Source organism: Gobio gobio (genome assembly GCF_949357685.1).
Source record: "Gobio gobio genome assembly, chromosome: 16".
In the NCBI taxonomy this organism is placed as follows: domain Eukaryota; kingdom Metazoa; phylum Chordata; class Actinopteri; order Cypriniformes; family Gobionidae; genus Gobio; species Gobio gobio.
This window is the reverse complement of record NC_137109.1, coordinates 23001962-23074050: the sequence shown is the minus strand read 5'-3', so window position 1 is coordinate 23074050 and position 72089 is coordinate 23001962. Positions and strand designations below refer to the sequence as shown.

General features: G+C 40.7%; 2 protein-coding genes across 3 annotated transcripts in view; both read right to left on the bottom strand.

The window, feature by feature from the left end:
- Positions 1 to 417, bottom strand: part of nkx2.5 (NK2 homeobox 5) — a 3146-nt gene extending 2729 nt beyond the window's left edge. Inside the window, exon 1 of the mRNA XM_079838292.1 lies at positions 1 to 417. This exon is cut by the window's left edge and continues 520 nt beyond it. The gene's annotated coding sequence lies outside the window, so the exon portion shown is untranslated.
- Positions 418 to 22704: 22287 nt separating this feature from the next.
- On the bottom strand, positions 22705 to 37510 carry stc2a (stanniocalcin 2a). Of its 2 annotated transcripts, none has more exons than XM_079838655.1 (4): positions 37399 to 37510; positions 32488 to 32630; positions 29314 to 29525; positions 22705 to 24457 (listed from the first exon to the last, which is right to left on the bottom strand). In XM_079838655.1, exons 1-4 carry the CDS (start codon positions 37406 to 37408, stop codon positions 24097 to 24099), a joined length of 726 nt encoding a protein of 241 aa, XP_079694781.1. In that variant the 5' UTR covers positions 37409 to 37510; the 3' UTR covers positions 22705 to 24096. The 2 variants fall into 2 exon arrangements, with proteins under 2 accessions (XP_079694781.1, XP_079694780.1); XM_079838654.1 differs by lacking the exon at positions 37399 to 37510 and adding an exon at positions 34758 to 35089.
- Between the last annotated feature and the right edge of the window lie 34579 nt (positions 37511 to 72089).

Genomic DNA, 72089 nt, shown 5'->3' with positions numbered 1-72089 from the left:
GTCAGCTGCGCGTTCAACATTTTACAGCTTTTTACTGGTCAATGACGGATAATATTAAAATGACTTTCCATACATGTAGCCTATGTGCATAAGAAACAATTTCCAACAATTTTAACAACACAAACAAATCGCATATCTTTTGGCTACAGCAATTCAGGTCGATGCTTTTTCATGGTGGCAAAGTGAAGTCTGTCAGTTCTAAAGAATCTAATCCGTTTTATTAGGCCTATGACGCGGTAAATATGCCTTTTGCATGGAACTGGCACGGAGCGCAAAGTTGCGCTCTCGGTTTGTTTGTTTTCTTCTTAATTGCTTAATCCAGAGGAAACTTCAGGCCAGAGAGGAGTTTTCTCCAAGGGATCAGACACCGCCATTGCTGGAACCTGAAACCTGCAATGACAAACCCAACTGTCTACCACTGAAAGATTCTGGTGCCACTGGGTTTGTTATCAAGACGTGATAACAGATGACAACAAACCAGAAACCCACCCACGCCGAACAGCCGCATGCAGCAGAAGAGCAACACATGCAATTCATAGAAAATATAGACCTGTGTGGCGGAAATGGGTGTGAAATTGGTCCAAAGCAGACTTTTGGACATCTGTGATTGATAGTTTCCTGTATAAGTTATACAAGATTCAACTAAAAAAAAAAAAAAATGTAAGTCAGTTTAATGTAATTTAAGTTGAAATGACTTAAACATCCAAGTTGATTGTACTTAAAAAATGTGCTAACACTTTACACTGTGCATGTCTACTGGTTTAGACATTTTATAGCCTATGTTAAGTGATTACAAATTATTTAATGTATTTTTAATTAGTCTGTAGCCTATTTAATTCAATTATTCAATTGATATTCATTATATATATATATATATATATATATATATATATATATATATATATATATATTCATGTTATTTTGTATTTTATTCAGGCCTGTTTTAGATATCAAAAATAGGTTACACTTTATTTTAGTGTCCATGTTACATTTGTACTTACCATATAATAACAGTAATTTATGCATTATCACATGCTAACCCTCAACCAATATTAATATATAATTAATATTTAAATATATTCATATTAAATATATAATTACACTGTAACAATGACATTCAAGTGTAACCCTTTATTTTAAGGAGTCTGCGTAACAGTGTAATTATGCATAATTTATAGTTATTAATACAATAACTTAATGTAACGTGTAACAAGGACACTGTAAAATAAAGTGTTACCCAAAAATATTTTGGTTGCATTGTACACAGATACTATTTTATAGGCTATTGGGGTTATACTTAATCTTAAGGTGTCTTTGTTACTTTGTTACTACATGCCCTTGGGTTGAGGTTTAAGGTTAGTTGCATGTAATTATGCATCATTTACTGTTGTTATTATATGGTAAGTATGTAACAAGGACACTGTAAAATAACCACTGTGTTACCACTATTAATTTTATGATCATGCTATATGAATAATTATATCTTTATTTTGTTACACTTTATTTTAAGGTGAAGTAGTTACATTGTACTTAAGTTTGGTTTAGTTACTTAGGGTTAGTTACTAATTATGCATACTTTACCGTTATTGCATTGTAAGTACATGTAGTAACGTGTAAATACGTCACCTTAAAATAAAGTGTTACTGTTTATTTTAATGTATATGCATTTCTTTAACTTTTATTTAATAAAGTAGTTTTGGACATTATAACACGTTTCTATCCAATCATATATAGGCTACTCTACACAATTGCATATTAAGTAGCTCATTACATTAGTAATATTCATTAAATAGGCCTATGTGATTGCGCTGCAACTCGAGCAACTATAAATGTAATCCAGGTTTTTGCAGAAGGGAAGGACTACCGTTCCTCTGGATAGTCATGAGTTTGTGTGCAGAGGAGACAGACAGTATTATCGTTGATTCGATCTTTAACGGTTAATGCTGTAGAGTAAATGGTGCAGCCCGTGTCTGCACTATAGAGCCTCATGTTTATAGTTTTGGAGAAAATCTGCGTCTGCGTCTCAGACAGGCGTTTCTGATAAATGGACGCAAGCACTTTTCTCTATGAGCGAATCAACACTCCCTTATCCATCTCTGCAATAATTGGTGAAATAAAGTAAACTGACTCCGCAGCTTATGGATACTGCTTTATATCACGATGATTTATTGAGCATCCCCTCTACTGCAGTTAGTGACAGTCCTCGTGACGGATGGAGCTGAAAACTTGCAAATGTTTCCGAGAGTTTACCACGATTTTCTGAGACAGGGGTTGCTCGAATAATTCGTCTTGTTTGATGCATTTCTGAAATAAATATTATGACAGACTACATGGTTAAGAGAAGAAGAGGCACAAACTCCCACAAAGCAACTTCGTCTGAAGGTTTGTCTTTCAACAGCGCATTTGGAGCAGATAAAGAGTTGGATAACGTCCTTGAAAACTTCCTGTAGGCCGACCTGTTTAGGAAATGATGGGGCAGAGGGGTGAGATGGGTGTTATCTAAATGAGTCTGCTGCAGTGATGAGAGCACAGACTCTTTCCGCCGCTCTTCATCCCTGTCAATCACTTCAAAATTTAACACCTCCTGAAGGAAGTTCATGCCAGAAGACCTGCCTGCTGCTGGGGATCTTTAATACTCTTTATTCGACACGTTTAGACGAAGAGGCAGTAAGTTCAGGGCTTTTTGACCTGCACTCTTAAAAGTAATGTTTTTTATTGGCATCTGGAGAACCTTTAAAAATGCACAAAAGTTTTTTATATATATATATATATATATATATAATGGAAAAAGCTCTTTAGATTATTAAGATGTTTTTCACACTAAGAAACAAAACATGGTTATTTTAAGTGCTATCAAGAGAGTTAACCTTTTTTTTATTAAATAGAATTTTAAACACATTTTTTACATTTAACATTTAATTCATTTAATACTTTTTATTAATTTGTTTATCATGTTTATGCAATAACATTTATAATTATTTTTTCAATAAAACCAAGGTCACTTTTCCCCAGTTGTTTGTTCGTGGGTTTATCCAATAGTGTTTTGGGACATCTGACATTTAAATTGTTAATAGTCCTGGACACAGTTTTAACATTGACATTATTATTATTACAATTTATAATAACTCTATTTAAATGTATTTTAAAATGTATTCTTGTGATGTTCCAGCATCATTACTCCAGTCTTCAGTGTGACGTTGTCATTCATAAATTATTCTAAGATAATTTCTTATTGTAATAAATGTTGAAAACCGTTTTTGCTGCTTTTTTGTGGAAACCATGATACACTTTTAATCCCAGTTTCCACAAAAATATTAAGCAGCACAATTTTAAACATTGATAAGTGTTTCTTGACCATCAACTATTAGTAAGAATTCTGGTGATCACGTGACACTGACTGGAGTAAATGATGCTGAAATTCAGCTTTGCATCACAGGAGTAAATTCCATTTTACAATATATTACAACAGAAACCAGTGAATTTAAATTGTAATAACATTTCATATGATTACCTACTGTTTTTACAAGCCAAATTTTTTTGTTTGTTTATCAAATAAATGCAGCCTTGGTGAGGCTACTTTCAAAAACATTATAAAACCTTAATGTTTCCAAACTTTTGACCGGTATAATCTGAAATATATTGAATGAAGAAGAGAAGAAGAAAATCATTACGCTTATTGTAAAGCTGCACGTGTTGTCATCAGATCATTTGTCTTCCATTTCTCGGGCAATAACAATTTTCTTTATAGCTCATGTTCAGAGCTTTGGCAGTGGATTAGTCGGGGCAGACAGTAACTTGATTGCTCCCTGAGGGAGTCAGATGACCTGCTCTGCTTTGGATGGCTCAGAATAGTTTTGACTACTCGCTCGCACTGAACCATGTTCATATGCTCACATTTCAAAAAGGCTTTGTAACTATATTAATCATAATGAAAAGGGGCTTTTGCAGCTGGTTCCTCCCGTATGATTTCACAGACCATCCGGCAGCCGAGTTCATGGAATGCAACTGGATGTGGAGTTTACACTCTTGGACAAGTGACTGTCTTCCAGGCAACATTCCTTGTTAAGGTGGAGACCATATAGCCTATTCTTTATATTATTTATTTATAGGCCTATATCACTTTATTTTACAATATATATTTGATATTTTATTAAACTGAAATTAAACTTGGCCTATAGCCATATATAATTTGTGCCTCGTTTGCTAATCTAGACATTTTTCTGTCCTGTAGTTGTGCTTAATCTGCCTCCTGGTGGCAGATTTTAACATAGCAGTGTCACTGTTTCATTCCCGCAGGCCTGGCACAAGCAGTCAACAGAGCTGACAAGGTAAAACGTTTCTCCATACAAAAACATATATTAACAAATGTCTGTTTGTCAGTTTAGGCTTTAAAGATCACACATTTGGCAATACAGCTCAGGAAAAAGCTGAAAAACTAAAGTTTAAAGTCGGCGTGAAACGGAAGTTATGCTGTCACTTTGTAATCAAACTGGCAGTTAGCATCACACTGATTCCCTCGACAAAAACCCAGTAGGATTTTTCCATAGGCGTTTGGATTATCTCAAAGAAACATGCTGATCTACAAAAGTTTTTGATATTTACGTTTTGTCCATCAAGATAATTTCCACAGATTTTGAAGCCTAAATGCAGTCGCCAGAAGTAAGCTAAAGGTAGACTATGCTGCGTTCCAGACAGGTTGGACCATAGACTGTATAAAAAAATGGACGTAGTGTCCGTGATGTCACCCGTAGGTTTCTGAAGAGCATTTTTGAAGCCCAAAGTGGACGGAGCTGGCCGGCCGTCCCATCTTGGCTGTGCATCACCAAGCGAAACTCCCGGATAACCGAAAATGGGCAAAGAGGCGGGATTTGGGTGGAGCTGAGGTGCCTGGTTGACAAATGGCTAGTAGTGACAACAGCGGCAATCCACTGTCACTCAAGTGGCCATGCCCTTAATTTACAGAACTTTAAGGCTTTAATTCATGTAATTCAAATGGATGAGTTAACCCCCCTCACAGTTGTCATGAAGGCAAAATTTAGCTATAGACCAAAACCACTTTTTGTACCCGGCTGTAAACATATTTTTTTAACATGGGGGGTCTATCTATGTGATTGCCTCTCTTTTGGAGCCTGTCTCTATAGTGGACAGTCGATGAATCTTTTTCAGTTTGTCACTTCCATGTTAGATTCAAGAGAGAGACCGGAAGGTTGCCGCTTGGGTTGGACGTGGGAATGTCCCAAGTTAAATGTCCACATCAGTTCCAGTCAATCAGAGGTCATGTTCACACGTTGACCATATCGTGTTTTTTGTGTCAACTATGGCAAAAACAGAATAAAAACAACATAAAAATCACGAAAAACTAAAATTAAGGCATGTTAAATAAACTTAATGTCTAATGTTAAAGGTTGGAAGTGACGTCAAATGACGTGTCTCGCTGAGGTCGGGGTTGATCGATGTAGCCTACCCTGAGTTCACAGGTTGAATGTCCTACTTTGATTGGCATTCCAGATGTTATTTCCCAGAAGGAGGTGGGAAAAATCTAAATTCCAATCTACACCATGGTCCAATGACTTCAACGTCACCAACTCTTCTGACAAAATGTTTTTTATCTAAAAACATTTTTTCCCAGACAGTTCTTCTTCTTTTGGTATTAATGGCAGTTGGCACTTTTTCCCAGAGCGTTTGAGTTTGTTTATAAGAGCACAATTATGAGCATAATGAGGCTGTAAAAGCAGACTGAGGTTACTTGTTTGTCATGATGAAGTTTAATCTCCTCATGCCTGTAGTCCCATTTAGCCACTTGTTAGCAACCGCATTTTTCAAGACACATAACAGCTTGAAAAAATCACGAGTGGGGTAGTACTAATAATAATAATTTGTTACATTTATATAGCGCTTTTCTGGGCACTCAAAGCACTTTACATAGAAGGGGGGAATCTCCTCAACCACCACCAATGTGCAGCATCCACCTGGATGATGCGACGGCAGCCATATTGCACCAGAACGGCCACCACACACCAGCTGACTGGTGGAGAGGAGACAGAGTGATGAAGCCAATCGTGTATGGAGATGATTAGGAGGCCATGATGGACAGGGGCCAATGGGCAAATTTGGCCAGGATGCCGGGGTTACACCCCTACTCTTTATCAAAGGACAATTCGGGAGTTTTTTAATCACAGAGAGTCAGGACCTCGGTTTAATGTCTCATACGAAGGATGGTGCTTGTTACAGTATAGTGTCCCAATCACTATACTGGGGTGTTAGGACCCACACAGACCACAGGGTGAGCACCCCCTGCTGGCCTCACTAACACCTCTACCAGATGCAACCTCCCAGTTGGTCTCCCATCCAGGTACTGACCAGGCTCAGCCCTGCTTAGCTTCAGTGGGAAACCAGTCTTGGCGATAATGCTGGCGATAATGCTGATTAATTTTATGTCAAAGAATAAAACGTGAAAGTGTCGAACTTGTGTTCACCACAGACCTTATTTCAGCCATTTAACCAAAACCCCATTCAAAAAACCCATTGACTTCGATATGATGGAACAGGAATGTGCTAAAATTCTAACCCGTTTCCGCGTTTTGGCCTATAAGGTGATGTCATACCTGCACGGATCTATTGTGTCGTACTGTATATCCTCCATTACATTGTTTGGATCATAAGAAACAAATGGAATAAAGACATTTTTGAAAAAAATATATTATTATTTAAAGAGCACCTATCATGGAATTTTGAAATTTACCTTTCATGTAGTGTGTAACATAGATCTAAGTGAACAAAAACATCCTGTGATAGCTTGAAATATGACAGTGCACCGTATATATAGTTATTTTCTTTCAAAAGTAAGAGTCGACTCAGAGTCATTTTTAAGAATCGTTAGAAGACCGAAGCTTTTTCTTTGACTAGTTGACGTCAACTTGTCAAGTTATTTGAATACGATACGCCCACTTATTGCGCTCCAAGACGCCAGTGAAAACTAGAAAACATCATGGCGACGAGACGCTGTGTTCTGAAGTGCGACTCAAAAGCAAACTTTTTTCATCTGCCCAAGGATGAGCATTTGAAGACTAGGTGGCTTGAAGACAAACCATACATCGTCGCGATTGAGTGTTTATTATTAGTCGTCAAATGTATGTTTCGCGATCTCAGGAAGCTTTTATTATGGACTTTTATTATGGCACATGGTATCTTCTTCGTCTGTCTGTACCATATATGGATTACATGTGCACAGAGCGCCCTCCGGCTGCCAGTATGAATTGAAAACAACACACAAGAGACTCAATCGCTCATGATTAGGCTATTTCTGCCCATTTTGAGGAAGTATTGAATAAAAAATACTCCTCTGTTTAGAAATTTGACACAGACATATGAGAATCTATCAATATGTCTCCTCATCTGCACACTTTTGAACTAAAAGCCCTGAGGGATGTTGATTTGTCGCGAGTCTTCGTGAGGAGTTTTTTTATGAATGAGATCAGCTGAGGCTCATATTACAATCAAACAGTACCGACGCGGTTTTCATATTCATAACTCCTGACACATATTAACAAATTACTGTCATTATAAGACTTTGATGGGCGTTCCGTTTCCGAAAATATCTGCACAGACTATACCAATCACAACTGACTGGGTCATCGGACCAATCACCGCAGATTAGCGTCACGTAAAGGCGGGGTTTTGAAAAGTGAATCACTAAAGGAATCATTTGAGAATCGCTGTCAAAACAGGTAAAAATAAATGCATATTATAAGAAAACTAAAGTCTTTTTTGTCATTGCATGCATGCAAAACTGTTGTTGGGGACTTCTAAAACAATATTTGGAACATTTTAAATGCCATGATAGGTGCTCTTTAATATATTAATTATCTTATTCCTCTATTATGCCATGTCCTCTGTAGAGGACACCAGACCCATTTATTAAGAAAATTAAAAGAATAGGCAAAAACAATGGGGGGTACCAATCAATTAAAAAACATTTTTTATCCAAGATGATTCCCAACTATGTTATGAAAGATATAACAATTTAAAAAGAAGTCAGATTTAAATGATTGCAAAATATTTAGCTATTTCCATAAGAGTGCTAAATCTGATCATTCTATTTAAAACATTCAGACCAAAGAGAGGCAGTTGTCAAGGTGAAACCTCCAAACATTTGGTATCTCTGAAAAGCCCTGAATGTGCTCTTTACGGGACATCCAGACCAAACTGTGATGTATTTTGTCAGAGAAATTCACTAAAATATAATGTCCTGTTACTCCACAAATCCAAAAACATTTATGTGACCACAAATAGACACAAAAACTTTGATATTCAACATAATACAATGTCGTAGATCACTATTTTCCAGAGACACAATTAGATAATTTAACCTCAAAACTGACAATCACACAAATGTTGATATTCAGATGAAATCAAAAGTGCTGAGATCCTCGTTCACACGGAGAAACTGTATTATTCACTGCAGGCCATGTAGTTGGCAATGTCACTTTCTCAAGAAACACTACGTGGTTATAGACTGAACACGTAATATGCATGCGCATGATGTGACCGTTTTCACAAATCCACGTTTTTGTAGTTGACATGGAAACTTGCACTTTGAATCCTGTATTCAAAAGTTTGTGTTTTCAGGCCCCAAAACGTTTATAGTTGAAAACGGTGTTGTGTAACTTTTCATTGCATTTCATTTCATTTCATTACATTTACATTTCAAGTTACTTTTTCATTAGTCTACCCATTAACAGCATCATTTTGTTAATTCCGATCGATACAAGAACGCGGAACATGCAAAAACCGGCGGGATTTATCGCACAAACCAATAATATCCAATCATAGCCTCCTATCACGTAGTCTCAGCCTCGGACGTCACGCCCACGGACCGTTAGCTGAACATCTGCTGCATATGGCACACTTATCTAGAAACACTTCAGGAGTTTTGAAGTCGTCATCTGATTGGTTAAATTCTACTAGATGTCCGCGAGATGCGTGTGTTGTGCTCTTTAACGGTCCGCCTGGAAACAAATGCCGTGACGCCAAACTCCCTCGTGGAAGAAGAACGCCGTCGTGTTTACAACTGTGACAGTGAGCGCTTACCAGGATCAACTAAACGCTGGATTTTCAAACGTATGTGAAGTTTGTGGCTCCATTTTTGCAGTAAACTTGAACAACGTTTATGAATTAATAATTTATAGATGCATGCTGATCTGTTGTTTCAGGGACATCGACATTTTCACGCCCCTAAACATGATGCGGAACTAAACGAAATGTGATTGGTTGCGTTACATGTCAGTCAAACGTCCTCTTGGGCAGTCCTTGCCTTCAGTCTGAAGGTCTGGCTACAGCAAGACTACCTCTCACATGACTTTCCCCCATTCATTATCAATTACCCCCCACCAAACCCACCGCACGCATTATGGGGTCTGTTAAAACTCAATGGGCTCAGAGGAGGCAAGAGAGACATGGTGTCCTGCTGTAACTGTATTTGTTGGTGTCACTGTTGGACAGGATTACATTAGAAAAAATGAGGGATTTATACACATTTTTTAATATTTGTAAACTGAAGCCTCTGCGCCTCGATCGCCCCCAGGTGGCTGGTCCCAGTGTAGGTCATAACCCCCACCCCTACGTGTTTTCTAATGGACGTGAGACAAACTAAACAATTCAATTACACTTCAAATAATTTTTTCCAAAACTTGGTTTCTGTCATTGTAGGCAGTTTTTATCACGATGATTTCATTTCAAGTGTTCTTTTTTAAATAAGTGTAGTTTTAGTGAGTTATTTGATACTATAAAAACGGGGGTGTGACATCATGATTGACAGCTGAGATCGACGGCTTCTCTGAGTGAAGTTGTCACTGAGGCACTAACTGACTTTTTTCTGAATTTTTGGAAGGAGATTGGAGCTTTAACTTTAATTTCCATAACTGTTTATTTCACACGACATAATGAATTGTTCTGCATCTGCGAGAGTGTGGACAGGCTTTGGACATCGCACCTCTACTTCCTGCTACTGTGCAGAATCTGGTCCCTAGATCACTATTGCGCAGACTCGGTCCCAAATCTGCGCAAGATGTCAGCGCCATATTCGGACCTCTGGAGGCTTCAATTACTTCAGCGGAAGCGAATGATGTCGCGTCGTCCATATTTTTTTACTGTCTATGGGAGACACTGCCTCCCTTGCCTCCTCGGAGGAAATGCGAAGTACATCTGTGATGTAATGTGATTGACAGGGTGTCCCGCCCTTGCGCCAGTAAACCGAGAGTGAGGGGAAGTTACTTTGATTAAAATTTGATTACAAATGACATCCCTAAAAAATAGTGATGTGCACCAATTTATCTATAAATGTTTAAACATTCTGCAAATTCTGCAACATTCCATTAAAAAAATGTCTTTAAGGTGACTTTAAGGTAACTACCACAGGCCTGTCATGTCCTGCCATATATTGCTACGAATGTGTTCAGTAGGGAAACTAAAGTCAGACAAATATGATTTTCTTAAATCTAGTGTTGTTCAGTGTTCAATAAATGCGAATAGCTATGTTGTCAATGCTAAAAAGCTATTTAACACTAAATATAATAGTATTTTAAGCTTAATTGCTGCCTGAAACTGTATATGTCTGCTACATGTGCGACGTTACTGCACAGTCGCGCTTCATACAGTCACTCAACACTGACATGCTTCTAGTAGGGTAGAGTGGGGTAAACCCCATCTGAAGTACTACAATGTCTGCGGCAAAAACCATTTCAAATATTCTGTTGTTGTATGTACCAACGAACATGCGAGTCTCCATAGACTCCCGGCATCCACACCGTAGTTGAATTTCATTTCTGAAGGAAATGTGCTGAAGAATGTCGGTAAAATGTTACATATTTGTGTGCACATCATTTTACACATGGCTGCTTCACCAACGAGGGTCACTACAATGCTGGATTTGCAAAAAAGTTGTTTCTAAAGGATGGGTTAATACCAATGCTTTGTGCTAACTTCCTATCCAGAACAAGAAATCTAGAATGCTGTACGGCTAATATGGGTAAAGTTACCATAGTCTGAGTGTATTCGCAGGAGAGCGGGGCACAACCACTTTTTGACTTTCTTAGTTTGTATAAATCCACTTGGGGTTCAGAGTATTTATTTTTTCCCACATTAATTGCACACATGTCTAGTACAATTATGTGGTTTTGTTTCATTAATACAGTGTATACTTTTTTCTTGATTTACCCCGAAAGAATGGAAGTGAAATGTGACAACATGCCCCGTAGGTGGGGTACATTGTAACATGTGAGGGGCACAATGTAAAATGACCAAATGACAGCTTAAAATGTTACCTGATATAATCAAAAAAATATCCAAGACAAACTAAAATATTATGTAAACAAAATAAATGTTTTAACTTTTTAAAATAAAATAAGGGCATTTTTTAATCATTAAAAATATACTCATTTTTGAGTTTGACAACAAACACATCGCTAAATACAGCTAAACAGCATAGTTAAACACATAATAATAATTAATAATTTCTAAACTTTGACTCCCAGTCATTACTCACCGTTTTCTCATGGTTTCTCAAAAGAATTCATAAAAGTATAGAATATAATGGCATATTTCTAATATGTAACGCAGTGTTACAATGACCCCACCTGCACAACTGGGATTTAAATCGCGGCTCGTGTCTTCTGCTGTTAGATAAACATTAAGGAACGATCTCAACTGTTAAATAACAGATATAAGATTACAATAATATCGGATTTGTCTTATTTTAAATAAGCACAAAAAACAGAGATGAAAACTACACTTAAGTAAGAAAATTATTTTTGCTATGGTTAAATTCATGTTCAGTAATATCTTCCAGAGATTTTTTAATTTTGGCGCAATTTTTTCTCTTAATAATGTTGATATGGTGTAGTATCCTGAGTACTCATACAAGGAAGATGGACAGCGAGGTAGCGTTTATCAGATAGATTTACTTCCAATCATGAGACAACACAGAGCATTGCTGCGTTCCAGTTCTTTTTTCAATTTTTATTATGCCCTTCACTCGTTAACTTCCCTCCATCTCGTTCACTCGGATGTGCGTCATTGCTTACGTTCCATGAGTGCCCACTACTGGAGGAACATTTGAACTGGAACGTCCTAAGCCCTTGATCACTTCGAATCCACTATGGAGTTGATTTATTATTTATTTTTTTCCTTTACTAAATTGTTTAATGCAACATTCTGTATGTATATAGGTGTATTTGGGTTGTTTTAAATGTTTTTAAAAATAATAAAAAATATCATAGAGTTGTTTGTGGTGGGGTAAATTAAACGCGAAATGCGGTGACGTCACAAACGTGTTGCATTGTGGTATATGAAGCTGCCTGAAGTGTACATATGAAGTAGACTCGCTCCCTCTGTCAAAATCGAGGGAGCAAGGGTCTGTCCATATAAACTTCCCTTGTCCACTTCACGAAGTGGAATGCACTTCAAAATGGCGGCGGGGATTCCCCCGAGGGGAAGTGCTTAGGGAAGTTCGCAAGTGGGTGTCTAAAACTGGAGTGGAACGCAGCACATAACAGGCTGACAGACTTTTCTTCAGCTAGCTCTACACATCCCGTTTTAACTGTTGAACCCCTTTTGCCACCTAGGGGACAATTCTAGTATGACAGAGATAACCTTCCCCATATACAACATTCTTCCCCCCTTAAGCTCTTGCCTTCATCCTGGAACAACTATCTCAACAACATACACTTCTTGTGAAAAACATTTTTTTTTTTTTTTACTTTTTTTCTTTTCTTTTTTTTAACACTCATAGTCCCTTAAATAACGGGGCTTTGACACAGGTCTCGACGACCTTCGTACCAATGTAGTCGAAGATTGAGTGCCTCGAAGTTGAATGTCCAGCACTGATGGATTGGCCTGTTCTGCAACAGGCCTTGCCACCCCCTCAATGTATGCTTCTGGAACAAAACAGCTTTCCTCCGGCATGGAACTCTCTGACGCTACAAAAGCTGCAGCTGGCAATTCAGACAACGGCTGGTTCCATGGTGCCATAGATTCCATGATCTCTGGTTCCCCTAAGTCCTTTTCCTCCGAACTTGACAATATCTGGTTGACGTGCCTGCGCACAATGTTACCATCTCCTAGCATGACCTTGTAGGAGACAGGACCTGTTATCTTGGTAATGAACCCAGGGATCCACTTAGGTCCATGACTGAAATTCTTTGTAATCACGGCGTCTCCCTCCTGGAAACGACAGCCCAGTGGTGGACTGGGGTGTAATGCCGTAACTAAACAGCACTCGTGACACTTTAGTGATCAGGCTTCCATCACTCGCCTTCTTCATCATTGACTTGAATGTCTGGACTGCGCGCTCAGCACAACCATTGGAGGAAGCATGATAAGGAGCAGAAGTAATGTGTTCGATTCCCTTTTTCTGCATGAACTCTCTAAATTCTGCACTCACAAAACATGAGCCATTATCGGACACAATTGTTTCGGGAATTCCTTGATTGCTAAAACTCTTCCTTAGACACTCAATCGTAATGGCTGAAGTTGAGGGTGACACAGTGAAAACATCCATCCATTTGGAATGAGCGTCCATCAGGATCAAAAACAGGTGTCCCATAAAAGGTCCCGCATAGTCAATGTGTAACCTTTGCCATGGTTTGCTCGGCCACTCCCAGGGATGAAGTGGTGTTGGAGCTGGCGAATTACGGTGCTCTTGGCATACGACACATCTTTTAACTACAGCTTCGATGTCGGCATCTAACTTTGGCCACCAGAAATAGCTTTGCGCTAATGCCTTCATTCTAGTGATGCCGATGTGACCGTGATGTAGTTGCTGTATCAAGGCATCCTGCCCTGGTGGCGGCACCACTATGCGTGAGCCCCACAGTACACACCCATCTTGCACACTTACTGTAACTCTGTTTTCCTAACAGCATATGGTTGGAAAGCTGGGTCCCGGTCTTGGGCCGGCCAACCATGTTGGACGAACTGCGCCACTCGGGACAACACAGGATCTCGGCTGGTCCTTCTATTCATTGCAGCTGCCGAGATGAGGGTCACATTCTCCATCATCAGCACTTGTTCCTCCTGTCCTCTCTGGACAGCCTCTTGAGGTAGAGGGAGTCGACTCAACGCATCAGCATTGCTTTGATGTTTCCCCGGCTTGTAAACCATCTCGTACTCATACGCTCTCAAGGTTACGGCCCAGCGCTGTATACGAGGGGAAGCCATTTGAGGCACAGCCTTCATCTCACTGAAGAGAGACAGTAACGGTTTATGATCAGTGCAAATGACAAACCTTCGTCCATATAAATATTTATGAAAACACTGAATGCCAAATATCACCGCCAGACCTTCTTTGTCCAGTTGTGAGTAATTCGATTCAGCTGACGTTAATGTTCTTGACATGAAGCTGATCGGTCTCTCCTGTCCATTTGGCATGTGATGCGACAACACCACACCCACTCCATAAGGAGAAGCATCACAGGACAGGATCAGATCTTTTTGGCTGTCATAATGCACTAACACATCCGATGACTGCATGAGTCGCTTAGACTCCTCAAAAACTCTCTCCTGCTCTCCCTCCCATTTCCAGGTGGTTTCCTCCCTTAACAATTCATGTAAAGGGGCTAACAACGTTGACAGGTGTGGCAGGAACCTATTGTAATAGTTCAGCAGACCTAGGTACGCTCTCAGTTCTGTGACATTGGTCGGTGCTGGTGCTTCTTGTATGGCCCGGACCTTGTGTGGCAAAGGATGAAGTCCAGAAGCATCCCCCTTATGGCCTAGGAACTCTGCTTCCTGCTCCAGGAACACACATTTGTTCCGCTTTAGGCGAAGACCAGCTTCCTGCAGCTGCATTAACACCTGGTTCAGCGTTGTAAGATGAGCTTGGTCACTCTGGCCGTCAGCAAAATGTCGTCCAAATAGACAGCCACGTTCGGGATGCCACCCACCAGACTCTCCATCAATCCTTGGAATATGGCTGGACTGGAGGAAACCCCAAATGGCAGACGATTCACCTGGAACAGACCCTGGTGCGTATTAATAGTGACGTATGGCTTGGATGTCTCATCAAGTATTACTTGCTGATACGCATGGCTCAGGTCCAGTTTACTGAACTTTTCACCCCTTGACAACTTCTCAAACAAGTCCTCCAATTTCGGTATTGGATACTGCTCAAGCTTCGACACCTGGTTGACAGTAAGCTTGTAGTCTCCACAAATGTGCACAGAATTATCAGCTTTTAACACTGGCACAATCGGTGCTGCCCACTCAGAGAATTTCACTGGCTCAGTGGTTCATGGTTCATGAGTCTTTCTAACTCCATCTCCACCTTCTTCCTCATCGCATAGGGCACTGGCCTGGGTTTATAAAACTTTGGAGCCACGCCTTCTTTAACGTAAATTTTGCCCAGTTCCTCCTTGAAAAACTCTTCATGCTGCCTTAGCACATACTGCAATGTAAATTCTTGCTGCTCCATCTTATTGATACGAACACAGTTCATTCCCAGCTCCTTTATCCATGCCCGGCTAACAGATTTGGTCCTAGCCCCGCTACAACCACTACTGGTAGCTGTTTGACTTGGCCTTTATACTTCACTGTAACATCTGCTGCTCCTAGTGTTGGTACTTTTTCGCCTGTATAGGTTTTCAACGTCATTGAGCAGTCCTGCAACTCTCGTGCACCCCCTGCGGTCCATAACTTAGCATATTCAGCCTTTGACAAAATTGTCACACTACAGCCAGTATCCACTTCGAATTCAACAATGTTCTTATTTATGGTAAGCTGTGCAGTAATGGGGTCTACTTTTGTTATCTTTGGCTCTGTTAAATTGTACATTTATAAATACATCTTCATCACTAGTGACATTCTCCGGAAATTCCCTTATGTGAGGCGCCCACTGTTTTATATCGTTTCTGAAACTTCCTACAGACTTCTTGTTTACATTTACATTTAGTCATTTAGCAGACGCTTTTATCCAAAGCGACTTACAAATGAGGGCAATAGAAGCAGCTAGAGCAGTCAAGGGCAACAATATCAACAATATGCAAGTGCTGTAACAAGTCTCAGTTAATCTAGCACAGAACAGAATTTTTTTATTTTTTTTTATTTTTATAAATAAATTAGACAGACAGACAATGAATAGAATGATAAGTGCTATTCTCGATCGGTCAGGTGTTGCTGGAAAAGATGTGTCTTTAGACGTTTTTTGAAAATGGCTACAGACTCTGCCGCACGAATTGAGATAGGCAGGTCATTCCACCAGGTGGGAACGGTCCAGGAAAAGGTCCGTGACAGCGATTTCATGCCTCTCTGGTATGGCACCACAAGGCGTCGTTCACTGGCAGAACGCAAGTTCCTGGAGGGTGTGTAAGTCTGAACAAGCGAGTTTAGGTATATTGGTGCAGAGCCAGTGGATGTTTTGAAGGCGAGCACCAGTGCCTTGAATTTAATGCGAGCGGCTATTGGTAGCCAGTGCAGACTGATGAAGAGAGGCGTGACGTGTGCTCTCTTCGGCTCACTAAAGACCAACCTCGCCGTTGCATTCTGGATCAGTTGCAAGGGTTTGATAGTGCATGCCGGAAGGCCTGCTGGAAGAGCATTACAGTAGTCCAGTCTGGAGAGAACAAGAGCTTGTACCAGTAGTTGTGTGGCATGATCTGATAGGAAGGGTCTAATCTTCCTATTGTTGAATAGTGCAAATCTGCAGGACCGAGTTGTTGCAGTAATGTGGTCAGTACATTTTAGCTGATCATCAATCACAACCCCAAGATTCCTGGCTGTCCTGGATGGAGTTATGGTTGATGATCCTAGCTGAAGGGAGAGATTGTGATGCAGTGCTGGTTTGGCTGTGACCACAAGCAGTTCTGTCTTTGCAAGGTTGAGTTGCAGGTGATGTTCCTTCATCCAGGCTGAAATGTCTGTTAGGCAGGCAGCGATACGAACACCAACCGATGGATCATCAGGTTGAAATGAGAAGTAGAGTTGAGTGTCGTCGGCATAGCAGTGATAGGAAAAGCCATGTTTCTGAATGACTGATCCCAATGATGACATGTAGATGGAGAAGAGAAGTGGTCCAAGCACTGAGCCCTGGGGAACGCCAGTGGCTAGATGATGTGACTTAGACACTTCACCACTCCATGACACCCTGAAGGACATACCTGAGAGGTAAGACTTGAACCACTGGAGAGCAGTTCCTGAGATGCCCATCTTCATGAGAGTTGACAGGAGGATCTGGTGATTAACTGTGTCAAAAGCAGCAGACAAATCCAGTAAGATAAGTACTGTGGATTTGGTACTGTACTGTAAGTACTGTTTTTTTCTCCCCCCTTAAGATGCTGGTCTAGGAAAGGTGAGGATCGGCACACTCTCTTCAAATGTCCCCTTTTACCATAGCCATGGCACTTTTCATTGACAAAACGACAGTCTCTTGCCATATGTTCACCCCCGCACCTGTAACAGGTTAATGTTGTTGCCTTCCCAGGCCCTCTCTGGTTTGACTCCACATTATGCACTAACATTTGGGGTGCAGTTGTACTCACGGTACCCTCCATTGTTTTCAGTTGCAGATCACGCACATCCCTATTTGCTATCTCCATGGCCAGCGCAACTTTCAAGGCTTTTTCAAATGTGAGCTCTGGCTCCGCCAACAATCTCCTCTGCATGCGATCATCCACTATGCCACACACGAGCTTGTCACGTAGCATCTCCTTCAATTTATCGCCGTAGTTGCAATGTTGAGCGAGCTCTCGTAGCACTGCCACATACTCAGTCACAGTTTCATTCGCTGCTCTAGTCCTTGAATTCAATTTAAATCTTTGGACTATTTCACTGGGCATCGGGTTATAATGTGACTGCAGCAGGTCAGTCAAATCCTTATATGATTTTTCACCAGGCGTGTTCGGGCTCAATAAGTTTCTCATTAAACTGTATGTCCGACTACCCACAGAACTTAACAATATTGCCCTCTTTTTTTCCTCATCCACGATCCCATTGGCAATGAAAAAATGTCCCAACACTTCGACGTATTCCTCCCATGTTTGGGACTGACTGTCAAAAGCACTAAGTGTTCCTACCATTGCCGTAGCCATCTCGACGTCTTGGTTAGCGTTAGCTTCCTTGTTATCCGACATCCGCCGAGTTTCTGCGTACTTGCACTCTCAAGCTTCTTACTGTTCTTTCTCTTTGTTCTCTTCCGAGCTCACCAAAATCCTCGTCGCCAAATGTAGTATCCTGAGTACTCATACAAGGAAGACGGACAGCGAGGTAGCGTTTATCAAACAGATTTACTTCCAATCATGAGACAACACAGAGCATAACTCTTCTTCAGCTAGCTCTACACATCCCGTTTTAACTGTTGAACCCCTATTGCCACCTAGGGGACAATTCTAGTATGACAGAGATAACCTTCCACATATTCAACAATGGCAACTAGTAAATACACTAAGTTTCGTCATTCTGGCATGTGTGGAAAGGGTTAAAACTAACCCCGCGTTAGGTTGTGCCCGATCGCTCCCCTATTCATAAACGCTCATTTAGATGCATTGTATAGTCAGGTGAGACTTTTTTACATTCCCACACGAGCACCTATACAACAATTTATAGATTAATATGACAGTACATGCTAGTCGATGAGTTGAATCAGCATAGATCCACAACAACTAACGTAACTTATGCACTAACCGTTCAGAAACGTGCAGGTGCAGTCTAAAAGTTGCAACCTCTTTCTCTCACATATTATACATTATTCATTCATGACCAAGTCTCTCCATCTGTGTCCGACTCCGGTTCAAACAAGGCTGCACTTCACAACTGGTTATTTCTGACATTTTGGCAGCTATAATAATTGATCTGGAGGTATTTTGAGCGGACACTTTCTGGCGACACATTCTGGGGACACCAGAAATTCATATTACATCTTGTGAAAAGAGGCATAATATGTCCTCTTTAAGTGATATAATTTTCAGCTGTAAGAATACAAAGTGTTTTAAAGCATGTTGTTTTACATATGATATGAGAATAGTAAGGCCTGTAGTTAGGGAGTAGCCTACATGTTATTTAAGGAAAACATAAAAATATTTTTAGAATGACAATTCTAAATTAGAATGACCCATCATAATCACTTGCCATGTTCTGAACATCACATTGTTTGTTTTTCCATCAAATGTAATCTAACTAGGTGTTTGAATAAAAAAATGTGGACTTTATATATAAAAAAACCTCAAGTTAGCATCAGCTATCTAGTTAGCTAGCCAGTTAGCATCAGCTAACAATATTTTTCAAATAGGCTGATTTTCAGCATGGTTCATTATAAATATTCATATTTATCTACTGTTATTTTGGCTTGTCGTTTTCATTTTAAGCTAAAACCGCTTGATTTTCCTGTAAATGTATAAAGCAAATAGCTTTTTTTCAGAGTGGGGGCAATAAACCCCACCTTGGTATTTTTTTTAAATGTGATGTTTGTTAAAAAATCTAATAACATGAAAAGTCTGGACATTTTAACACCACATGGTGTATAATTTATTTCATTGTCATTGAAAACTGGGATAATTCTAGACACATTTAACTTTTGTCTCACAGAAAAAAAAAACAGTTTCCCCCACTCTACCCTAAACAAACAATGTAAATATTTCCATTTGCAAAAAAAAAAAGGCTTACTCATTAGCAAATATGAATCATGTTTTTTTCAACACTAAAATCCTATTTTTCCTTACACTGCACTACTCAATTTCAACCGTCTTTCATTCATTACCATTTAAATGTTGAAAAGCACAACGAAAGACGTTTATTTCCAACGGCATTGTATAGAAATGACCGCTAGAGGGCAGAAACGCAGTGCTTTACATCGAAGATAGAGTTCATCCAAGAGAAGAGCCTGACTGATTTGTCACATTCATGCATACACACAGAATAGAAGATTGATTTTTTTTTTGTCCTTGCTCTTCAGTCCCTACAGTTGTTTAGATGTGAAAATATGGTGTCTGATGTGATGTCTGTCAACTAATCTGCCTCCTTACTGCAGTGCAAGTTTGAGGTATCATGAATGCTATGTAGTTTTGAAGTCATCACCGATAAAGCAATCCTTTATCAGATAATACACAACATATTAAATCTCTTGGAAAACATACACAAGTCTTGATTGGTGGCTATGCTTAACTAAGGCCTGCATCTTTGGGAGACTGACTATACATGTCTTTGACCACTTGACCAGATCACCCACACCTTCAGCTCAGTAAATTCATCAGCATTCAGAATGGCCACTTTGTTGTGGTGCTGGCATGTCATATATTAACTGCAGCGCCCCAGCCTGAGAACCAGTTCGCCTGCTGCTCAACCACAGCCACCAGAGCCTCATAAAGCCTGTTTATAGATCTTCAGCCCTATGACAGGAGAGCCCAAACCAGAGTGTAGGAGAGCCTGTTTACGGTGCGGTGGTCTCATTCCACTCTGGCGTTTTTTCCCCACTGCTGCGATGAGCTGAGTGCTTCTGCAGGAGGCTGGTGGAGGTGCCTGATGCAGCTGCAGTTCAGCCTGGCGCCAACCCTGTGCCACACGCCCTGACAGCTTTATGTGCCAGTCAAGAGGAACGCTCTTTAGATCATCAGCGCTGGCTTCAGACAACATGGACCTGACCAACATCTATGCGCCTTTTCCCCTTACAGAAACCAGATTCTTAGAAACTCAGGGCCATTTGGATTGAGTTTTGCTGTGATTAATGTCTGTGGACACATCACCCTCACTGTGGAAATCAAGAGACTGATTGTGCTTGTTTGTGACGAGACAATTTGTTGACAGTTTCTTGTTTATTACAGCTGAAATACACATACTATGGTAAATATAGCCTAATTAATTTAATGGTGCACAAAGCTGTTAAATAAATACCATCTATCCACCCATACATTTATCTAAAAAGTAATTAAATGATTTAATGCATGATGCAACCACAATATATATATATATATATATATATATATATATATATATATATATATATATATATATATATATATATATATATATATATATATATATATATATATATATTGTACACTGATCAGGCATAACATTATGAGGTGAATAACACAGATGATCTCTTCATCACAGCACCTGTTAGTGGGTGGAATATATTAGGCAGCAAGTGAACATTTTGTCCTCAATGTTGATGTGTTAGAAGCAGGAAAAATGGGCAAGCGTAAGAATTCAGAGCATCTCCAAAACTGCAGCTCTTGTGGGGTGTTCCCGGTCTGCAGTGGTCAGTATCTATCATAAGTGGTCCAAGGAAGGAACAGTGGTGAACCGGCGACAGGGTCATGGGCGGCAAAGGCACATTGATGCACGTGGGGAGCGAAGGCTGGCCTGTGTGGTCCAATCAAACAGACGAGCTACTGTAGCTCAAATTGCTCAATAAGTTAATGCTGGTTCTGATAGAAAGGTGTCAGAATACACAGTGCATCGCAGTTTGTTGCGTATGGGGCTGCATAGCTGCAGACCAGTCAGGGTGCCCATGCTGACCCCTGTCCATCGCCAAAAGCGCATCCAGTGGGTACGTGAGCATCACAATTGGACCACTGAGCAATGGAAGAAGGTGGCCTGGGTCTGATGATTCATGTTTTCTTTTACATCACGTGGATGGCCGGGTGCGTGTGCCTCGCTTACCTGGGGAACACATGGCACCAGGATGCACTATGGGAAGAAGGCAAGCCGGCGGAGGCAGTGTGATACTTTGAGCAATGTTCTGCTGGGAAACCTTGGGTCCTGCCATCCATGTGGATGTTACTTTGACACTTATCACCTACCTAAGCATTGTTGCAGAGCATGTACACCCTTTCATGGAAACTGTATTCCCTGGTGGCTGTGGCCTCTTTCAGCAGGATAATGCGCCCTGCCATAAAGCAAAATGGTTCAGGAATGGTTTGAGGAGCACAACAAAGAGTTTGAGGTGTTGACTTTGTCTCCAAATTCCCCAGATCTCAATCCAATCGAGCATCTGTGGGATGTGCTGACCATACAAGTCTGATCCATGGAGGCCCCACCTCGCAACTTACAGGACTTAAAGGATCTGCTGCTAACATCTTGGTGCCAGATACCACAGCACACCATCAGGGGTCTAGTGGAGTCCATGCCTCGAAGGGTCAGGGCTGTTTTGGCAGCAAAAGGGGGACCAACACAATATTAGGGAGGTGGTCATTATGTTATGCCTGATCAGTGTATATTTTAATGGCACTAAATATAATTGTATTTAAATATCATACAAATAAACTGTCAAATTAAATCTATATAAATATATATAAATATATATATAATTTATGCAACCCTGTTAGGTTTGTAAATGATTATTGCATGTTTTATCAAATGTATATATAAAAAATATACATATACATAGCTAACATACAGTATAGCTAGCAAAATATGTATTTGAGCTTTAACCCTGAAATTTTGACCTATAGTCCAACTCATAATTTTAATTCATAAGACACTATTTTTTTTAAACCGACTAGTAACAGCCACAATTAGCTGATTTAATGCTATAAAGTTTTGATATTCAAATATTATATATATATATATATTTACAAATGCTAAATATTTGCCTATAACATATATTAATATATAAAATAATATATTACATATTATACATTACTCATTCATGACCTCCTATAATAAAAATAATTTAATGAAATACTGTAAGTGAAAAAAAAATCCAGAAGGACACATCCAAAAGAAATGAGCTTTAGTATTTATTTTTCTAAAACAATTCGAAAACATGCTATCTGTAGTGATAAGGAACCCATCATTCCATGTAATTGTTGTACACAGATTTTTCTGTTTTCCAGGGTTAAAACCAAAGTTGATGATATTTTGCCCTCATGTTCACTGGAATACCTGAGCGAATTAAAAATATGACTGGTCAAAGTAACTACTATAATCTTTAGGCTGATGAATAGCAGAACTATACAAGCCGCTGCTTATTCTTAAACCAACAATCCAAACATTTTATGAACCAATCACGTGGCAAGGGCCCAAACCTATAGTAAACAATAATTTCGATGTTATTGTCAGTAATGCCCTGAGCTTCTTGTGTAGACTTAACCTAGTTTCTGGGTCTAAGGCCAGCCAACTACAGTTCCAGCTTCTGGCTCTTCTCAGTGGCTCTGGGAGAAAACTGCTATTTTTTACTTGGAAACACTAGTGGCTGGCTGTGGATTTGGCCAGAATACAGGCAGGCCTGCTTTCCATGAGACACTGTAAGCTGAAGTTGTTCCTGTGTTGAACTAATCCGTTTGGGCAAAGCCTAGAAATGCAGCATACATAGACTTAAGTGATACAATCAGGGCGCTTCTTTGAGACATACATCTGAATGTAATGCTGAACACAACTAAATAAGGGCCTGTTATATTTGGGCATTTTACTACAATGCATCTGCTTGGGTTCCACAGTTTATTTTGGGGCGATATTCTCAAGGCACAATAAGCTTGTTACTGGACATTTTTTGTGTGTGAAATTACTTTTCTTTCTAAAAAGCAGAGTGTTGTATGTGCTAGACCTGGACTTCAATCCTGTACAGCTTGTATTTAATCAAGTATTTCAAATAACAGTTACACATACATTTCCGAGACAAACAAACATATCTTACATATCTACAGTCAAATGCGTAATTGGTGCAATAATGTAACTAATACAACAGCAAGCATTCTTTGCACTATATTACATATAGTAAATCATTACCGAATATGGAGGCTATATTTAGACATGTTTATATAAATATAGATATACATACATTTATATGTACATGGTTTATATTCCAACATTGCATAAAGCATGAAATAAATAAATCAAAGTGATTGAATCTTAAGGAGGATATGATTTTGCGAAATAGAGATGCTGTATTAGAACTAAAATAAAAGCACTGAATTCTACAAAATTAATCTGTCCTATAATCTGGAGTATCAAAAAAGCTGCACCACATTTACCCTTGCAAAAATGTACAGTTTGGGAGTGCTGGAATGAGTGTGTGGAGACGTGAGGGTGGATGGGTTGAATTAGGAGGTCTGCTGAGTCTGTTAAGTTGGAGGTTGGGGTGTCATGGTCAATTTAGGTGATCCTGCCATTTCACCTCCGAATGTCACTGATTTTCGACTCTTCCCGCTCGGCGGCGACGGCGGTGTCTGAACCAGCGCGCCGTGGGCCTTGGCTCCGACTTTTCGTGTGGGAACTGAACCCGACCTTGCCAGGTTTGTCCCTGTCTCCTTGTCGAGGGCCCTTGTGGTGCTCCCCCTCTGAATGAGAGGAAACCGCCGGACGTCGCTCAAGGCCGCCTGGCGCTGGAGCAGCGGTGATGGATGTGCAGAAGCTCAGGCTGTCGCACAGAGCGCCCCAGTTCTGCTCACACTGCAGACGCACGCTCCGGGTAATGGCTTCCTTCACCTCCTCTCCACAGCCGAGCAAGATGTTCACCAGCTCAACGTACGGCCTAAGAAAGCGGGATGACAGCGGTCAGTCGTAAAAAAGTGACTTGCCGCGATCGCTGCTCTACTTGAAAAAGCTAACGGAAATGTCTAGAGTTTTTTACGCTGTGTGCATCAAAGGCCAGCGCTGGAAAAAAGGTGCAAGACACTGCAATGACAGGTCATGTCACCATACACCGACTTTTCATGAGAATGTTCAGAGACGTTTAATAGCTGGTCCTCAAGGCCCTCAGACGAATAAATAAATGAACTGCGTTTACAGAACTTCACACAGCTCCCACATGTATTTTTAAATGGAAAAGTACATTAATTGCCTGGAAACATGCTGCTAACCGAAAATAACACACTTGAATTTGATGTCATCAAACAGCATTTATTTAATAAACAAGCTCCCTGACTCGCAAATAGGCTCGTCGCGATTATTGATTAATAGTCTGATGGTGGTTATTCAATCTAATCACAATTATTTGAGATAAAGATGAACTGTAACTAGGCATGTGCCGGTATCAAATTTTCATGTTGCGATTAATTGCTGAAGCTTTTATCACGGTATACGGTATTATCACGATATTTAAAAAAAAGTTGCAAAAAAGTGTTGTCATACTATAACAGGTTTAAAAACTTTCTTATAACAAAAGAACCAAACATTTAAATACAATAAAGCAATACACAAAAATGTATAAAGTAAACAAATATTTGAAACAGATTAAAGTGCTAAAGAATTATAAAGAACAATAGGTAACACTTTACAATAATGTCTCACCAGTTAATGCATTAACATTAACAAAGAGTGAATAGCTACATTTTTACAGAAGTTATTCTTCTTTGATAATGTTAGTTAAAAAAAGCAACTGTTAGTGTAAGCTCAGGTCCATTAAATAATACAGTTACAACTTTTGATTTTAATAATGTGTTATTAAATGCTGAAATGTACATTTAACTAAGATTAATACATGCTTTAGAAGTATTTTTCATTGTCAGTTTGTTAATGAATGAACTAATGTTAAATAATGGAGCCATATTGTAAAGTGTGTGATTGAACAACAATCAGAACATATTCAAACAATATCTAGGGCATGTAATTTAAAACTTAAAAAAAAAAATTACGTTTGAAAATGACTTTAAGTCTTTAAGTATTAGGTTATGTGATGACGAGCACCGGATTGTGGTTACTGGGGAAACGGCTGTATTTCTGCTGTTCCATCAGCGCCCTCTGCTGTCTGAAAGTGAATGTGCACTTCAGTGCGTCTTCACGCCTTCCGCCATGTGCTCGGCTCATGAACGGTCTGTTTACATCAGTGCGCATTCCTCTTTGACGCGTTGTTCATTTTAAACGGTTGATGGGTAAAGTATTCTTAAAATACATTCTAAAAATCTGAATAATTCGTAATAAATAATTATTCACGGTATTTTGAAGTGCCCACGATAACAATATTGTGCATGTTCATTATTGCGGTATATCGTATTACCGTTTACCGGCACATGTCTAACTGTAACAATCTTTTTTTTATTAATTTTTTTATCACATTTTGCCATCCAAATTTTGAAGAATGCTGGTATCAGTTTCGTCCCCTTCACACATACAGTCTATACTAGTAAATTACCGTTAAGGGCCAGGTTTAATTAGCATGAGAGCGCAATTCCAAAAAAGCGCAGATGGGAGTGAAAATTTATGCGCGTGATCTACTGACAACGTGGAAAAGAACACAGATGCAGCCGGATCATTTCTATAAGCGTCTGGTTAAAGACGTGCTTTTTTTGGGGCGGTAAATAATGTTGCAAACACCAGTAAATTGACGAGCACAAACCTTAGTAAATCATCTTGCATGATTCATTTATAGGAAACTCCTACTAAAGCATATGCAATAAGGTCAGCCGCAAATATAACCCTATCCACGTCTTTTCAGTGCTAATTTTTCACTTTGTGTCTTTAATAAATCCTGATAGTAGTCTTTTTAATGCCAAAAAATGGGTTTGCGCTGGCACAAGCTGTTAGTAAATCTGGCGTCCTGTGTGAACAGGACCTTTTAAAAAAAAAACTGGTAAATGAGTTCTGGCAATTTACCAGTATGAGAAATTGCAACATTACCAGTAAATTACGAGTATAATGCTGTGTGTGTACAAAGAATGAAGATTACCGGTATGAGCGAGTATGAGGGCCGAATGCGGTAACGTAAAAAGTCTGCTTTGGGCCAATAATTAAAGTTATGGGGAAGACGCAATTACTCTGCACTGTTTTTCTATGCAAATATGCACTAGATTGCGGCAGGTCTCACTTTTTCAACGTGTCACACTTAAGACCCATTCTTTTTCATTCATCATGCAGACGCAGTGTTTAAAGATAATTTCTGATTTAATTTATCGTTATTTTGGTGCTGATGTGTGAATAGTCTGGAAAGCCAGAGCAGTGTGAACAGTATATTTATGTATTTACTGGTTAGGTTAGGTAGTTATTCCAAAGCAATCTCACAGCAATTTGTACGTATTTTAAGGAGGTGGCTAATTCGTCACTCAACGTTTTCGTACGATTTGTCTACACCCCAGGGATGGGTGGGTTTAGGGCCGGGATTAGGAGCCGTCCTTCCTGATAAGACTTTTTGAAAAATCATACAAATTAGCCACCTCGTAAAATATGTACGAATTGCCGTTAGATCAGGTTGGTCATTCTGGTAATTTACTGGGATTACTGTGAAAAGAGGCTATTGACTTTCATAATTACTTCAATTATATTTTTTGTATGGTCAAAAATTCAATGGAACTCAATGGGAACCGGAACGGTTTGGTTATGAACATTCTTTAAAATTAAATGTAAATCAGACAGTTTTGGAATGAAATGCCATCAGAAGTGGTCAACACCTAAAGGGATAGTTCTCCCAAAAATGAAAATTAGCCCATAATTTACTCACCCTCAAGTCATCCTAGGTGTATATGACATTCTTCTTTCAGACTAATAAAATAGGAGTTATATTACAAAAATCCAGGCTAATCCAAGCATTATTATATCAGTAATAGTTGCTCTGGTTTTGAAGTCCATAAAAAGTGCATCTGTCCGTCAAATAACGTGCTACACGCGGCTCCGGGCTGTTAAAAAAGGCCTTCTAAAGCGAATCGATGCGTTTGTGTAAGAAAAATATCCATATTTGAAACTTGACCAAGTAAACATTCGGCCGACCGCCTTCCGTGGAAAAGTGTTGAATGTTGAAAGTGAAACTCAAGATGCGTACGTGACGTCATGACGAGCAAACCTGGTCGCGTTAGTCTTTCGATCGGCAGGGGAACTTTCAACAATTTTTCCATAAATTGAACAGGGAAGGAGGTCGGCCGAAAGTGTACTTTATAAAGTTTTAAATATGGATATTTTTCTTACACAAGCGCATCGATTCGCTTCAGAAGGCCTTTATTAATACCCCAGAGCCGCGTGGAGCATGTTATTTGAAGGGCAGATGCACTTTTTATGGACTTCAAAACCAGAGCAACTATTACTGATATAATAATGCTTGGATTAGCCTGGAATTAATATAATATAACTCCGATTTTATTTGTCTGAAAGAAGAATGTCATATACACCTGGGATGACTTGAGGGTGAGTAAATTATGGGCTAATTTTCATTTTTGGGTGAACTATCTCTTTAATGAAATGCCATCAAAAGTGTGATATGGCATCTGTTTTTCTGGGAAGTAAGAAGAAGCAGGGGAGTAAAAAAAAAAAAGATTTACACACAATGGGTCTCATTCATGAAATTTTCATAAATATATGAGCAAATTCAGAGTAATTTGCGCGTAAAATGGGCCTTTACGAAAACTCACCTCTGGATTAACAAATCGCATACCACGGATTCGGTAGTTAAACCTGTGTATATTAATCAATTCCAAACATTCGTAAATAAATGCTAAAGAGACCAATTGGCCATATGCCTAGCAATAAATATTAAATTATCGTGTGTCCACCAAAGCATTTTTAGCTGGTGCTCTTCTGAAAATGGCCAGCTGGTGGTGCTTGAAATCCAGCTACGATGATTTGGTTGCTGATACAGAATATCCATGGCAGTAATGTGTTAATAGTATCTAATTTAGAACAATATTACTGAATATAAAAATGCAGTAACCAGCAATATTTACTTCGCCATTGTTCTTCAGTCGTTGTACAAGTAGGATGATTGGTCGGTGTAGTATTTGTCCCGCCCCTCCTCCACTGTGATTGGACAGCTGGGTAAAAAGTGATCGTGAGGATCTATTACCCAATTTTTTTTATTATTATTATTATTGTACACAGTGCATCAAAATGCCAAAATTAGAACACAGATATTCAAATGTTTTACGCGCAATTTACACGTGGTAGGGAGCAGGTGTAAATGTATTTTGTACCAACTAACATTTTTGTACCAACGTGAATCCGAAAATTTACGTCAGAATGGTTTTACGAATGATTTACACACATTCGTTCTGCTCGTGTTTCATGAATGAGGCCCAATGTACAAACAAAGTTAAGTTAGGTCTTCATACGAAATGAAGGCTTTTGGATATATTATATTATATTATATTATATTATATTATATTATATTATATTATATTATATTATATTATATTATATTATATTAAATTATATTATAATATATTATATATTGTACAGCATAGGAATAAATCATATGGGCCTATTTTATAATATAATTGAAAGTCAAATATAAAAAAAATAATAATGTATTAGAATTACACTGTAAATGACATTAACGATTTTATGTTTTTTTTTTTCATTGTCGCAAAACCTCAAACAATACTGAAACACACAAACAGGAAACCATATAGTATGTGCAAACAAGAGCAGGGAGATACAGAAAACTGATATGCTGAGCGTGATACCTACCCTTTGGGAAATAAGTCTTGGAAATGTATCATCTCCACCATGACATTGACATTGTCTTTAGCAGCTGAGCAGAGGTTGTGTTTCATGTAGCATTCCCGTTGAAGCTGGAAGACCATCTCCTTTATGGCCAGGCATTTTCGGCTGATGCAGCTGAACTTGTGCCTTAAACCGTGAGCCATGCACTTTAGAGCATCCTTGATGAAGGACTTGCCCTGTGAGCATTTAAGACAAAGTCTTATCAGATCTGCAGTCATAAACAGCCTTTCTTTCTCTGTTCTAATAGGGCAAGTCTCTGTACAGACACACATCTTACAAGCATTACAAGCTTGAAACCCTCTGCTTCAAATCCACCTGCACCTTGTGAAACACGAGCCATATTAGAGGCAGTGCCAGCTGGCCGGGCCAGCTGCAAGGTCATCCTCTGGATGCGTCTGAGGTAGAGGTCTTCACGGGTCCACTTGGATCTGTAAACCTGAGGTCCGACCCAATACCCGAGCAGCTTTGGGTCCAAAACTTTCGACGAGTGCCTCGGACACGGGTCGGGTTCAGTATTAGTGGCCTCGGGTCTTGGGTACATTTTAAATAAATGTGCTTTTTCTGAATGGACCTGAGAAGACCTGAATTTTTTTCAACTATGTCGGCATTTAACAATTTTTTTTTTAAAACAATTCTATGGCCAAGTTTACACCTGGCATTAACTCTTTCCCCGCCTGTGTTTTCACGGTTATAAGCTAGGGGGTGCTTTTTCTTCTAAAAGAGTCCTGAATCTCCTGATCAAAACACATGCAATGAAGTTGCAGAAACAAGCGATCTCATATGTAATCACATGCATATGTAAAATAACGCAATCATCAACATTAAACAGCATATATATCAAAACTGCCTAATGTTACTGAATGAAATGTCGACCCAGGATGAGCGATAGTGAAGCTTTGGGGGTGTTGATGGACTCAATCTACACACCTGTGTTTTGATCATCTTTCTGAATCCGATCCAGATGTAGTCTTTGACAAAAACGCGATTTTCTCAGCTTTTTGCTCAAAATGTTTTTTTTTCATGAAACTTACCCACATTCAAGTGTTGATAAAAAAAAGAATGCATGAAGCTAGAATATATATTTTGTTGTTTCTGTTGTTGTTTAAAAGCAGAGGGTCTGTTCTTTCTTTATATGATATATTCCATGTTTAGATATTCATACAACAAAATATTCTAGGGGCCATGACATTTTTGTGAAAATTATCAAAAACGCTGGAGGTGACTAACAACTTAAAAAAAAAAAAACGCTGGTGGGGGAAAGAGTTAAAATGCGTTTTTAGTCTATTGGATCACAAGTGGACGGCACTAAATACAGGTGTAAACGGGTTCTAAAACGTTTTGAGCTTGTCCAATTTCTACCACTTCCAGAGGTAATCAAAAATCCCTTAGACCGGATTGCTTTCGTAGTGTAAATGCTAATAATACATCTCTCTCATCTACTTGTGATCCGATCGACCAAAGACGCATCTTAAAGGGTTAGTTCACCCAAAAATTAAAATTAGCCCATGATTTACTCACCCTCAAGCCATCCTAGGTGTATATTACGTTCTTCTTTCAGACGAATACAATCGGAGTTATAAAAAAAAAAATATATCCTGTCTTTTCCAAGCTTTATAATGGGAGCCAAAAATTTGAAGCTCAAAAAGGTGCATCCATCCATTATAAAAGTACTCCATACGGCTCAGGGGGGTTAATAAAGATGGTAATAAATAATTAATGGTTACTTTGCTTATGTACACACACACACACACACACACACACACACACACACACACACACACACACACACACACACACACACACACACACACACACACACACACACACACACACACACACACACACACACACACACACACACACACACACCTATACATTTACACATTTTTATTTCACTTCTGGAATTATGGAATTACTAGATTGTTTGTTACTGCACTAATTTGGTCTGTATGTCTGTCTGTAAAATAAAAAAAAAATAAAGGCCTTCTGAAGCAAATCGATGGGTTTGTGTAAGAAAAATGTCCATATTTAAATATAAAGTATAAATATAAAGTAAATTTCTAGCTTCCGACAGACCGGCTTCTGTATTCAATTTACGGAAAAAGCGTAACTGGTGTAACTATGACATCCGACATAGCGTAAACATTTTGAACTGCGAGAGGTGTTACATTTTCAGAGTAAGTTGAATACGGAAGGTGGTCTGGCGGAGGCTAGATATTTTACTTTATAAAGTTTTTAAATATGGATATTTTTTTCACAAACCCATCGATTCGCTTCAGAAGGCCTTTATTAACCCCCCAGAGCCGTGTGGATTACTTTTATAATGGATGGATGCACTTTTTTGAGCTTCAAATTTTTGGCTCCCATTATAAAGCTTGGATTAGCCAGGACATTTTTTTTATATAACTCTGATTGTATTCGTCTGGGATGGCTTGAGGGTGAGTAAATCATGGGGTAATTTTCATTTTTGGGTGAACTATCCCTTTAATACCAAGTGTAAACAGGACCTATGACAACATTATTATCTCACTTTTTATAAGTCATCTCTGAATCCGTGCTTCTACGTGCAATGGACTCTTAGAATTTAGACTCATTTTTGCCCACCGTTTCAACGAGCACCATCAGGCTAGATATTTTCATGGATTACGGTGAACAATGTCAATGGAAGTGGCATCTCTCACACCCTCTAGTAAGGAGAAAAAGTTGAATGTTTCGAGTTATGTCGACAACTTTGAGGACATGTATTCTTAAGCTAACAAGCGTTTATTTTTCCAATCCACTGGTCACAGCTGAAAGCCGAACTCAGAAATAACTTGTATCCATCAGGCAGGTAATAATATGAAGTAATAATAAATAAGTAAATAAATAAATGAAATGATGGCCAAATCAGTCAGCAGGACACCGGGATTTTTACGTCAATGCTGTTTACGTTTGGGTCCAGTTGGGTTCGAAAATAAATGCCATTGGGTCGGGTCTATCTCGGTTCGGGTTTTTTATTTCAAAATAATTAATTTATGCACGGTTCAGGTAAGAAGTGATTAGGGTCGATTCGAGTCGGGTACAGATTTTAGGACCCGAGAAGACCTCCAGTCTGAGGGACATGAAACCCATGGGAGACTGGGGCAGCCATGAGCTTACCTGCGAGTCAAACTTGCCAGCATTGTGCAGGAAGGTCATGCAGATTTCCTGGAGGCCGCGGATTTCACAAGAGTTGTTCTCGAAACACTCGAACACACCGCAGCCCACGTCTCCTGCGCTCACAAGACAATGCTGGATCTCAGCTGTAGAGATTAGAAAGAGAATGCACGTCGCTTAGAGCTAAATAAAGAATTTATATGAATGCCACGCAGATTAGAACTTGATTCTAGACATCATATTCCAAAACAATTTCTACAACAGGTCTATATTTATATAAGAAATAAAGTTGCTTTAGAAATGTACTTGACAACCTTTTACATCATGCACACACACATGAATGCTGAGGCCTATTTTCGGGCTTTGTTTCTGCTGTGAAAATTGAAGAACTGTATTTAGGGGACAAATTTAGCAGAGAGAGCGCTGTGGTAATTAAGGTATGCTATTAAAGTCCATCAAACTGGGAGGCATCTTGCAGTAACTGCCTGAGATGTGGGAAAGCAAGGTTAACCGTATATAGGGCAGGACGAGATTGCTTTACCTTGCTGTGGAGATTTAGGAAATAACCTGGACAATAGAGACTAGCAAATAGCATATGGAAATATGATTATGAATTAGTCACTCTCTCACCAATTCCACTTATATCTGCGACACACAATTAAAGGGCAGCATTAAGCGTCTTTTGATTTTTAATCAGAACTGGTAAAGGCGGTTCTGATTCACCAATAACTGTACTGATATTCAAAGGGAAGTGTACCTGCTGGTTTAGAGAGTGTGCTTGTTTGATACATTAGATCTACTCATAAAGACAGACATCCAGTAGTATTTTCATGACCACATCAGCAGTTTTTATAAAATAGCTTGAAATGTGTCTGTTAGCCGTGTCAGCAGTAAGAGAAATGCTGCCTGTTTGTCCTGCATTGAATTACACTGATTAAACATTTTAGTTGTACTACGGCAACCAGGGGGTAAAAAAGATTACCTATATGGCCAGTTTAAGGACTTTTATTTTAAAATGAACAAATTCTGTGCTGTAATAGGAAAAAAATATTTACTCTAATGCAAGGAAAATAGTTAAGTCGACTTCATGTAACATTTTAAAAACCCATTGTGTCAGTAGCTAAAGGCAAACAGTTCATGCAGCAATCGCATTACAAGTTGCACTTTTTTTAAATGTTATTTTTTTATGGATCTCGCAATGGCTACTTCGACCCTCAATTGAAATACAGACTTGATTGTTTGTCTTTCTCTAACATTACATTATTTGAGCCAATCTGACTGCCAAACACATTAACACAACAAAGTTGAAGACAGTGAGACATCATGGTTTTCTTCTTTTTCGTGAACACTAACATACTATTTTGTTAATGTTACAGATATGAGTGGGCAGTATTTTCAGAGAAATATTCAAATTCACAGAGAATATTCTAAATGAAAATACTCTAAAAATAAATTCACTTACAGTATACCTAAATATCCTTATTTAAAGAGTATTCCAAAATATTTCACCTAAAGATTCATATTCAGTATTCCTAAAGTATATCAGTTGGACAAAACAGTATATGACAAGTTTTATAGTCTTATATCCAGTCTAAATGAATTGCAATGTGTTTATAGAGGTGCACAGGTAAATTGAGCTGTTGACCGGCGTTTGTGTGGGATGTGTGACATTGATCTTGCGTGAAATTAACCAGTCAGTCCCATGCAAAAGTTATCACCCACTGATGCCTGATTTGACTGCCTTGGTTCATTGTCATGTATGCACAGGATTGGATCGCCCTGCTATCGTGAGAAAGGTTACATTTGACCCACCTCTAGTGCAACACGTAGAACCATTGCATCACTCAGATCCACATTACAGGTTTAACTTGCTTGTCCGCGCAATGCAACAAAAGTTACGCACGTCTTGATGCTCTAGTGATCGCGCGAGCACTTTGAATCGCCACTTAATGATAATAAAATATAAGCAGAGCAGAGGATGTCGTATGTCAACACAAATCCACTCTGCGCTCGAAAATAAGACACACACGCGAACCTGACAGCTATGTCACCGAATATCTTCGCATACCTTGAGCCGTGCTATTAATAGTTTACGAAGATATTGGATTTCTCTACTACGTGTGCTCCGGATTTACGGCGTAATCGGAAAACGCAGCGCAGCGCGTGATGAGATGTGCATTTTGCGCTTAAATCGCGCACGTGCCCGCACACACAAGACTCACTTCGGGCTTCACGAGACGCCTCGCAGGTTCACAACACTTGCATTCTCTTACCTGTATTTTGTAAGGAGAGACGTCCCTTCTGACTGGCCGGTTTCTCGGGGTGACTCTCGTGAACATCAACATTATCCGTCCCTACCACTTCCCCCAAGACGGAGACAAGTAGCAGGGCTAGTGCAAATCTGATCAACATTTCTACACTCAGTTTTCTCGATAAATAATAACAGGCTGTCAGCCTGGGATCTGGTGTGGATACTGGTCGAGATGACAGAGAGAGCGTGTGAGAGTGGAAAAGGGATGGATGCTGGATATATTTCCTAGAGTCCGGGTGTCAATTTGGATGAAGGAGTTAAGCAGGTGTTGTCAGTCGTGCTTCCCGACCAATCAGAGACGCAGACCACCACGTCCAAGTTTTAGGGGTGTGTCTGGCGAAAGTTGTCTCTACTTGCCATAAACTAAGCTTGTAAAATGTGTTAGAGTGGGTGGGTATTTACTCTACAAGTGCTTATGATACATCAGACCGGTGTAAGGACGAGAGCACGCGAGTCTTCAGACTACCATTATATATATTGATCGGGAGAGGATATTGCTCAGATAGAAAAGACAATGTTTATTAAATGTTGCATTTACAATCCATGAATTTTGAAGAAATTAAGTCATGAAAGTGTACCGTGTCTGTGGTAGGACAGGCTATGCAATGGAATGCACACAACAGAATGTGCAAATCCATGCCATATTTTTTAGACTCCCTCCTGTATTGTACTATAAAGATCACTCAGCATTTTATGTACATTGTCATATAATGTTTACTTATTCCAAATGCTTTTTTACTATATTCCATGTATGTGTTCTACTATAGCTTTATATCTATCCAAATAATCTATAAAGAATTTATTGAGATGATTTAGTTGCAATATATTTAATGCTCATGCAGCATGAAAGCAGCATTTAATAAACATCTGAGCAATATCCTCTATATCAATATCTATAATGATAGACTCCTTACAACAGTCTGGTGTCTCATAAGTACTATTCCTTACCATGAAATAAACATAACAAAATAGAAATAAAAAAATGTGTTTATCATTGCTGTGACTATAAAGCTTTTTATACGATTACAATTTCATATTTAATATTTGACTTTCATGCTGCATTACATTAAATAGATTGCAACTAAATAATCTTGATCAACTCTTTATAGATTACTTGGATAGATATTGCTATAAATACATGGAATATAGTAAAAGAAGCATTTGGAATAAGTAAACATTATATGACAATGTACACAAAATGCTCAGTGATCTATAGTAGCCTACATCAAGGAGATGTATAAAGGAGTGAGTCTAAAAAATCAAATAAAAAATCAAATATGGCATTGACAGGGAATGGCACATTCTGTTCTGCTTGCTGCTGGGTATATTGGTGACCCAGCAAATGAACATGAAAAAAACGACATAATGATAATGTGACTTTTTACATTGCAGTTTTTGAAAACTCAGAGCTAATTATATAGTCCCGCTGTCACAATGTGCCAACTCCACACAGTGCAGAAAATGGGACAAATTTGCTAATGGATGGCAGGGATTGCATCATTCAAACCACCCCCTCTAGGCAGCTGCCATACTTACACAAAGCAACACAAAAGGCATATAGACATGTGTGCATATCTGACTCTGACATACACACACACACACACACAGCATATAGACACATCTGAATCAAGGCTTAGTTGTTATTAAGCCTCATTTTACTTATTTTATATGAAGTCCATGCAATACATGTTTTCACTAGTGATCAATCACCAATTCTTCTAATAATAAAAGTTTGAGAATTATGGTTTATGGCCATACTCTAATGGGATCCACTGCAAATTGTGCAAATCCATTGCAAATGAGAAATATGTCTCAAATCAGATGCAGGCCATCCTCATGAATGTGGGACTACTAAGAAATTGTGAATATGGCAATTGTGTGTTCCTAATACTTATGTTTTAATAGAGTTATGTAATCCACATCTATTTAAATTTCACTATTAACTATTTATTAGATACCTACCATTCTAGGTCATGCTTTTATGTTGTTTTACTTTTATATATTTTTTTATATTATATTTTATGATGTGTTAGGATTGTTCATATATATATATATATATATATATATATATATATATATATATATATATATATATATATATATATATATATATATATATATATATATATATATATATATATATATAAGCAATAAATAAGTAATAACATAAAAGTATTAACATATTAGTTTTAAGCAATACATGTCAAAACGGTTCACCATACTGAGAATCGAAACGTTTCTTGCGCGGCCACGCGTTGGAGAAAAATAGATGAACAGCGATGAAGCTGCAGACATATATTTGGTCAACATACTCTCGTGCTGAGAGGAGAATAAAACATGGTTAGACTGTCGAAGCTTTTATAGCCTATTAAGCATTTCAAATGCTATTGGCATGGTTCTTCACAACAGAAAGCCTATAAATTAGAATCTGGTATTTCGGTTCTCAAAGCTTTGCTTTCCAGGAAATGAAAGAGCGAATGATTGTGTGGCTTCAATGGGTGCACAAAGTGCCCGTACTCAGCTGTATGGGGAATATGTGGCTTTTAGGAGAGACTCGGTGTGTTGCTGTACCTGTTTGGAGCGGTGGTTTAGGTTGTGCCTACCTCGCAGCATGGACTGAATCAGGGATTCAGGGTCTGTAAAGCCAGCCCATGATGCGCGCACACCCTCGGTGTTCACCAATCAGCGCGCGGACACAGACCGCAACCTCGTAATGACGCGTGTCACCACAGACGACTGGAGCGCCGAAAAGAGTACTGATGGTTTACCCGTATTTTGTACTTTTGAGATGCCTAAAAGCGTGTCTCAGAGAGAGAGAGAGAGAGAGAGAGAGAGAGAGAGAGAGAGAGAGAGAGAGAGAGAGAGAGAGAGAGAGAGAGAGAGAGAGAGAGAGAGAGAGAGAGAGAGAGAGCGCACCGCGGCAGCCTGAAATGTGCTATTACCGAACTAAAAGATAGCCTATATTTATTTTAATGCAGTTTCAACGTGACGTCTACATCATAATTTAAAAGAAGAGGTGCAGTCATCTGGCATTATCAGATGCCTCTCAATAATTAAAGGCAATCACATCCGCATAAACGGGGATGAAGCAGACCAAAACCATGCATAAAATACATAAACATCTCTCAGGAGGGTCTTTAATCATGCTGTAATTTATGTCTTGCGTTCGCTCACTGTGTTGCTGGAAAATGCCAGCCTTGCTCACAGATTGCATGAGGCTGTCAGCAAGAGTGCTTATTAATTCCCTCTTGGCAGTGACGGTCTGTTAAAATGTGAGCTATCATACTGAAATGCATCAATTTCTGTTTTGCTTAGCTTGCTAATCCCATCAGTCCATCATCATCATTTTGGACTAGTGTTACTTCTACCGAATGAAAGGCTCCATCTTCTGACTTGGTGGTGCATTTTTAATCAGAAATGTCTTAAATCTACTTCCTAATGTGCCCCTGACCGCTCGCATCCCGATGATTGGGTGTCACTGATAGGAGTGTGCGAGTCATCTCGGATATCTCAAACGGCCTGCACTACGTACAGGTCCATCAATCCCACATTCCAGGGGGCTCAGACTGTGATCCCAGGTGAAATGGAGAGCGCCCAGGATGGCTGGTGAGTTGGAAGCAGAGAAGGGTGCTCGGCGCGAAGGAGACCAGGAATGTCCGAGCTTCTTCCAGGAACCGTGACAGTGGAGAAAAAGATATGTGTGTATCAGCAGGTCATAAAGCTCTCCCTACTATGCTGGAAACATGAAAGCGTACTCTGCTGCGTAAACTCACCTGACTCGTGAAAAGAGCACTTTTACAAGCTCAGTACAATGCATCAAAAATGCACTTTCATTCCAAACATGTGAAAATAGTGCCTTGGACCCCAGCTTTTACTGGCCTCGAACAATGTGCTATTATAGAGTGTTTTTTATGCTGTGATTTATATTGCAGCAGTGTTGGCAGATTATAGCCAAGCCCTCCAGCTCATTACAGTCCGTGTGGCTTTCCCACTGCAGCACAATAGACTCAGTGATGCTGCCATGTGACCCTTTACCTTGCTTGCACTGTCGATCAGGAGAGGGGTTGATGTCATCCGCTTTTGGAACGCTCCAGGACGGACACACTCTCGGTGTGGAAGGCGGGACAACGATGAGGCCGTAAACAATGGGAACCTGGAAAATGAGATGGAGCAATTCGGGTCGGTGTCATGAATTACGGAAAGGCTTTTGTTATGTAAGGCAAGACTTGGATTTCAGTGTGATCCCACAACGCTGCCTCCAAAGGATGCTAAATTTATCGCTGTGGAGGTCCAAAGACAACAAGCCAACGCTCTGTGACACACTTACTCCTCATTAGAGATGAATAGCACATTGTGGTTGGTCTGAGATCTCGGAGGATCATTAAAACCTTTTCTCAATGCTGTATTTACTAGTTGTCAATCAGGAGAAGATTGTGTGCCTCGTGACCCACATTCGTGTCTGTGTAGAGCCATCGGATGGGGAAGTAATTGACAATGCACAGGAAAGAGCATGGAAGACTGAAGAGTTTCTCACTCTATATCTCTTTGTCTTTGCTTTGTTCACATTCGCCTGCTGACATGAATCCCAATAGGAATGAATGTTTGAATACTTAACAGGTTAACATATGCTATAAGTCTTTTTCGTTTTCTACCAAACATGATTTACAGCATCCCCCTTATCCACCTTATTTTTGGACACGAAAATGGGACAATTGATGATTTTTCAAAGTTGTAAATAAAATCATTTTAAAAAAAGCAGATGACACAGGAAGCCTCGCACATTCAACTGACAAATATCTGTGTCCACTCTAACGTTAAAAATAAGGTGGATAACAAAAATACATATTTCAAGTTCAGTCATTACATAATTTACTACACGACACAAACTGATTGGCCTCTGCAAATTCTGCAGCCAATGAGATTGTTTCTCAACATTTAAATAGCCTGGTTTAGTGTTGGCTGTAGGCTAGTTCTTCAGCGCGCTATCAAAGTTCCTCTGAAACCCTCCACCTCCCCCAGCTCCTCCTGCCTGCTATACGGGATTTATGTATGCCTATTCATGCAGCAGCATAATTGCTCACAAGCTGTGTCAATTACCCTTCATATTGTGCAAATTGAAATTGCGAATTGAAAATACGCCCATGGAAACATGCCAATTTCGCAAAAAAGTTTTTACGCTCACATGAGGTAGTTTTTCAGCCAATTCGAAAAAGGAATATTTCGCAAAACTGCAATGGAAAGGTCACCTGGCGTAGATGCCGCGGTATATTTGGACAGAAGACGAGACAGTGTTCTTTATTAAAAGACAAAAGAATTACAGGAAAACTGGATTCTAAGCAACAAATAAATGCCACAATTTATCAAGACCTCGAAGCAGATAGGAAGGAGAAACACCTAGAAAAACTTCATAAGTGGCCGCTCCCAAGTATAAGGGGCTTTCTTTCCATCAATTCTTGGATAACACACCTGCGTGTCCTTCGATTAAAAATAATGGCTAGTGCAGTGGCTGGGATAATGTAAACCTACTTCTGTGACAGATCTGCCAGGCTCTCTCACCAGTCAACCACAGCACACCCAGTCACTGAGTATTAATTACGCACACCTGCACCTCATCTGCACCCTCATCAACTGGCTTTATAAGCACACACCTCACCTCAGTTATTTGTCCGGTCTTGTCATGCTACACGGACTACTTACCTGTATCTCCAGCAATTTCTCCTGAGTACTATTCTCCAGCGTTTACCTCCAAGAGTTACCTTCATTCTCCATGATCATCTGTCAAAGGTCAAGGTGTGTGCATCCAACCTGGTCTCCTCTTCTCCGAATCTCTGAGTCCCTGCACCTGTAAGACAAAGACTTTCCATCACTCTCACATCTACTGGATATCAAGTCTCCATTGAGTGTCTATTCACCTGTTGATATTGCCTGTTGCTGCCTCTCACCACCGAAGTTATTCTTACTGCAGCCAATATATCCATTCCAGTCCATGCCCTCATCTATTCTGGGTCAGCTGGGAATTTTATCTCCGGGACCCTCTGTCGTCAGCTCAAGCTTCCTGTGGTGAGCAGCGAGGCTGAGGGACCGTGAGAACGGGACGAGGCCGCGGTCATTATTATGATGATGAGCGCCAGCTGCGTGCCGCATTGGCCTCGTGTCTCACGGAGGAGTGACGGGAGTATAAAGGAGGAGCGACGACAGTGAAGGACGAGAGAGGACCAGGCCTGGACTTTAATTTGTATTTTGTTTACATTTTGTTTATGTATGTGCGCGGCAGTCATCCGTGAGGGGCTGCCGCTTTTACTTTCATTTTGTTTGTATTATTTAATTAAAGTTTGTTGTATTGTTCGCCGGTTCCCGCCTCCTTCTTCCCCGAACGTACATACCTCGTTACACTTCCAAAGACCACCAACCCGACCAGCAACCAAGTCTAATCCATAATGGGAAGACCCCTGAGCAAGAGACAAGTTTGTTACAGTGTCGGTCCCTTACAACTGCAAGTGGGTTCACATAACTTGGAAACTCTTCATCTCCCAGTTCTGGAGCACTCCACCGCTGATGTGATCCAAGGGCACCCGTGGCTTGTGTAGTACGAGCCTGTGATCTCTTGGAAGACGGGTGAGATCCTGAAGTGGGGTAAGGGCTGTTCTCCGGAGGGCTTCCCATCCAAGTCACAGGTTGGTTCCCACAGTTCCACGGCTCTTCCTATCAGCTCTACCTCCATCGAAAGCCCCGTAGAGAAACAGTCAGTTGACATACCAACCTGCTACGCCCCCTTCAGGGACGTCTTCTGCCCCAAGAAAGCCTCTATGCTGCTTGCACACCGGCCATGGGACTGCACCATCGATTTGACTCCGGATGAGCCAGTGCCTCCGCGGGAAGATATACCCACTGTCTCTTCCCGAGCAGAAGAGTATGTAGAAGAGGCACTCTAACAAGGCTATATCCGCCCTTCTACGTCCTCTGCTGCTTCAAGTTTTTTCTTTGTGGCCAAGAAGGACGGAGGCTTGCGGCCTTGTATTGACTACCGCTCACTGAACAAGATGACCGTCAAGTTCCGTTACCTACTTCCCCTCATCCCAGCGGCAGAACATCTCCACGGAACCTCTGTTTTTACCAAGTTGGACCTCAGCAGTGCCTAAAACCTCATCCGGATACGTGAGGGAGACGAGTGGAAGATGGCGTTCGTGACCCCTACAGGCCATTATGAATATCTCGTCATGCCCTATGGACTAGTCAACGCCCCCTCCATATTCCAGGACTTTATGCATGAGGTACCCCGGGTGTTCCTCCACCGTTCTGTTCTCGTCTACATCGATGACATCCTTGTGTACTCCCAGAGTATGGCCGAACATCACCAACACTTTGCTGAGGTCCTGCAACTCCTGAGAGAATACCATCTGTTCCTCAAAGCTGAAAAATGCTCATTCCATCAAACCTCAGTGCAGTTCCTTGGATACAACATCAGCAGTCAAAGCATCCAGATGGACAAGGGGAAGGTAGAAGCGGTAAGAAACTGGCCTACCCCTACTACCATAAAGGAACTCCAGCTTTTTTTAGTCTCCATTGAGTGTCTACTCACCTGTTGATATTGCCTGTTGCTCCGGTGTCATTTTGCAATAGTTTTTTATCGACATTTAGAAAATATCCCACGCTATCTTATGACCAATTCGTACGAGGTAACTAATTTGTATGAATTCGTCCGACCTCACTCATATGAATTTGTATTGGATTTGTCTATACTGCAGTGATGATTAGGTTCCATAGCACCATAGGTCTCTGCAGCATAATAGATCTAGTCTGTCAATGCCAAACACATTAACATTGTCATATTAACATGTTAAAACTATTTTCGAGAGTTGTTGTGATTGAATTGCAGTTTCACAAAATGACTATAAAGAGATCATTCCAGAGGTAGTTTGAAGAAATAATTGCACCCTACCATTTATTTGACTTGTGGCAATGGTGTGGGTCATGCATTTGCTCATCTGAGTGTGTGTAAGCAGACAAATGAACACCTCCTCTGCAGCCATTGCCTATGTGACTGGGAGCATGCGATCGCATGAAGCCCGAGGGAGGGGGTCTTTCTGACCCTGCCTGAGGCAGAGGAAGGGCAGCAGCAGACACCCACTTTACTCAACTTCCCGCCTGGATCTTTGGGGAGGAGGCTTAACAGGGGGCTCAATCAGCTTATAGGCCTTTTGTTGAGCAGCAGCGCTCTCTCCCATACCTTCCCCCGCTCACAATTCTTCTGTAAACATCAATGATTGATCTGCCATCTCTGTTCAGAGGGTTTATGTTAATCTAATAGCATACTTTGAGTAAATATGGCTTAGCTGTACCTCACCAGCAGGTAAATTACTGTTAGATGAAGATAGGAAAATATTTGACTATTAACAACAGAAGGAAAAATGTGTCCTTTCTCTTTATACCATATTTGCTGCAATTAAAGGTACAGTTCACCCAGAAATGAAAATGCTGCCATCATTTACTCACCCTCATGTTGTTCCAAACCTGTATGAGTTTCTTTCGTCTGTGGAACACAAAAGAAGATATTTGAACTCTTTCTCTGACAGCAAAGATGCCAGCCAGCCACTTGAGTGCGGATAAGTGGGGGGTGGGAAGGGCTGAGAAAATCGTGTACTATTTCAGTAACAGCGCCCATACCGTATAACAGTGGAAACATGGATTGCAGAAAAATTTGTCAATGGCGGTGAAGTGTTGAGAAAAATGACGGAAAATCTTGTAAATGCTGGAGGAAGAGCTAAGAATATTTTTAATTATTATTATTATTTTTTACATACAATAGAGATGGCAACCAAAATGGATTATGAACACTGTTCCTTTAATCGTGAATAGCAATAGACAATAGGAAGTGGAATTGTATGTGAAAGTACATTGTAAGTCGCATACTTTGACCAATTAAAGATGAAAATGATTATAGATTACACTTTATTTGGTAACACTTTATTTTACAGTGTCCTTGTTACACGTTACATGTAGTTACTGTAGAAATAATTATAAATGCCTAATTACACTGTAACACGGACACCTTAAAATAAAGTGTAACCCTTTATTTTAAGGTGTCATTGTTACAGTGTAATTATATATTTAAGTACTGAGTAATATTAATTAACAACATGTACTTACTATAAGGCTAAGGATTAGGGTTTGGTTTAGGGTTTGTTGCATGTAATTATGCATAAATTACTGTTATTAATATTGTAAGTACAAGTAACATGTAACAAGGACACTGTAAAATAAGTGTTGTAATTTCATTCTAATCAAGGTAAAGTGATGTACTGTTCAGGTCTATTTTTGTTTCTGTGAAGTAACATTTCGTAATTTCATCCCAGAAATTCAAAACCTGACTTCAATATTTTTTTCTTCACTTTCAGAACAAACATACCCTTGTTTGCCTCCTTGTTAATAAATGCTGTTTTTCATTTGCCTGGCTTTATCATTTGAAAACTGAGTAAAAGCAGGCCTGTAACCAAAGAAAACTACTGAAACATTGCTTATTGAACTTTAGCAATAAATTCTGTGAAATCGTAAATCATGACTTATTTTAAGCCAATTCCACTGTGCCTCTGACATTTCCAATGAAATGTATCACATACTTAACACATTTAGATTTAATAAAGTCACATTATTTTACAAAAGCTTGAACAGTGAACAGTGTATATTACTTGTCCTGCTTCTACCCTATTTTATGCTGGCACAATCCTTACATTTCACATCAGCTTTCAGATTTTGAAGGTTTGCAAAAATGTTTTCCACACAGACTTGCAATTTCATAATGGACAAGAATGTATCAATTGTGCCAATTTGTGATGGATGAAATGTCCTGATAAGGGTTCAGACTGGTTCTGTAATGATAGGCCATTCATTTCAACCTGACTCAGAAATGCATCGCAAGACACTCTTATAATATAACAGCTCTATAAAAACTATGGCATCTTTGCTTCAATGGTGGTGATACTGTTTACAGTGGCTTGAGGAAACTAACTCTATAATCTTGATCTCCCGGACCTTTGTTTATCTTTTCTCCCTTTGTCTGTTGGCACATGTTGAACTGTTCCAAAGGCAGCAAGCTTGGACTTTGTGATAGATCCCAGAGAGACGAGCCTCCAGAGGAATTCCAAAAGCTACCTCATAATTATGGCATCCAAGGTGCTTCTGACACTTCTGTCTTCTTCATTTCCCCCCTCATGTCGTACAGCCATGAATATGCCAGTAGGAGCAAAAGTTGTCTATATGTGAAATATTCTATTATACATAGTAATTCTGAAAAATCAAGACAGACTCCTCTTTCACAATGCATTGTGCAGTAGTTACTAACAATTGTCCCACTACTATGAACATGACACATCTTTCTAAAAGAGAAGTCATGATGAAGGACAACTCTGATATCAGATGCCACATGAATCAAGCAGAGCGAGTACTGACATGCCAGAGTCACTTGGCTTCCTGACCTAGAGGTGAAAGTTCATCATCTATCATCGCTTCCTGAGGAAAGCTTACATTGGAGGTCTTAACCTGCCATGAGTGGATCACTGGACTACACATTCATTCCCACAATGACAATGGCCTTGTGAAACCAGCTTATTCAAGCCATGTCAGTTTTAAGTTATTAATGGACATTGCAAGGCATTTAATGTTTTTCGTTCCATTATTGATTCTTTTAGTAATTTTATACAATACATATTTTGGGGAGGGAATACAATTCCATTGTCAAGTGTTGAGTTTTATATTCATAATAATTCATAATTAAAAGAAAAAAAATAAATACTTTCATGAATACATTTAAAACAATTCTTGCAAAAGTTCCTTTTTAATGACTTTAACTCTATATCTTTTTTTAAAGCCTATAAATACAATCCAATACTATAAAACAATACTACTACATATTATTTTAACAAACAATCAGTAACTACTTTGTTTTAAAGGTAGGGTATAGGAAATTTGTTTTAGAAACATTACATTTGTGTTATAGCCTACTGGTTGAAACTCTCTTCACATACTGATAGCAATCAGTAGAAGTGGTCTAAATATTAAAACATGTACATATATCTTCTGTGGAAGTCTCCGGACCAAAAAAATCCAATCATTGCATTCAGTACAAATTCCCAAAAAAAGGGGTTCCCAAACCTATTTTACACTGCAAAAGGTTTTGTCATGTAAGTTTATGTGTTTAATGTTATAGCATCTTAATTCCCTTGTTTTATTCAAGTCAAATTATTACTGATTCAACCTCTGACTAGACTAAAGGCCTGATCATATCAAGAACAATGATAAAGAGTACTTAACAATTAGTGTCTACACCAGTGCACAATATCACTGCTTATTTTCGCTATGCATAGCAGTTATGTCCTCTGCAGCTTTAAATGTTTGAGCTCTTTAACCCTTAAATGCATGGATTTTTTGCCAATCATTATTACATATTTAGGTCTTTAGCGACCTGGATCTATATCTAACACGGATGGATCTCTGCCTGTCGTGATAATATAAAACTCCTGATATTAGAGTAACAGTTCCAGAAGAATAAAATAAAGCATATTTTATTACATTTTTGGAGCTGGGAAAGGTTCAGTTTGAGCATATGTTTTATACCATCATCACTGTCCTCGTCAGAGCTCATTTCCCAGTACATTCAGCATCTGGTGTCACAATTACGTTTTGTCATGTCTGCACCTGTTCTCGTTAGTCCCTGATTAGTTAATCCTTCTTCACCTGTGCCTGACTAGTTCCTTCATTTGTTCAATTGAGTCTACAGTAAATGCTATTTTGACCATATCCTGTTTCCTCATCTTTCTTCATTACCTGTGACAGAATAACTGACCCTCAAAACGAGTAACAAAAGATGGGCTCACCCATGCTGCAACTCCTTCTCCTTCCAAAGAGCCGGCCGTACCTGGGATACCTGGCCTGGATGCTCCGGAAAAATGTCCTTCTTTCCACAGCCAGCGAGCCCGAGGCAGCCACACTGCACCTCCATCTCCGTCCAGAGAGCCGGCCGTATCTGGGATACCTGGTCTGGATGATCCGGAACAGCGGCCTGTTCCCTACAAACAGCGAGCGAGAGGTGCCCACCAAAATGATTCCAGAGCTGAAGGATGCAAAGGTCCCGGAGTTGATGCAGGCGGGTCAGTCCATCTTAGAGCCAGGAGCGGACTGTAACCTGATCGATTTGTGGTCCGCGGATCCAATTCCCACCCAAGTGCCCACCCTTGAGTCCTCATCATCTTCTGTCGGAATCCCTGCCTGTCTTCCTGGTCCTGTCTTCCTGGTCCTGTCTCCATTGCTGGTCACGGCAGTCCCCTGGATCCGTCGGCACAGCTGATGTTGTCCAGCTCCTCGGCTCTATCCCTTCCACATTGCTCCGTGCGGCTCATCATCTGTGCCTCGGGCTTCCCTGCCACCAGCTCAGCTAGAGGCAGAGTCCCCGGCTATACCTCGGGCCTCCAGGCCCATATCTCCATAGCCTCGGCTCACCACTCATTCATCGCCTCCGCGCCCTGTCTAACAGGAAACTCCGTTGGGCTCCCTCGTCACTCCAGGTCGGCCTCCAGAGGTTGACACACAGACTACACCACGGACTTCCGGGATTCGGGCTGCGCCTTCACTCTGCACCCCTACAGCGTCCTCTGATTAGTTAATCCTTCTCCATCTGTTCCTGTTTAGTTCCCTCATTCACCCTGTGTATTTATACTCCCTGTTCTGTTCATTCCTTTGTCAGTTATTGTTTGATGTCATGCTGTTCATATGAATCTACAGTAAACGCTATTTTGACTGTATCCTGTTTCCTCATCTTTCTTCATTGGATACCCGTGACATCTGGCTTATATTCACGATCTTAAACATATTATCAAAACTATCATCAACATCTTCAAATATTTTGATCGCTGACAGATTTTTCACCAGATCCACCATCAGGCGACAGTGACACTAATATTTGATTGCATTCAGCACTTGTTCTGCAGTAAATCGCTGAGCCATTTCAAGTTTTGCTGATGATACTTCCTATTCTTTTGTTTTCTTCCTGCGGTAACTACGAGTGAAACATCACTGTGGTGGAGGGGGCATGGTTTTGCGAGGTCTGTAGCGGGAGAGAGAGAGCGGAGCCGAGCGGTGAGTAAGTAGGTCAAGTGCAGATGATTAACACCTGTGTCTGATTGCAGTAATTGTACTGCATATAAGCCGCTGCGGGGAGAGAGTCGAGAGAGAGAGAGAGAGACTTGGACTGGGACTGCGCGAGGACAAGGACTGAGAAAACGAAGCTGAATCCGAGGGATATTGTTCCTGAGAATTTATGAGTGTGAAGTTATACGCCCACGTGCGTCCTTTGTGTTTATTATTGTGTATGAGAAATAAAGTTGCAAGTCCCAGTCACGCCGACCCCGTCTTCTTCCTTTCAACCCCCAATCCTACACGTAACGAACCTGACCACACTGGTGCCGAAACCCGGGAGGAAGAAGAACGCCGCCGCCATGGAGACTCCATCAAGAACGCCACTTGCGGACCTAGTACAATCGCTCACCGGTCTTCATCAAGAAACCCATCAGGACCTGCGGGCTGTGAGGGAGGAGCAGCAGAAGAGGTTCAAGGCTCTCCTCCAGGCCCAACATGAAGACCGCGAGCTGTTCCGGAACTGGGTAGACCGGGAGATTCGGGCCGTCCCCACCCCCGCCACCGACTCTGCAGCCGCCGTGCCTCTTTCGAAGATGGGGCCACAAGATGACCCCGAGGTGTTCATCGATCTCTTTGAGAGGTCCACCGAGGTCCAGGGATGGCCCGAGGCGGACTGGCCAATGCGGCTCCTGCCATTGCTTTCCAGGGAGGCGCAGGTAGCCGCCCACCAACTGCCAGTCCAGAATCTCCTGGTCTACGATGACCTGAAGTGCGCTATTCTCCAGCGGGTCGGCTGGACCCCGGAGCAACATTGTCAGCGGATCCGAACTCTGGCCCTCAACGAGTCCGGCCGGCCCTTCGACTTCACGCAACAGCTCTGGGACTTGTGCCGCAAGTGGCTGATGGCCGATGGAAGCAACGTCAAGGGAGTCATCGATCGCGTGGTGCTGGAGCAGTTCGTGGCGCGGCTTCTACGAAAGACCGTGCAGTGGGTCCAGTGCCACCGCCCGACATCGCTGAACCAGGCCATCCAATTGACGGAGGACCAGATGGTGGCATGCCACAGGGTCGGCGAGCCCCTGCCATCGGCTTCTCTCTCTCTCTCTCTCTCTTCCCCTTCCCCTTCTCCTCCTCTCTCCAAACCTGTCCCCCTTCCCAGGTCTCGCGGTGGGATGCTGCCCAGACCAGTGCCAAGATGGAGGACGGTTGTTCCGCCCGAGGAACTGGCAGGTCCCAGACCGGCACCCGTTCCCCTCCTCATCCTCACCAGAACTCTCTCCAAGCCAATTCACCGACCTACTTCCAGCCACTAGGGCGGCGGGGAAGTCTGGGCCGGCTTGTTGGCGCTGTGGGGACCCAGGGCACTTTATTGTCCAGTGATGGAGGTGGGGACACTGATCCGGGTCCATGACGCACCGCAAGCTGCCCCCAATCAAGCTGGCCTGTACCAGATACCTGTGAGTATCAAGAGGGGTACTTATCAAGCTTTGGTGGATTCAGGTTGTAACCAGACCTCCATCCATCAAAGCCTAATTCAACCTAAGGCATTGGGTAATAGCCGCATGGTTAAGGTGAGGTGTGTGCACAGGGAAGTGGTGAACTATTCATTGTTGCCCGTTGGTATTCAATTTAGGTGAAGAACGCATAGTGTTGAGGTTGCAGTTAACCCGCACCTCCGGCATCCGCTAATTCTGGGAACCAATTGGCCAGCATTCAATGAATTATTGGGGCACTTGTGCGGATGCCTCTTGGGAGAAACGTCCGAAAGGGTTGGTGACGGTCGCTCAGTTGGGGGAGGTGGATTCGCGACCTCTGGGTGCTGTTTCGGGGGAACTGAGCACTCTGGAGACTCCTGTTCTCACAGATCGCGATGACTTTCCTCTGGAACAGTCCCAGGATGAGACGCTTAAACATGCGTTTAGTCAGGTCCGTTCCATCGACGGCCACCTCCTCCACCCTGACCAGCCGCTCTCCTATCCGTATTTTTCAATTATAAAAGATAAGTTGTATCGGGTGACCCAAGACGCACAGTCAAAACAAGATACAACACAGTTGTTGGTACTTAAAAGCCACCGGGAAATGCTTTTCCAGGCGGCTCACTCTAATCCAATGGCCGGGCATTTAGGACAAACGGCTACACTAAACCGTCTCATGGCTCATGGCTCTAATCCGGCCATTGGATTAGAGTGAGCCGCCTGGAAAAGCATTTTGGCTCCGTTGGCTCACTCCAATCCAATGGCCGGGCATTTAGGACAAACGGCTATACTAAACCGGCTCATGGCCCGGTTTTTCTGGCCGAGCATTCACGAGAATGTACGCAAGTGGTGTGCGTCTTGTCGTGAATCTCAGTTGGTGAATCCACCGGCCACCCCAAAAGCACCATTGTGCCCTCTTCCAATGATGCAGGTCCCCTTCGAACGAATTGGCATGGACCTCATCGGGCCATTAGAACGGTCAGCGCGAGGGCATCGCTTTGCTTTAGTCTTCGTGGACTACGCAACGGGGTATCCTGAAGCAGTTCCGCTCCGCACTATTTCGGCAAAAAGTGTTGCGAGCACGCTGTTTTCTTTGATCTCCCGGGTGGGAATCCCGAAAGAGATTCTCACGGATCAAGGCACGGCGTTTATGTCACGGACGATCCGCGAACTCTACGAATTATTGGGCATTAAATCGATTCGCACCAGCGTCTATCACCCACAAACGGACGGACTGGTGGAACGTTTTAATCGCACATTAAAGACCATGATTCGTAAGTTCGTTCACGAGGACGCCAAAAATTGGCATAAGTGGTTGGAGCCTCTGTTGTTCGCTGTCCGCGAGGTCCCCCAAGCGTCCACCGGGTTTTCCCCCTTCCAGCTTCTCTATGGACGCCAGCCTCGGGGGGTGCTGGATGTCCTTAGAGAGGCTTGGGAGGACGGACCTTCCGCCAGTAAGAACGAAATTCAGTATGTCTTGGACCTAAGAGTAAAACTCCACACTTTGCGGTGGCTGTCTATGGAGAATTTGCTACAGGCTCAAGACAAACAGAGACAGTTGTACAACAGAGGCACTTGATTTTGTCAATTTACACCGGGAGATAAAGTGCTTGTGTTACTCCCTACTTCTAGTTCTAAATTAAGTGGCAAGGGCCCTTGGCGATCATAACTCTGAGGTTATATGGTCAGATAGGGATGGAGCACGTCAAATTTACCACCTCAACCTGTTAAAAAAATGGTCTGAGGTGGAGGCTAGCGACGGTAGTGAGTGGGGAGGCTAGCGACGGTAGTGAGTGGGGAGGAGGATCTCGGGCCAGAGGCGTTCAAAAGCCCCAATCTCTCGCGCTGGCCCCTGGTGGAGACCACCTCTCTCCCTCGCAGCTCACTGACGTAAAATCTTTACAAGCAGAGTTTGCTGACGTGTTCTCGTCCCTACCTGGCCGTACCAACCTCAATCAGCACCACGTTGAGACGGAGCCGGGGGTTGTTGTTCGCAGCTGGCCTTATCGCTTGCCTGAACACAAGAAAAAAGTGGTTCAGACCGAATTGGAAGCTATGCTGGATATGGGAGTGATAGAAGAGTCCAGCAGTGACTGGGCGAACCCGATAGTTTTAGTACCGAACCTGACGGCTCGGTCCAGTTCTGTGTGGACTATCGGAAAGTGAACGCGGTGTCCAATGCCGAGGGTTGACGAATTGCTTGATCGGCTAGGTACCGCTCGTTTTTATTCGACACTGGACTTAACAAAGGGATATTGGCAGATCCCCTTGTCTCCTATGTCCAAAGAAAAAACAGCTTTCACCACGCCGTTCGGATTACACCAATTTTTCACCCTTCCTTTCGGCTTGTTCGGGGCTCCTGCAACCTTCCAGCGTCTGATGGACAGAATTCTCCGGCCGCATGCTGCATATGCCGCTGCCTACCTAGATGATATCATCATCTACAGCGCGGACTGGCAGCGTCAAATGCAGCATTTGCAAGCTGTCCTGAAGTCGCTGAGGAGGGGGGGGCTCACGGCCAACCCAAAGAAGTGTGCAATTGGGCGGGTAGAAGTAAGATATCTGGGCTTCCACTTGGGTCATGGGCAGGTGCGTCCCCAAATTGCTGAGACGGCAGCAGTTGCGACCTGTTCGAGAACCAAGACCAAAAAGGCTCCCCGGCCTGAGTCGGGCGGTGGGGATATGTGGCGGAGGGGGCGTGGTTTTGCCAGGTCTGTAGCGGGAGAGAGAGAGCGGAGCCGAGCAGTGAGTAAGTAAGTCAAGTGCAGATGATTAACACCTGTGTCTGATTGCAGTAATTGCTATGGAGAGACTGCATATAAGCCGCTGCGGGGAGAGAGTCGAGAGAGACAGACTTGGACTGGGACTGCGCAAGGACAAGGACTGAGAAAACAAAGCTGAATCCGAGTGATATTGTTCCTGAGAATTTGTGAGTGAAGTTATACGCCCACGTGCGTCCTTTGTGTTTATTATTGTGTATGAGAAATAAAGTCGCAAGTCCCAGTCACGCCGACCCCGTCTTCTTCCTTCCAACCCCCACACCTACACGTAATGAACCTGACCACAGTCACTTCATCTTTGTGTATCAGACATTGCCACCTTGTGGAATAAAGGTTAATTGCACTTATTCAGTCATCAAAGATTCAATTATTGTTGTGCAGAAAACATACTTGCACTGTTACACACCTCGGGTCATTAGCGACCCTACAAAATGTGTAATATAAAATTATGGAAAACCAGGCATTCTTTTATAAAAAAACATTCTTGTTATATTGATTATAATGAATTAATTGAGGATTACTTGGAAGATTTAATGAGGAGGAGGGTGGAGAATGACGTCCCGGGTCACTAAAGGCCTGAGGTATGCGTTTAAGGGTTAAAACAGGACGAATTCTGACTGGCTGCTGGAAAAAAAAATAGTTCTGAAAGTGATTCATTGTCATTACAGTTGTGGTGTGGATGCTGCTATTCTTTTAAATTTGGAATGTTTTTAAAAAATAAATCTGCGTCATTATCATTATAGTTATCGTCCTTAACTCAAGTAAATCCTTTTTTTTTTTAAAACCTTATGTTTCTTGTTGTGTTGTCTCTTCCTGTGTACATCCATCTATCTCTATTTTCTCATTCTCTGTGGGAGTCCATTGTGCTGTGGAAGGAGACACGTCAGAGACATGCATAGCAGTGAGAAATATGTGGTAATTATTATCTTCAGGATGGCCATCTGTCATCTCTTCCCCTCCAGCTATTTACTGCTCCCACATTCTTGGTGCTGGGAAGCTGGCTGAGAGAGGACAGTTGTTGGGGTTCAAGTTGGCTTGAGGACGGTGGTGTGGGCAAAAGCATCTGACCGGCGCTGGTGGTGTGTAAAATGAGGGGTCCGTGAGGGCGTTGAGTGTGATAGCGAACAGACCTCAGCCTTGACCAAGATTGTCTTCTGACTTGCTTTTCATTTTTTTTCACTGTTTTTCCTCTCCTCCCTTTGTAGCTTGGATGATTTTCCAGAGTTTCATTCACTTACAAGAGCTGCAACAAATTATCCCCTCACAACATGAATGACAGGACACCTTCAAAATCAGCACGCAACACTCGAGTGAGTCTTGGTGGCATTTTAGTCCAAACAATGTGACTTGACTATCAAAAGCTTATGGTGAGTGATAATATCCATGCAGACTGATTCTGGAAGAAATTGAAGGCTTAACGAGTGTCTTTAAAGTTCAGATTGAGCACAGATTGAGCTTGTGCATTCATGCATTGTTCCTCAAGGGTTCTTGGTGGTTTCCATGCACTGTATTTTGTCTGGAGGAAATATGACGTCACCATACTAAGTGCATACCTGCCTGCATACTTGTTTTATTAGGGTGTTTTTAAATCTAGCTGCTATGTAGTTGTTGAGTGCTGTTGCACTCTTGCAAAGTAATACTTATCAGGGCGGTTCTAGGAACTAACTAATTACTTTTGTGTTTTGCTTAAAAGCAGTAAAACAAGATTTATAAGACAGCAGATTTCAAGCATACTATTTACATAACTAAAGCAGCCAAAAAATGTGTGATTCCTGGAAAGCTGAAAAGACACACTGCCGTTCGAAAATTTGGGGTCAGTAAGATATTTTTTATTCAGCAAAGATGGATCAAGTTGATCAAAGCTACAGTAAAGACTTTTAGATTGATAAAATGGAAATTATTTTCAAAGATTTCAAATAAATGCTGTCCTTTTTCATCAAAGAATTCTTAAAAAATTTATCAGCTTCCACTAGATTGATAAAATGGAAATTATTTTCAAAGATTTCAAATAAATGCTGTCCTTTTTCATCAAAGAATTCTGAAAAAATTTATCAGCTTCCACCAAAATATTGAGTACAACTGTTATGAACATTATTATAATAAGAAGAAATGTTTCTTGAGCATCAAATCAGCATATTAGAATGATTTCTGAAGGATCATGTGACACTGGAGTAATGATGCTGAAAATTCAGCTTTGACATCACATGAATAAATTATATTTTAAAATATATTCTAATAGAAAACCTTTATTTTAAAATTGTAATAACCTTCAAGCAGCGATGATGGGGCCCTCGCATTGGTGCCACCGCCGCCACTTTAGGAAAACAGAGCATGGTGAGCAATATGCATTTAAGTAGGTAAATTGGAGGACTACACTTCCTGCTGCCAGCTGGTGGAGTTAAATTTTGGCATGTACTGTAGATGTCTTCAGGCCACGACTCTTTATAAGAGATTGGGCATTGTATGCTTGAGTTCTTGTTTCATGGCGATAATAGCTTTAGCACTCAGCTAAGTGTTGCTAGCATGTATTAGCATGTTTCTAGCATGTTTAACACTCAATGGCATATTTTAGTTTGCTAGAGTGCATTCACAGTCACTTTCTGTTGCCAGTAGGTGGCGCTATTACCATAACTGAATATTGGCATGTCGACATGTTCAGGGCAGGACTCTTATCAAACATGTTAAGTTTGGGGAATATTTAATATTGCATGTTTGAGTTACAACAACTTCCTGTTTCATGGCATTAATAGCATGCATTAACAGTTAGCTAAGTGTTGCTAGCATGTTTAGCACTCGCTGTCATATTTTAGTATGTTGCTAGGAGCATAGATATGCATAATAAAGACTAGATGTTTTACGGCGGGGTCTCTAACGTCATCACCGGCAGCCATCTTGTCACACAAGCTTTCTAGCGGGCTCTGTGGTACCTGATGTAAGGTGAGTGATCTGCATGAACACAAATACTCTTATCTCGCTGAAATCTTGACGCATTTACAAATGGTTTGGTTTCTTACAAAAGTTATTAACGTGGCTATAATTCTGGATGCTTGAACAAATTATGAATACTTATTCATAAGTATGCAGTGTCATAACTACATCTCTGACGTTTATAATAAACCAAACAGTTTGAAAATCGGTAGAAAATTTAGCAAGGTATGGTTATTTAAAAAGTACATGCACCATTAAAACACAATGTTACGAGTGAGCGAGCTGACTGTGACAAAATGGCCGCCAGGTGCGGACGCCGACCTCCATTGGCCAGCAGTGCGGATGAGACATCTAGCCTTTATTATGTATCTATGGCTAGGAGTACATCACAGTGTTAAAGGAGCTGTATGTAGGACTGTGGCCAAAACTGGTACTGCAATCACTTTCAAATTACTGTAGAGCGGTGTATCCCCTCTCCCCCTCCCCCTGACTCGAGGTTGCCAGATAGGCTGCAGGATCCAGCCGGAACGCAGGTTGCTACAAGGAGCTTTCAATGGCAAGTGACGAGTCGTACACAGTAAGTTTTTTTTTCTTTCTGTTAATTATGTTTATGCTTCAAGAGCGATGTTTTGTGAAGTAATTATGAATCGCAAAAATTTACTAATGGCGATTAGCCAAATAATCGTAAATATGAATGCTCGTATGTGACAGTACATTCCCACATGAAAAAATACTATAGTAAAATTACAGCAAAGCTAAATAACATTAGCAATGGTCATACACAGTGGTTAAATTGGCTTTTGTAGGGAGGGGGAGCCCTTGTTTACGGTGAATGGTCATTCAAAATCACGCCAGAAAAAGACTTAATGTGTTTTTACACCAAAGGGGCTCTTTTTCCAGTATTAATGTGTAAGGTAGGGTTGAGTAGTTATTCAAACAAAGAGAAATACTTTACAGTTCACTTAGGGCCATAGGCAGGGTTTTTAAAATCAGTGAGGTCCCAAATTTGAGAAAATTTTGATTTCTCTGATCTACATATGTGCATTTTTAATAAGTTGAAGGCCAAAATTTTTTATAATAAATAGCTTTCAAAACCATGTCAGTGGGCAGCAGACTTTTTGACAATACCCCCCTAAAGAATAGCTTTGACTGTAGTCTTTTCATTTTCGTCTGTGTCCTGGAAAAGGGTTGGGAACTTTTTTTGACCAAAGAGCCATTTTTTTCATTTTTGGTAAATGCATTTTTCCAAAAGAGCCACAGTGAAAAAATATATAAAATTATTATTAAAAAGCATTTAGCAACAGTAGTAATTAGTAGGTCCATAACTAAAAACAAACAATTATGCAGCAAAAAATAAATAAGTTGCAATTTGGAATTCATTGTGCAGGGCTTTCACTATTAGGTTGACCAACTGATGAGTATTAATCCTCTTCGTGTGTGTGAACGCCCAGAGTGCTTACATCTACTATGTTTATGTGAAAACTCGACTTTGCATTTTGATATTTCTGTGTGTATTTGGCCGTTTAGGCGCGCAACCGAAGACAAAGGCTAGTGCGCGTGTCCGTTTGTCCGTGTTGCGCTCGGAGCGCGCGCACAGCATCATGTCAGTAATTCAGTTGTCTTTCGTGACTTATCATGCTTTTATTATTTATTTTATCGTGACACTCGCGAACAGCACTGAACACACAACTTGAATATTATTATCACTTGTCATCAACTTTGGTAGGCTGTTCAACAAGGGAATTGTAATTGGCTGCTTTTTTCTGTTGATGTGTGTCTAATTTTTTATCGATCGTGTAAGTAAATGTTAGATATGTTGGTAAAGTGTGAGAGACCTGGCGAGCCATAGGTTCCCGACCGATGCTCTAGCCGTTGACGGATTTCCATGGTAACTCACTGTTAGAATTGTGACGGTTTTACCTGATGGCTGTGGGCGCGGGGCTGAACCAGAGAACGCAGCGATTAATGCATTATGACGTCTGATAATTCCATGTAGCCTGTATTTGCCAGGAGACGAACAATAATTAAAGGCTAATAACAATATTTCGTGCTGAAGGAGCCGGAGCTGAGCTCCAGCAGGATGTGTTGTGGACCTGAGGAGGCGGAGCTGCGCTCCGGTGAGCTCCGGCCCAATTTAACCTCTGGTCATACAGGTCAACTTGCAGCATGTTTTGTCCACTATATATGCGAAGAACGAATGAGGAATAATTTTTACCGAGGTAACGTTAGGCTACTGTCTCAAATACGTTTTCACATTGCCATAATAGGCGTGCTAATGTTGTTTTCCTCAGCGTCCCAGCATAATGACAAACGGGCTCTGATAATGCATTACTAATGTTAGCAATGACGAATCGCCGTTTTTATTTACCAAACAATTCCTTAACGTTACCTTTTCAATTCAATGACCCACCTCCTCCATCTGCGCTAACCTAACGTTACTTTGCACGAACATGCATAACTTTGTTCGACTGTCATGAATATTTGAAATGTCCATTTACATTAAGTACAAGTTAGCCAAACATAGATGAACCTTACCTGTCCAGGAGAAAATTAGCAACGTTGGCATCAGTCTTCAAATTATTCTCCGTTTTCAGCCGTCTTCTTCTTTCAAAGGCATCTCTTATACAAATCCTTGTTTTATTTCGGACACTGTCACAACGTTTTTCTGATTCATAACGAGGTCGTTTAGGTTTCGTAAAGTTAGACATTGTTTATCCAAAAAGTTTGTAGCTGCAGCTGTGGTTACTAGAGCAGAGCTGGCAACCCGAATGCAGAAACACTAATGACTTCGTGATTGGTAGATAGGTGGAGGGTGGCGCTTCAGGCCAAAACACAACATGTCAACATCAACATCAGTTGAGGGCTGCAACTTCACTTTTAAAATGACAATATCTTGGCCGGACAACCGTTGTCAGTGATATAAGTATTTGAAATTAACATGATTTCTTAATGTCTAGTGACATATCAGGGCCATTTTATGATTAATTGAAATACATTTCTTACATACAGTTCCTTTAAACATGTCACTTTCCTGTTGCCAGCAGGTGGCGCTCTGACTATAACCAAAGTCCCTTTAAAGGGGTCCTATATAATGCTTTTTCACTTTTTCAACTTTATTAGTGTGTAATTGCTGTTTGAGCATAAAAAGATCTAAAAGGTTACAAAGCTCAACGTCCACTCCAAAGGGAGATATCTTGTTTAACAGAATCCCCATCTTATGAAGTCATAATGTTACTCATTTAAATAATCCCCGCCCATGGATTATGCAGAAAAGGGGACAAGACCAGTGTTGGGGAAAGTTACTTTGAGAAGTAATGCATTACAATATTGCGTTACTCCCTTAAAATGTAACTAATTGAGTTACTTAGTTACTTTTTAAGAAAAGTAATGCGTTACGTTACTTTTGCGTTACTTTTTCTCAGCTGGGCTGGGTTTGTTTTTGTTTTGTTTTTTATAACAAAAAAGTTATATTTTTGTAAAGACCTCTTCATAATTTTTTTTTAAATAAGCCCCAGGCTGAGGTAAAAATGCAAATTGACGCATGAACAGTAGAGGGTGCAGCTCTGGATAATGGTAGAATAGGACGCAGGAGAAAAAAGTTTTACCAATAAAAACAAAAAATCTTCAACAGCAAGAAATTGGTAAATTAAATATAAAAATAGTTGTTTTATTTAACATTTAATTATTGGAGGTTTGCATAGTATTCTGATTTTGCATTTGACTGATTTTATTCATTTTGAGGAGTACAGAATCTTTATTGTGCAAGTGAGATAAATAAATGCTCACATTTAGTCTATAACTACAATCATCATCATGTTCACACACACGCCTCTGCACTTATTTTCCTCAACATGGGGGCAGGAGAGCTGTCAGTCAAATTAATGTCAAAAAGTAACTTGCGTTACTTTTTTGAAAAAGTAACTCAGATATTTTGTTTTAAATTTGAAAAGTAATGCGTTACTTTACTAGTTACTTGGAAAAAGTAATATTATTACGTAACTCAAGTTACTTGTAATGCGTTACCCCCAACACTGGACAAGACAGTGTTATCGCTATGTCAAAGAGACACTGTTTTTTCCACTCCGTTTCCAAAACTCATTTGTTTGACCTTCCTAAGGCTGATTTTACTGTTTGTGTTAGTTTTCCGACAAATATCACGATTTAATGGAGGATAACAACGTATCTATAATGTATAAGGAAATTACAAAAAACTCTGAAACGTCCTATAAAATCTGTGCATGAAATCCATTCTGGATGATCCTCTTGTTCGTTAACATAGTCAGGGTCTGAATCTGGCTCGAATTGGTTTGAAATTGACGGCATCATTCATATTTCACTAGAGAAGAACTCACAGTTATGGAGGGACCATAACCGAACACGCGCTAAGCATTGCCAATCACAACACACTGGGCCAGCTAACCAATCACAGCATTTCTTATTTCGGAAGGAGGTGCTTCATTGAAATCAATGTTTTTGATTCATAATGGGGAGAGAGGTGTGGTAGTAATGTAAAATATGTGCAAAATAATGCATTTTTTGAACAATCAGGCATGAAAACATATTCTAGTACACCCCCAAAACAAACTCAAGACTTCTTAAAAGGGCATAATAGGACCCCGTTAAGACAAGTCAGTTCACTCAGTGGCCATCTTTGAAACGCCTCTCGGGCATGCAAGTGCAGCTCCTATCTCTTTGAATGGGGAAACATCAAATTCTCCAAGACTGTTCACCACGATTACGATTAAATTTCACATTTGAAACCAATAAAATCTGACAACAACTGTCTTATAAATTTTGTTTCTAAACGCTTGAATCATGACAAAAACTGCATTTTTGAGGCTGGACCAAGCGAATGCATGCACAGTCTTAAGCGTGCGTCTCAGAGCTCTGACTGTTCGTATAGGAACCGGAGCTTCTAACGGCAGCTGCAGGGACACGATGACTGCCAATCGGCGATTGGCTCTTATTTATATTGTGCGTTGCACTTACTCCCATTCATGGTAATACAAATGCACCGTCTTTCTATGTATAAAGTCTTTTCTATAACTGAATATGGGCATGGACATGTGTTCAGGGCAGGACTCTTATCAAACATGTTGGGTGCTTCTTATTTCTAATTTGTGCATCATCATTTCCTTTTCTCGCTTCCTTTCCTCCTATCTTCTCCACCCCCTCATAAGGAAGGATACACCTGTGCATCCTAGTTCATGATTCCTCAGGAAGTTTCCTCGCTCTTCGCCTCCTTACGGTGCAATTAGAGAATTGAGATGATCTTCAAGATGGCTGCTAGCATGTTTACATTGAAGCTTCTGTTGGTTAATGAAGATTTGACGGATAAACTTGCAGCTTCATTTGACTCTTGTCATGTCAAAAACTATAAGACTTTTAATTTTTATGGACGTTGCCATCTTTAATATAAATTGGTCACTGTCACTATGGTTACTAATAAGAGAATACAGACTTGACTCTCGTTGCATGTTCATGAAGGCAGTATTCGAGACGCTTCTCTAAGTTGCTGTGTGAATGAGACATTTCCAAACTCACTTCTGTAACTAAACGCGGTTCCCAAAAATCAATCCCAAAAACTGACAGTGTGAACGTAGCCTATAACTGAATATGGGCATGGTGGACATGTGTTCAGGACAGGAGTCTTATCACATGTGTGAAGTGTGGGGCAGATTGGACATTGTTTGCCTGAGTTACAGCAACTTTGTCAAAATGTTCACCAGTTCTGACACGTTTGCAAAGTTTCTTGAATTTTCGAGCATGTTTAGGCCCTCAAAATGCGATCATTTTGGAAAAGAACAATAATAATAATAAACAGAGCTATTCCAAGAGGGTCCTCAAACCATTGGTGCTCATGTCCTAATTACAATATTACTGTATGTCTGATCAAATAAAGTCTTGGTGAGCACAAGGGACTTCTTTCTACACCTGACTTTTGAATGATAATATATGGATTTTTATTGATGTTGCCCAATTAGAATTCATGCATTTTGCGTAGCACCGAATTAATATATATATAATTTTTTTTTTTTTTTTTTTTTAGCTCAGATCAGTGCAGTTGAAAACGATCAACATCAGTGGCTATTTACAAGAGTACTGCACAGACGTACTGGTGTAGTGTATCATTTTTCTTCTACGAACACTGCATTTTTTGCAGGGCTGCTTTCAAACCTCAGCTGTGTTTGAGTAACAGATGGTTTAATTAGAAAGGGCAGATTTCTCAGATGTAAGTTATGGGTGTCTATGCAGTCTGTAGTATATTTGAACCTATTCCCCACGGTCTCATATGAGAGATCAACGGTCCACAGATGTGGCTTTTCAAGTTATACAAGAGCCCAGTGATTCTGAATGATATTTTATTGACTTATGAAACAGTCATGTCAACAGAGTCCTCTCAGGCTGCAGAGAGTCTCTAGACCCATAAACTGAAGGCTCACAGATGCTATGTTGTGTTTGTATGTGTGCGTATACGAGAGAGTGGTCTTTTTTTTTCAGTGAAAGCTGAGTCACCAGAGTTAGCGTTGAGATCATGTCACCCTTCACTGTGTTAAATAGAGACGTGTGACACATTCTTCTTCGAAGTCAGGTCTGCTTTTCCAGGAATGTTTGGGAGTAAGTGATTTAAGTGCACTGGCTGCCAAGTTCTTAGATTAGGCATCAGTTCACCATAGCTACTCATCTATGATCCAAATAGGCCAACTCAGAATGACTTATGTATGATATACTGTATCGTCATTCATGTAAAATTTGCCTTTAGCACTTACTCATACCATCTCTGTGAGTGAAGTATTTTGATATGAAAAGTCATCCAAGTCAGATGCTGTGAAATGAAAGGCATTGGTCAACTCTGCATATGACACAGGAGAAAAGCTCTTGTTTTATAATTTCTGAGTAATTTGTAGAGCTTGCCTCTTGGGACAGGAATCCATTGAGTCACAGCGAGTCGTTATAATTCAGACTACAAAGAAAGGCATTCAGTTCGAATACTGTACTTAGTGATACTTTAAAATTTTTCTTTGAATTCAAATTTAGGTTAAATTGGTTTCACTGTAATTGAACAGAAATGATCAGAAAAGAATTTTTTTTAGGTCAGCCTTATGTTTTTACAAAGCCTAGAGTGGACCTTTGCAAAAATGAACAATGTTAACCTTTTTCTAAAATATAGTTTACATGTAGTATAAACCATACTTTGGTTGTGTTATAATGTTTCCTGAGGTGCACTTATAATGTTAATATGATTTTTACATCAATTTTTTTTTTTAAATAAATGGCTATTTTCTATGCTGATTTTATCCCTCTGATCTGAACGCTCTGTTTGAAGGGGCGTGTCTGCTGTGAGACTTCAGTGAAAACGCCCACTGCTGTGATTGGCTGACATCTTTGCATATGAAATACTGGAAGTATTACATGTGGAACCCTCTTGAAAACTTTTACTACATTGTTACTGTTACAGCTGTCGAATTTAACGAATTGTGTAAAGGGTTGATTATTGCATTATATTTAGATCTATTCCTATCCAATGGAATGTTGCAGTGATGATCTGGTCATTGCAGCGCATTTTATGCACTCTCACGAGTACTTTCACCATAACCAACAATGCAAACACAATGTAAATACAATAAGAGATTCATTGTGTAGTGTAAGAGCGTCACTATGATGGGAGTTTTGGCAAGTGTCCAGATAAACTTGCGATGTGTGATCGACAGCTTCAGCCAGTCTTAGACATTGGGGGGTATTGGTCTTATTGATATATTTAAAGGATTTAAAAGGGATTTAATGAAATAAAGAAAAATAAATAAGAACGGTAAAAGTTCCAGTTCTATTGTAGTTATGAAGTAAACTATTTGCAAATAATTTGGATTGATTATGATTTACATAAATAATGTCATATTTTCAATTCAAAATGGTGAAATTTCATTAAAGGGGGAGGGGGGGGGGCACTCAGTTTCAGTCAATCTCATGTCAATCTTGAGTGCCTATAAAGTAGTATTGCATCCTTCATATCTCCGAAAAGTCTTTAGTTTGATTATATTTCTAAAAGAAAGACACGCTGTACCGCGTCTTTCCGGGAATAAAAAACTGAGCGGCTGGATGCGTATCGTGTGGGGGCGGAGCTAAAGAATCACGAACGCGCACAGCTATTGCGTTGAGAGCGTCTGGAAGCTGTGACATCCTTAAACATGGGAAAAAAACATTATCCTAAATAAACCATGGAGATCAAACAGATTTAGCCATACATATATGATCCAGAATCAGATCTAGAGGCTGAAATTGAACAGGAGAAGCAGCAACGACGACTAAAGCAGGACCTCTCTATGGTATGTACTGTAACTGTAACTTACTTGCTTAGCGGCTTGTCATGCGCGAGTTTTACAACATTTTTGTGTGTTTACTCGTGGTTTATGAGGACATGATTTGGTTTATGGACTATTATATGTGATTTAATGTTAGCAGTAGCAAGCGGAACGGTTTTGCATGTCAGACTAGTGCGTGTTTATATAGAAAAACAATGGAATAGTAGCGCATTTGAATGAACGAGTCGATAGCTAACAACACAAAGACATTTGAAGCAGTTTTACTCACCGCCTGCTTCCAACATACGACCGTGAACCTTAACTGCTGGGACTGCTCCATCTTTCAGCATTAGACGAGCTACAGATCCGGAGTTGAACTGGGGCTTGTTTATAAACCATCGTCGGCGAAATTCAGGGAACAAACAAAAACACTTGCACAACTCCGTTGCTGCTCCGGAAAAACAAATTCCATCCACTGTCCCATTAACGCTGGGTTCTTTGGAAAGCTGTACAGGGTTGTCTTGCCCTGACAACCAAAAACACACTTCTTAGGTGACATTGTTGATTTCGTGAAGTCCAGTGGCTGCAGCGCGCAGCCGCTTCCCTAAAGAAGAGCCCGTACAAGGACATTCCGCCCTTCTCGACGTCACTTTGGCCCATACTCTGAAAAAATTTTCCAAAACTTACACTGTAAAAAATTTATAATCTTCCCAACTCAAAATTTTCTAGTGACTGGTCACATCTAAATTTTCAATTGGCCAAATTTAATTTCTGTGAATTGAATTTTATCAATTGTGGCAACAGCCTGTTAACATGGGCTCAATTATAAATAATATGTTGAGCCAATGGAAAAATTTAATTTACCAACACTGTAAAAAATGTCAGGCCTCTCCAATTTAAAATTTTCTAGTGACCGATCACATTTAAATTTTTCAATTTGGCCAACTAAAAAATTTAGATGTGATCGCTCACTAGAAAATTTTGAATTGGAGAAATGTTTTACAGTGAAACTGTGAGGTTGGTCCAATTAAATGTTTTAAATTGTAGTAACAATTGTTTATTTCTCACTGTCCCAAAAGACAAAAATGACTAAAAACATAAATATATTAAGCAAAATACAGAACACAGACAACAGGGTTGACATTTTATCACAATACTTTATTAACAAGTAAATTCCAACACAGGATATTTGGTGAAAATACCTTATTTTCAATAAGGAAAACTCTGAATATTCAATAAGTCTTCTGCATAACATAATGTCTTAAAGTGGTGAAGAAAACGCGGCACTGCAAGCTAAAAACCTGCAAATAAAAATAAAAACTAACAATAATGGCAAAGTTTCCCTGCATCACATCTGGCAAATGACAGAACAGAAGTTAGTTCATTATATAATGAGGATGAGACGAATGAATGGATGAATAAGAAAATCGAGCTTGACGTGTTTGATATTAAAAGGCAATAACTCAAGCCCTGAAAGGTCGACGCCAAATGCAATCTCCGGCACCGTGTTCAACGGTTGCATGCCGGCTGCCGCATATATCACACAAATGACTTAATTTATTTATTTCCTATCATTTTAGACATATAAGACATGAGGAAAATAAAACTATTGGCTACCATTAGAGTAAACGAGGTAAACAAGAACACACGCATGAAACCAATGAATGCATGAACTCGTGATTCTACAAAATGTATTTTAAACTTCATACCGGGTCATAAAGCAAAACTCTGTAGAATAATTTCAGTGCTCAATACTCACCAACGTCTTTGTGAGATGAATATCTCTATTCTCTTGGGAATGTCTGTTTCGGTCTTCAGCACCTGCTGGTTCGGCTCCGCTCGCGCTGCCGCTCCCGCGCATCTGCATTTGAAATCTCCACACAAACGTTTTTTTTCAAGCGCATTTTGCGCATGCGTATACCGTTTTTCGGACGTAGGACTTGTTCAGCCAACATGGATTTTTCACTTCGACTTCATAGATTGACTGAGCACAATTAAATATGTTCGGTGAATATACAATTTTAATTTTGAGTTAAGACCTTAAGCTATGATTAGTACAATGCATCTTTTTGCATGGGTAATTATTTGGAAGTCATTTATTGGGCCAATATGTAATGATCAATTGTCACAATTTTAAAGCATTATAAAGCTTGGAAGAGCCAGGATTTTTAATTGAACTCCGATTGTGTTCGTCTAAAAGAAGAAAATCATATACACATACAGTAAATCATGGGTTAATTTTCATTTTTGGGTGAACTATCCCTTAAAGTTATGAAACTTGCAGGATATTTTAATGCCTCTTATGCCAAATGATCAAGTACAATTTGATTTCTCATGTCATGACCCTTTTAAAGGAGTCAATTTAAAAATAAAAAGGGGTCAATTTTTCCACAATTATTAATGACTTGTATTCTCTATCACCATTATTTGGTGGGATTAAAAGCTAGTTTGCATGCAGTTTAATAACTGACCAGAACGTCCGACCAATACATGATTCTGTTCAGTGAACTCAATTGTATAGGTACAAAAGACGCCATTTCTCTGGTTGCAGCTCGTGTCACCTGGAATTTAGGTGGTACAGCTCTCACATCCCCGCCTCTGCTCAGCATTCCCATGCTAAACTGGACTGCAAAGTGGATGCAGGAAGAGAAGAGCCAGAACCACCACACATAAATGGAAGCAAATACATGGAGTGCCTGAGGTTTCTTAAGTGGCCAGATTTTATGAGTAAATGATTAATTCCTCACATTTGGACACTTTTGCCTTTCCACAGCAACATATTTGCTGGCTAGACAGCTGGTACCAATTTTTGTACCCCAGTCGCTTCAAGGTCCAAGTGCATGTGTGTGTCTCATGGCTCATTGTTGCAGTAATTCACTCCTTCCTCTCACGGCTAAGTTATTAATAGTTATTTTTTTTCCTCTTGGTATTTTTAGTCACACTTACATCTCTGGGTCATTGAAGTTCTGTACGTGTTACAGCTGCTGATTGTTATTCTCCGGCCTCTCGTGACACCCTGCATCTTCTTACCGATGCCATGTCCTGCTCCATCTGAAGTTCGGGGAACTCCTGCTCTTCACCACTAAGCCATAATCACATATAATTTAACCACACATAATCACCTTTTGAGTGTTGAGTTAGGATTTAACTTACATTTGAGAAGAAAACTCTTTTTATTGAAATTGGCAATAGGAAAACACAAATAAAAATAAACTCTACAAAAACAGCTGAATGGTCAATAAATCTTGATTTAATGTTGTCGTTAAGATGTGCATTTTTGCACACTGGAGCACGTATTTATAGCTTTGACGTGAGTCCAGGTAACTGAGGAGACACATCTGATCTGATCACATAAATTCTGGGTGTTGTACTACCGTAACCTGTCAAACCAATGAGAACTCTGATTTTCCACAAACACACTAGTTCAGCTCTGAAAACTTTCTTGTTTTCATAACAGAGAGAGAGAGAGAGCACAAGAAACTCTTTTTCCATCTAAACAATGTTACAGCACATGTATCCTTCATGATAAAAACAATCCCAGATGCTGAATGAAGCGATAGAAATGCAAACTGGTTAAAAGTTTATTGTGTGTGTGCCATATATTTTTATTGTGTCAACATGTTATCAACAAACTCTAATGTAATCAATTTGCATGAGTTGCTGTCTATGCAGATTGTTCCAAGTCTTTCACTTATGAGGTTAGATGATGGTTAAAATGCTGCCATAGAAGGGAGTTGTTAGAGCTGCATAATTCTGGATAAATTGAGAAACACAATTTTTGTTTTTGTTGTTGTTGTTTCAAACAGATTCTCACACGATTCTTAACAGACAACTGAACGAAATAACAAATTTAATTTACATACGTAATTTACTAGAGGTTCTGACTAAATGTTATTGTATGCAGTCGATTTAAAATGTTTTATTAATCTGAATGAATAATTAAAAAAAAACATTTTGAATGAATGATTCAAGGAATGACTCACCTGCTGCATCCCAATCAAGCCTGTAGCACTCCTCTCAGAAACGGAAGCCTCCGCGCCTCAAACGCCCCCCAGGTGGTTGGTCCCAGTATAGGTCTTAACCCCTGCCCCTCCGTGTTTTCTAATGGACGTGAGACAAACTAAACAATGAAATTACACTTCAAAAGTTGGTTTCTGTCATTGTAGGCAGTTTTTATCACGATGATTTCATTTCAAGTGTTCATTTTTTTAAATAAGTTTAGTTTTAGTGAGTTATTTGATGCTATAAAACCGGGGGAGGTGACATCATGATTGACAGCTGAGATTGACGGCTTCTCTGAGTGACTAACTGACTTTTTTCGGGATTTTTGGGTGGAGATTGGAGCTTTAGCTTTAATTTCTACATTTCCATAACTGTTTATTTCACACCAACATAATGAATTGTTCTGCATCTGTGAGAGTCTGGGCGGGCTTTTGATATCGCACCTCGACTTCCTGCTCTCTACCGCTAGTATCACTACTGCGCAGACTCGGTCCCAAATCTACGCAAGATGTCAGCGCCATATTCGGACCTCCGGAGGCTTCAGTTACTTCAGCAGAAGCCAATGAAGTCGCGTCGTCCACATTTTATTATGGTCTATGGTCCCAATTCATCTTTTGAAGGCGGATTGCGTAACAACGGCACAATGAAGGCTGTCCTAATTCAAAGGCTCCTTCAAATACGGCCTTCATTTCCACTGAAATTACCCGGAACAATTTGTCCCAGGAACTTTTTTTCCCCCGACCTGTTGCTGTCTGTGTTTCCATCGTGGTCTAAAGTACAATTAAGATTAGACAAATTAATCCGGTGACGTTAGGACTGCGTGCGACTTTCCAGTTCCTGCTGGATTTTGTCCTCCATCGGTCATATTTGGAACTTTCCCCAGGAACTTGTAACATTAGTCCACTGGAGGCAAGCTTTACGAACCCAAGAGCAGTTTATTATAAATCAAAAGTGAGCAAACCATGAACAGATACAAAACAAACGATGATCTTGACTTGACTTGAACGGACATGACTTGAGACAGAACTCACCAACAGTGGTTACAGGTAACACTACTCAACAAAGGAACAAGGCAAACATGAGGGCTTTAATACACAAAGACTAATGACTAAACAAGACACACCTGTGAACAATCAAGACAATGAACCAATAGGTGTGTTCGACATCGGCTGCGGCTGGATGCAACTGATCGGCGAGAGTAGCCGCGTGCAGGCGGGGAGGAGCTGCAAACAGAGACATGAAGTCGGACACTGTCTGCTTCCCGCAGTGACGCTCGCGCTGTGTTTGAAGGTTTTAGAATAAACACGAAACACACGTGATCGCTGTCATGCGGTGAATCTGGCCAATCGTGGAACGGCTGTGTCGTCATCAGAGCCCCTGCAGCCTCAGGGAGCCATGGCTGCTCGGGCAGTTCATGGGACCATGGCGGTGCAGACAGTTCATGGGAGTTCATGGGTTCCATGGTGGTGCAGACAGTTCAGGGGACCATGGCGGTACAGGCAGTTCAGGGGACCAGAGAGGCACAGCCTCCATGGACTTAGCCAGGAACCTATTGAACACCCCAAAAAAATATATTATTATTGGGCGGAGCTATGGGGTCATGGCCTGGAGCTGTCTCTGGACACTGATCAGTGGCTGGGGCCCTCTCTGGACGCTGGTCAGTGGCTGGAGCCATCTCTGGACGCTGGTCAGTGGCTGGAGCCATCTCTGGACGCTGGTCAGTGGCTGGAACCATCTCTGGACGCTGGTCAGTGGCTGGAGCCATCTCTGGACGCCTGGTCAGTGGCTGGAGCCATCTCTGGAAGCTGGTCAGTGGCTGGAGCCATCTCTGGAAGCTGGTCAGTGGCTGGAGCCATCTCTGGATGCTGGTCAGTGGCTGGAGCCATCTCTGGACGCTGGTCAGTGGCTGGAGCCATCTCTGGACGCTGGTCGGTGGCTGGAGCCATCTCTGGACGCTTGTCAGTGGCTGGAGCCATCTCTGGACGCTGGTCAGTAGCTGGAACCATCTCTGGACGCTGGTCAGTGGCTGGAGCCATCTTTGGACGCTGGTCGGTGGCTGGAGCCATCTCTGGACGCTGGTCGGTGGCTGGAGCCATCTCTGGACGCTGGTCAGTAGCTGGAGCCATCTCTGCGCGCTGGTCGGTGGCTGGAGCCATCTCTGGACACTGGTCACGTGCTGGATCCCTCTCTGGACTCTGGTCACGGGCAGAAGACGGCGCTAGACTCTGGACGTGGACAGGAGAAGCCGCTGGACTCTGGACGTGGACAGGAGACGCTGTAGAAAACTGTCGAAAATATGATATTTAGGAATGTTGGTTTAGAAAAGTAAGTAGGACAAGATACCAGAACTCACTGCATAGACTGCACACATGTACTGTTACGCAGGTACGGACCTCTGTATTTTTTTTTTTATTCAATAAAAGCAAATAATATGGCAATAATAAAAGGCAATGTGAAATAATTGCCTACTGTAGTATTAACACTACTTTAGTGCTGCAAGAATATGGCACAGCACAAAGATCTTCTCTTCTGAGATCTTCTCTTCTACTGGCCACTGACATGGTTTTAAAGCTATATATTGTTATCCATTTTTTTTGGCCTTCAAACGTCTAGAAATGCACATATGTATTAGAGAAATCAATTTTTTCTTGGGGGAGCATGTCCCCGTACCCCCCCTAGCTACCTCACATTTGCGACCTCTGTGATTATACGGCCCTGCTGTTACGTATCCGACCATGATTTAGTTAATTTGTTAAAACACTTCTTTGCTCTATCTTTGCTCGCAACAAACCATTGAGAGCTCAATGGCTTCTTCTACCACCGCTCTCCAGAGGCTCGACTACAGGGTAGTGAAAGAGTGTTTAAAAACCTGGGAGTGATAATGGAGAGGAGTAGAAACCAAATCCTTGTGGAATTTGGTTTTTGCTGTCAAAATGTTTTTGCATGAATGGCATTTAAGGGTGTTAGGCCAAGTGTAATCCTTTCGTGGTGAGTCTTTTCATTCCATCAGGTTTTTGCATACATAGACAGGCTACATTTTTCACTTTACGTTGAGACCAAAGTTGATATTAATGGCTTTCTTTTGCCAACCGCAGGACTGGCCCAAGGCTCCAAAAATCAGCTTATGTGCAGCAAAGTAGAGGCTCAGATGGCTCACGTTCAGTCACGAGGGAGTCGGTGCCAGAAGATAGTGGCAAAGAGGAGCCCAGCTCCACATACTGTCTGCATATCCAGGCCAAGATATAAGCGTCTGACTGAGTGGATAAGTGGAGGACAACGCAGGCATTTTCTGGCTAGCATTCATTATCTGAACTACCCCAAATCAAAGGATCAGAGGTAAGGAGAGCGTGAAACTAAAATGAAGGAATTACTGAGATTATGGAGAATTTGCAGTTAAAATAAAGATGTTTGTAACCAGAGAACAGAAACATTGTTCCAGCACTAAACTTATCCAGTGACTCAGTTTTATGTGATGTAACTCAAAGCTCCTGGGTTGTTGATGTCTGGTAAACCTGGCTGTCACAGAAAAAATAATAATTCATCAGTGGCCGTAAAGGTGCTCGTCGGTATACGGTGGCCAAGAACAGCTTCGAAATACTAAAACGTTTTCAGAGGGGTTTTTTTTGCAGCGTCTCGCCCACATTTAAGCCTCAAATTCTTGTACTGTGTTTCAGCTCACCACATTGGTCTGGTACCAGTGGCCTTAGCCCTGTGACCACTAACAACAGCATAACCACAACAGCCACTGCTGCTATTTATACTGCTACAACTACTACTTGTGATACTACTCCTTCTACTTTTACTACCATTACTAATACTATTACTACAACCTCTATGTTTATTTTTAATAGTGCTAGTTTTACCTTTTCCTTTGCTGGAGCTATAACAACTTCTAGTATTACTCTCCAACTATTGCAACCTTTAATACTACTGCCTTCAATGCTTTTGTGTTAAAGGGATAGTTCACCCAAAAATCTAATTTGCCTCATCACTTACTCACCCTCATGTTGTTCCTAACCTGTACGAGTTTCTTTCTTCTGTTGAACACAAAAGAAGATATTTTGTGTTGAACAGAAGAAAGAAACTCATACAGGTTTGGAACAACTTGAGGGAGAGTAAATGATGATTTTTGGGTGAACTATCCCTTTACAAATACTGTAAAAACTATATGCACACTTGAAAAAGATGCATGATAATGAATGAAAATAGCACAGAGGGAGAATAACACAACATCTGCTGCCAACAACGTCTAACACTTAATCTATTACTGAAGTTATTATTGCTAACTTTTCAGTGTCAAGTGTTATGCACATTGGGTCTAATAGTGTTCTCATTGTGCATTCCCATGCCACAACAATCTCCTTATCTCATATTACGCAACCAACACAGCAAGTGCACTGCGCTACAAAGTTTCATTTTCATTAGAAATTTAAAAGAGCTGGAAGCACAGAGGATTCGTTTAATATCTAATGATTCGCCTCAAGTGGAGATTGAGAAACAGTCGCTGGAACTCAGGAACCCTGCAGAGAGCCCGATCCCGCTGGCTTATGCAGATCAGTGCGAACTCATTAAAATATCTCTCCTAAAATGAACTTTGTCCAGTGCTGAGGAGGAAATCTGAGTCTGAGTTTTATGTCAGTCTCAAGTATAGCATTTGAATAGGGGAGGGCGAGAGGATAGG

Bases quoted from the DNA above. Each gene is read 5' to 3' on its own strand.
- stc2a (XM_079838654.1), bottom strand. From the start codon at position 34,896: ATGTTGATCAGATTTGCACTAGCCCTGCTACTTGTCTCCGTCTTGGGG. The intron at 32,631-34,757 runs GTAAGAGAATGC...TAATCTCTACAG, and splicing joins TCTCTCCTTACAAAATACAG to CTGAGATCCAGCATTGTCTT. The intron at 29,526-32,487 runs GTAAGCTCATGG...AAATGCTCACAG, and splicing joins CTGGCAAGTTTGACTCGCAG to GGCAAGTCCTTCATCAAGGA.